Raw genomic sequence first — 72,089 nt, 5'->3', positions numbered from 1 at the left:
GAGTACATGATAAGCATTCGAAAAACAGTCTTTGATGTAAATACGCAAGAGATTGGAATCTACAATGTTTAAAGATGGTAATTCCAAAAAGAGTAAGAATTCTCCTTGAGACCAGAAACATATGTGGAAAATAAGAACTACACAGATTTTCCATGGTCAACCATTGAGAAGTTTAACGCATGACAAAACTGCAGTGCATCTAGTCAGCTTGCTTCTTTGTAGTTCTATAACAGTACCTTGCTCTGAAGTGGATTTGAGTTTCACTCGCTCCCTCCCGAGGAGAGGCGCTCCTCACGCACAAGACCAGTGTCCTCGCACTGCTGCACCCGTGATGCACCCTTCCTTCTTTCCCGTCCTTCTTCTCCTACCTCTCCTCCTCCCTGGATCCTCCTCTGTCTCTCTTTTCTACCAGAAAAATCGAAGCCCCGCCATGACCTTGGAGCTCTCCCTGCCAGCCACAGAGGCCCGCCTCCACCTTCGCGCCGCCGCGCCGGATCCCTCCTTCTCCCGTGCCCGCTGGATCCCGCCGTCGCCGTTCTGCATCGAGCAGACACACAATAATTCTTCCCAACAGAAAAGGAAATCATGTCTAGACGCGGCGATTCAAATAAGTTGTCTATGCTGAACATTCAAAACCATCATATATCATGTATGGACGCAAGCAGATACCAAACAAGCCATTTGATTTCATTTGTAAGCCTAAAAGTTTGGACCAGGCCAATGTGGCAAAGAAAGGGATCAAGAGCTGCTGCTTTCGATTGCTGCTGCCATAATTTCTCTTGTCGGTGTCGCCAGCGATTCCTTATCGGTGAGATATGCTCCAGCTTCTTCCTCTAGTAGTGTTGAAGCCACTGTGACCGGACCCTGAAACATGAAGGACAGATCAAAATCAAGCATTTCGTCCATCGACTAATCAAAGTGCAGAGTTTAGATTTCTCGATGAATTTGAGCAGAAAACGTGAGATCCAGACACATTTTTGCCAACCAGCCAGAAAAACAAAAAGCGATGAGTAGAGAGCATTTACCGGTCCCCTGTTTCCTCTTTCTCTTCTCCCGGGATCTCAGCTATTCCAGTGGAACATAGACCAGCCGCCGCCATGATCAGCACCCCACAGACATTTAGAATCAAGCGCCAGAGCATCTACCAAACAGAATAGAAACAAACGGAACCGTACCTCCGGCATACCGATGAGGCGCATCAGGTCTGCCACGACCCGGCGCTGCTCGTCCGCCCTGGACTCCCACTCCCGCATCTCCCGCCGCGGCGCCTCGTCCGCCTCCGCCAGCACCCTCTCCGTGACCTGCCTCGCGGCCCGCAGCCGGCCCCGCCGCTCCCGCGGCTTCTCCAGCTCCTCCGCCAGCACACCTCCTTCTCCCTCACCGCCGCCGCTGTGCTCTCCGCCTCGGCACGGCTGGCATAGGACCTCGCTGACGGCGGAGACGCAGCCACCCGTGCCTACGCCTTCGATTTGGCAACGCCGATGGCGACTGACGGGGAGGCCGCCGCGTTGTCGTCCCTCGGCTGAGGTGGAATCCGCCGCGCGCCCCCGGACCTAGCCTCCGACGCCATCGTACTGGAGGCGAGCGGGCAGAGGTGCGGCCGTGGCCGCGGGCGGGTTGAGGTCGGCGGCGGCGGCTAGGGGGATTTGGTTCGGCCTGGCCAAGTCGAGGCGAGGAGGCGGATGTGTACATGTATTTTTTTGTCCAGCGAACCGATTTTTCGTCGCACATTAAATTTAATACCACCTTGAATATGTTTTAAATTTAAACTGAAAGCGTAAATTCACATAAAGAAAAACGTATTGTGACGGTGAACCCACGGAGTCAATCCGTGCTTTAAATTTAGTTAGAACTAGCACAAATACCTGTGCGTTGCAACGGGAGAAAACTAAATGTTATATCTAAGCATAGTGCATCATGGGAATTTTTTGTCAAACGCAACTTGTTTGCAACGTGATAAAAAGTTGGCATTTAAGAATACACTTAGATGCATCCGCGTCCATACTTTCTATATTTTTATGGATCGAGTTGATTTAGCCAGTGCGTGCACGTAGGAGCAGTTGCAACACCCGTAAAAAGAAGAAAAAGAAAGGAGCAGTTGCAACATGCATTCAATCCCCACCCCACCCCGAGAGAGATCCTTTTGAGGAGTACGTGCCTCACCGCCTCCATCTTTCTCCTCCCGTGACCTTATCCACATCCATCACGGGTCATCCTCTCTTCTCCATGACTCCATCATCCAGCGCCCACACGAGCTGGCCCGCCTATGTTCCAGCCGTGCACCCACTACTCCGTTCTCTTCGCCGACCGTTCCAGCGCACGCACAGCTCCATCCTCTTTCTCCAATCTCCTTCTCTAGCCCCGCACGGCTCTATCCTATCTTCTCAAATCTCCTCATCCGCGCCGGCGATGCGCCACTGTCCACCATCCTCTCTTCTCCAATCTCCTTCTCCAGCCCCGCACGGCTCCATCTCCACCCTCTCTGCTCCAATCTCCTCATCCGCACCGGCGATGCGCCACTGTCCACCATCCTCTCGATGCGCCACTGTCCTTGTGGAAGGCTCGTTCTATCTGATCTTAGATAATCAATTGAACGATGTGGGAAAAGGCTTGCCGATTTCTCACACCGACGTGTCGTGCGCAGCCGCTTGCGTGCGCGCACAGCCACAACTGCCATGGCTGATGGCCTTCAGAGCATCGCCGCGGATCTTCTCCTCTATCACTGCTCGCCTTTGTTCGTCGGAGCCCCAAGCACCACCTCCGTGGTACCTCCTGCCGCTCCTTCTACTCCGTCGTGGGGCTTCCTGCCGCGCCCCCTGATGCTCCTTCTACTCCGGCGTGGGGTCTCCTGCCGCTCCCCCTGGCGCCCCTTCTACTCCGCCGCGGCTGTAGCCATCCGCCGGCAGGGGCGCGCCCTTCACTTCTCCTGCTCCGCCGCAGCTGTAGCCGTCCGCCGGCAAGGGCGCGCCCTTCACTTCTCCTGATCCGCCGCGTCTACAAAGGGAGCGGGCATCTGGATAAAAGGAAACAGGATTCGCGGGTTCAATTCATACATATGTAGTTTTTTCTTATGAAAACGGAACGTTTTTTCCAGAATCACTAAAACAGGGACAGCGGGTTTAATTCCTAAAAACCATAGGGTCCTTTCTGTAAAAACACCACGACGGTGAACCCGGAGACCCAATCCGTGCTTTATTATTAGGGAGAGATTAGGGAAAGATTATTATTATTATATAAGAAATATGCCTGTGCGTTGCAACGGAAGAAAATGTCACATAATTGTAAGCCCATAAGTATGCATCAATCCCTCCCCTACCCCAAGCAGGCCCACACCTTCTACTTCAACACAAAGCACTCAATGGCCTAGGCTCGAATCATCTCTCCTTCTCGGTTTCTTCTTATTTTTCCGTCCCCTCAAATGCGAATAAAAGTGAAGTCCAAATCAATCTTCCATCTTATTCGAATGTTTTTTCTGCATCAAACTTAAAAAGAAATCTGCCCGTGAATTTATGCATCAAACTTGCAAGTTTGTAAAGATTGAGAATATTTCATGTCATGAAGTTTCAGATTTATTTCGCCAAAAAATTGAAGTTTCAGTTTTTTTATATTTTGTTTTCTATCTTTTTGAAGTTACTGTTCATGAATTACAAAACTCACCAGCCGTTTTTTATGTCACGAAGTTTTAGATTTATTTCGCCAATGAATCATGAGGGTGTCGGGATACCTGAGCTAAAAACCAATCTCTACAAACTCACCAGCCGTTTTTGTGGACGGGCATATCTAACATATAAAAGCTGCTAGAGTACCCGCCCATCTGAAGCCACCGCGTGCGCCACGCTCGTTCGGCCGCCCGATTTTTTACTGTCGCTCCGCTTTTGGCTGCTGGCGTGTGGTGGGCCGTCCGTTTTTTTCACGTTCATGACTGTCTCCACAGTGAATGATGAGTGGGCCTCGTTACAAGTCGGGTCAAGAGAATGGCGTGGCTCTCGTCCAATTCTGTGTAACAGAAGCAACAAGCCCTAGATCAACGGGGGGTAAAAGGGAAAAAGTAACGCAGCAGCCTTATCTCCTCGCTCACTCCCTCCTCTCTCTCCCACGCCGCCCCTTCCCTCTCCCCGCTCGTCTCCTCATCTCCTCTTTCCTCGACGCCGGCTCCCCTGCTTGCCTCTCCGACCTGGGCCAGAGCCTCGCCGGTCGCTCCCCCCCAGCCGGCGCCCACTAGCTGCTTGCGTGGAGGGGAGCTTCTCCGATGGCGACGGCGACCACCATCCAGGCCTCCTTGCTCACCTTGGAGATGCAGAGGAGGAGGAGCCGCGCCTGCGGGAGCTCTCCACGGAGGAGGAGATTTCGTGGCGGTGGTGCGGAGCGTACGGCAGTGGAGGGGCTGGAGAGACCGGGCCCACATCGCTGAAGCAGTGGGCGTGGAGCAGGGGAGGATGAGGGCGATGGGCATGAGGGAAGGAGCAGCGAGGTCGGAGTTCCAGGGGATGCCGGCCGTCGTCACATGTCCCCAGTGTAGGTTGCCCATCTGCGGCCAGAGTTATCTTCCTCCCCAGTTTTCACTCCTCGATTTATTGTTTTTCTAAACATATGTGTGCAGATCTGAGGAACAAAAAGAAGGGGATGAATCTTGAGGAAGAGCTTGGCTAAGAACAAGGTGATATCTCTCTCTCTCTCCATCCCTCTCAATTTAAATCCAGTTTCATGTTCTTTCCTCCCCAGTTTTTGATTTATTGTTTTTTTAAACATATGTGTGCAGATCTGAGGAACAAAAATAAGGGGATGAATCTTGAGGAAGAGCTTGGATAAGAACAAGGTGATCTCTCTCTCTCTCTCTCTGAATTTAAGTCCAGTTTCATCGTTCTTTATTGATGCTATTTCTCGTGGGATATTCAGGAGTTGAGAACATATATTTTGTAGGTGTTCGTAATGGCAACGGTTGTAATCAACGATGAGAAAAAGGGACTGAGATTGGATTTGTACTAGGCATGTTCCTCATCTCTCTCAGTCCTTGTTCCTATCCCCACCCTGATGTAACTGTTTCTTCACAACTGTTGGATGTGTCTTAGGAGATAAATGCCATGAATTGTTTAGATTCTTGTTGAGCTAACCACTAACAAATTGTTTGTCCCCTTGTTAAAGCTAATCATAGTAATATCTGGTAATCGTCCCAGTCAAAAAAAAATATCTGGTAATCGTCCGGCTGATGTGTATGGTGGCAACCAAATTCATGTTGATGAACTGAATCAAATCTGTAGTAAAGTTAGTGTTAAATCACACATGTGTACATTCAGGTTCAATACACTCGAGCAGTTTTGTCACATCTGTGGATTTAGTATGACAAGAAAATTACTTGGAAACCCTCTTCTTCACGTCCAGCGGCCGACGCAGCTCTCGTGCCCTCCCAGCGCTGCCGGTCGGGAGCTTCTCCATCCTACGCCGCTGCCTCGTATCGGCTGTGCGAAGGAGGGCGGCGAGCAGCAGGAGCTCACCGCGTGCGTGGAGTTGTGTGGACTCCCTGCACCGCAGCTGCCTCTTTGCCATTGCTGCGATGCCTCACCGGCCATGGATCTGCTGCAGATGGAGAGTGCCAACGGGGCCGCCGCCGATGGGAAGTGCGAACAGAGAAAGGATGTGGTCGTCGCCATCGCAAGAAGGTTTGCCCCCTGACAGACCGTGCACTGTTGTCGCGGGTGCTGCAGCAGTCTTGCTCCTTCCTGGAGCCTTCCTCCTCTCACACCGCCTCTTTGGCGACCCCTGTAGGTTCATGGTTTTACTCCTGGAGTGGTGTATTCCTTGATGATATGTTGATGCGGTCCGCTTGGTGTTCTTGTTTGCTGTTCTTACTTGACAATAGAGAAAAGAAATATCATCTTTGAAATGCTTGGAATCGATAGATCATTCATGCCGTGGTTGGATGCAAATTAAGAACTATTGGTATAAGTTTTGTTTTCTTGGTCGGACTTTGTTCATTTGATTGTCTTAGTGCAGTCACACGTGCACACTTTTTGCAGGCATCAGTGAAGATTTGGGCAGTAGCTAGGGAGGGATTGCTGGAGTGGAAACATGGCAAGAACCGGAAAGAGCTCAAGATTTTGCTACTACCTTGCTAATAAATTTGTGAGGTAATTCAGCTAGCTACATGTGTGTTTGTTTCTGCTATACCAAGGTCATTATTCTGATTTAGAAAATAGAAACATGAATTCTGATTTAAGAGTCTAATAGCAAATGTTGGTAGCATTAATAGAATGTGCATTGTACGCACAAGCTAATAGTAGAGTTTAATTCTTCTCAAGTAGCGGTTGTTGATGTAGACTTGAACTAATTAATAAGGCAGGTATCAAGTAGTGATATCGTCCACAATCGATGGACGACTAATATTCTTGAGCAGGCTCACAGAGCGAGAGACGAACCTGGGCTGACCGGGACCCTTCTAAAACTGTTGTACGTGGGCAAATTAACCGAGTTTTAGCTGGGAGAGTTAATGGGAAAGCACGAGTATATCTATGATTCTGATCTGTATAAAAGAACTACATAGGATCATTTTTGTTCTTATTTTTAAGACATGCATGATCATCCTAGGCATTTTGCTGACAAATAAAAACCTGAAACTAATTTCTATTTAACATAAACTCTAATATCTATACTATACAGACATTTTAGACATGTATATTGGCTCACCAACAATTTGTTTTCTGTTGAAATGAATGGTAATACTTGATTTTAAATTTCCTAAATCTTTATTATTCTTCTGTTGCAATATAATATAACGAGGCATGGTCAGCAGGAAACCTAATTCTCCGTGAACATGCGCAAAAGAGTCAACTTTTAGTTCTTTTAGAATTTTTGTTCTTTCCTTAGAGTTCATGAGAATTATTTGTAGACGGTGTTGTGATGCTCCAGTACTTGTGTGATGATATTCTTCTGACTCTTGCAATGTCCTATGCTGACAAATACAAATGCTCTGCTCTATTTGATGCTATAATTGTTCATTTTGAATCCATTGCCTCTTTGTAATGGTAAACCAGAGTCCCTTGACAGTTCGTTGGTCATCTTCTTCTCATGACAGAACTGGCAAGATGTCATGATGGAACAATATCTTTTCTGCATGTAGTAAATTATTTTCTTATTAGTTTAGATCCGTTAACTGCACTATATTTTTAGGAGGTGTCACACTAAGAATTTCATAGTTGGATTTTGATGTTCCAGGTTGCTTTATGGAAGTATTTACAGGCTTGCCATGACAAGGTATTTTATTAGTTTGTTATCTCCCTTTCCATAGACTTTTTACATTCTACTCTGGTTATTAAGTACGTATACATATAAAGTGTGCTCTATTGCTTAACTAAATTCTGGACTTCAGGTATACTACCTGACAATGCACCCCGTGTTGATAAAAATAATATTGGGATGCACCACATACTGATTCACAAAGTTTAGGTCTGTTTCCTTGGAGATTCACAAACAAGTGATGTAGAATTGGAAAATAGTGATGTAGAATTGATCCGAATTTTAAACAGACCTGCCCCTGAATTTTAAACAGACCTGCACCTGGGTTTTTAACTGCCTTTTCTGTATCTTATTCTTTTACAGGAATGCATCAATAATCTTGGTATAAAATTTATTTGGATGGTTCAGAACCTTCAGATGGCATGGCTGAGATATAGTTTGTTGTATTCAGTTTTTTTTTCATCGTCACAGGTTTGCAAATTTTGGTTCTACTGCCAGTGCATACTTTATGTTTCCATTTCCATCAATTCATCTTGTAGAATATCTGTGACCCTCGACGTTGGTTTGGAAGTTCGGTTCAGTCATAGCCTAATTTTTGGGTCTTCGCAAAAAAAGGCCTAATTTTTGGGATTTAGTAATTGCGGCCTGTTGTTAGTATGCGAGTGTACATACAAACGATTAGCACTATATTTACTTTGATTTATTTGTTGTGATTAAGAGCAGAAGCTCTACTCATCTAGGACGAGGTCTATGACAAGGAAAGTTAATGTAAAAAATCAAAATTGTGTGTGTTTGTGTGGTTAATACTCACTTCATTTTGATATATTTGTCTTCTAATAACCCACCGTGCACAGGACAGACCATGCAAGCATCAACTTATCGAGAAATGACTTATTAACCTATTAAAAGACCATACCGGAACCACCTATGGCATAACCTTTTCAAAACATTTAAGTAGGGGTGGGCAATAGAAGCGTTGTAGTAACTGCTCGCTTGTTGAACGGACAAACATTTTGACGATGACTCTTGCTTTCATGGATATACAGAGATAAATGGATGGATGTTGCAAATACAGTAGAAATCATGGGTGCAACAATTTTTATGTCCATGTTTTTCTTTTTGTCTGATTGTGTATGTATACTGGTTACAGGGCACTATTTGCGTAGAATTTACTTGACCTGTAGGAACTGGCTCTACTATCTAGCTTTTAAATGTAATAAATCTAGAAGGCAATGGAGCATTACTGTCTTTCCCTCTTTCTACATAAGCAAGAAAGCTGTGACTTGGATTCTGGACATGAATCTTCTTAACCTGTTGAAGCAGAAAACTATAGATGCAGAGTCCAATTAGTTGTCCTTTGTGCATACACAAGAAAGTGGAATTTGGAGTCTGAACATGAATCCTTGAGACTGATGGCCAGAAACAGAACACAACATGATGACCTTGAGTGAGACCCTTCTTCACATGTGACTGCTCTCTTTTGGAATACCAGCCATGCGTGACATGTTTAGTAGAACAGATTGTGTCGTACGTCTGGTAGTTGTTGTTGCCTATACAGAGTGTGATGATCTGAGGGTGTGAACTATTTTTTGTGCAAAATACTTGTTATATAAACTATATGGATGGAGTTACGGGACATTAAGAAAAGATATGAGAAAGAATATAGAGTGTGAAATTTGCTATATAAATTACTTGTTATATAAAAGTTGAATCTCACGATCCAACTTTTTAGAACTATGCCACAACTTTTATGAGGCCATAAGTTTTTCTTTTGAAATCTGCAGGTTATATGATTTGTACATGGCGGTGTTACTGAACAGAAGGAGGTAATTTCTTCGCTCTTTCTATTGATTAATATTGTTCTTCACTCTTTCTAAACTATTGAATTTATTAATATTATTCTTGCACAAATTAATTAATGATTATATCATCTTTTGGTCACTCGAGTAAGATAGAACATGATGATCCTCTCTTAATTTGGTTTCTCCTCCGCTGAAGAATATAGGAATCACCAGCAGCCCTTCTCGTGAGCACCATGTCTATGAACTCATCTCCATGCTTACTATCCTTCTATAAACTGGGGGTATCCATGTGTTGCTAATAAGGCATTTTCCATTCTTTGTTTTTCAATTCTGTATCAGTAGTTCCGAGGAAGTGCTCAACCTAGACGTTGTTGGCCGAAGGAGGGGCGGAGCAGGTGCCAGTCAAGTAGGCGGCTCAATGGGTGGGAGATGGCAGCTGCCGATCTCACACGGCTCATGCGCCCCGCGACCCTCCCCTCCCCGGCTAAGTAGGAGGTTCGAGGGCAGCGACTAAGGAAGGAGCACATCGGCGATGAGGGCTAGCAATAGCAAGACAATTGCCAGGTGCAGTCGATATGCCGCCACGTCGGCCCTTCACGCGCGCCCGCCAGGGTCGGGACCTTTTTCAGAGCAATGCGTAGTGTTTCCTTTATTGTTGTTGTTTGTGATGTCCTTGATATTCCTTTGCCATATGATTTTTGATCATTTTCTCGCTCATTCCTAGAGGAGCGCTATGGATAATATGATTGAGATGACTAAGATACATGCTTTTTGTTTACTTGGCATCTGCTTCTCTTAATTTTTCTACAACCCTTCCTTTACATGCTGGTATGTTTTGTTGCCAGGCTCAGATCGGCGAGACCCGTGCCAATGCACGAGGTACAATATTGGTTAATTTTCCATCTCCAATCAGATTAATGGTTTGCATGCAGACCAAGCCCAGTGTTTTATGGTGTTCTTATTCCTGATTTAGTTGTACATTTGACTTTTAGTTTCTTCATAGATAATAAAGTAGTGGCAGATGAACCAGTAAGTTATCTGTGCCCATTCTTTGCTGTAAGCATTAAATTTGCTCTCTGCTTTTACTTTCAATGTGTTATCCGTACCCCTGTTTTTTGTGGCTAATTATTATGGTGTTCTTATTCCTGATTTAGTTGTACATTTGACTTTTAGTTTCTTCATAGATAATAAAGTAGTGGCAGATGAACCAGTAAGTTATCTGTGCCCATTCTTTGCTGTAAGCATTAAATTTGCTCTCTGCTTTTACTTTCAATGTGTTATCCGTACCCCTGTTTTTTGTGGCTAATTATTATGTCCTATCAACATATGCAGAGTCCATGGTATCATACGATTTGAAGTTGAAAAAATCATGCTATGGGTGATACGGAAAAGTCATTGCCTTCTTTGCTGGAACATTTCCTAAGATGATCTAAGGTAATTATTTTAGTCACCATGTCATTTATATGCTAAATTCAGTGCGTTGACAACTAGAGATCGCTTCCTTTTTTTGTGTATTGATCATTTCAGTACGATTGTTTGATACACTGCCGACATCATTTTGCTTTCTTCTTGCTTGTTATTTCATTTATTTCCTCCAGCAAGTGGATGGCTATTTCCACTGCTTCAAGTGTTGTTTTGGCTCTAATTGTGTGTATGGCATCTTGGCCTTCTTAGGTGAAGCATTTATGAATATCCTCGCTGATCTATGGATCTATCATTGTAAGAGTCGATAATATATGGTGAGCTGCCTCACACCATCATTTGGTCTTTGTAGCATTTGAGTTGGCAAATTTGTTGGATTCATGCGATTAGGCATGGTAAGTGCTCAGAGACCTCATAGCTCTATAAATTTTGCTTCCAAAAGTTCTGAATCTTTTCTGTGCTTGGTCCTCTCATTGGTGAGAGTAGCCATGTAAATCAATCTGCAATGGGAAATGGGAGTTTGCAAACTACCGGAGTCTAATTGCTGAGGGACGAGGTTCGTAACTGAGGGTCATGTGCAGAGCTGGAGGAAGAAGTTGCGAGGCTTGGAACTCTCCTTGTGAAGGGCTCAGGGACAACAGTGAGGACAATGCCTCTTTAGTTGTAATTGTGATACTCCTGATGTGCAAGTAAACATTCCTGTGATACTGCTTATGCTAAAATGTTGGTTGTTAGTACAGAGGTGGTGACATTATTTGGTTCTCTGATATTGATTTCATGATTTGTAATATAATCCACATTGCATTATCTTTCCAGTAACATCTCCTACTTATGCACTACTAACATTCTTTCTAATTCGGTTCTTGCGCCATTGGCGCAACCGGGTCATCTAGTGTATATCAAACCTGAATGATTTACACCATTGCATACATCAGTAGATACGCACCGTGTGTATCCAGTGACAAAAATAAAACAAAAGCAGATGATAAAGCTTCCGCCGTCAAGTACTTGCCGTCACCTCCTTACATACACGTGTAGAGAACAAACCAAAATAGGATGAGATGATGAAGCTGTCGTCCACTCCGAGCATGCATGCTCCTAAGGTCAAAGAGACGTCGATCAACACCACGACGTAAGCATGCAACGCCATTCTTTCACAAGTACGTGATGGAAGTTTTGGGGTGGAGAGAGTTCCAGCTTGATGGCTGGAGAGGGCACGGTTTTAGCTGCTCCAGTGATGGCTGTTATCTGCCTCCTCGTCGTCGCACGCCGGCGAACAGTCCACGGCGGCTCCGTGCCGGCGAGATCAACACATGCTTACCATAGGATTGTAGGAACATGGCATACCACTACCTCCATCGCTCCACGTTGCCTCGCCGTCGGCAGATCGTTGCCTGTTAGACTATGTATAGCTTCTGTACCTATGTACGTATATGGTACATATTGTAACACAACCATTATATATAATGAGTAAGCCACCCCTAGAGGGTTGTGCTGGTTCCCCAAAAACTTATTGTCTTACATGGTATCACGCTAGGTTACGATCGCTTCCGCTTCTAAACCCTAATACCCGCACCGCCGCCGCAGCCGCCGCCCCCTTCACCGCCGCCGCCGCACCACCGATCGCGCCGCCGCCATGTCGAGCGCCGCCACCACCGGTTCCACTGCTGCGGGCTTCCTCCCGGCCTCTCTTGCGGCTCTGCTCAACCTCCCGCTCGATGCCGTCTCTGTTCCGGCTCCGATCGGGACAAGGAGCATCGGCTCCGTCTTCTCCACGCCGCCGGCGCCCTCGCTTGGGCGTGACCTCGTGGTCCACACCGCGGCGCCGCCGTCCGCTGCGGACTCCGCAGGCGTCGTCCCGCCGCTCCTGCCGCAAGCGGATCACACTGCCCCGCTGGCGGGGTTGGCGGCGTCCACCCCGGCCGCGGGCCTTGCGGCGTCCGCACCGGCCGCGAGCTTTGCGGCGCCCGCCCTGGCTGCCGTCCCGCCTCCTCCCGCATCGGCTTCGGTGCCTCCGGCTGCCTCCATGGTGTTTGCACCCCAGGCAGCCTCCTCGATGGGATTGTCTTCACCGCCGCCGTTTCACTTCGGTCATCTCATCACCATCAAGCTCTCCGCCGACAACTACATCTTCTAGCGTGCGCAGGTTCTCCCGCTCTTGGGGAGTCACTACCTGCTAGGCTACGTCGACGGATCGCTTCCCTGCCCACCCGCGCTGGTAGACAGCGTGCACGGTCCGGTCTACAATCCGGCCCATCGCGTCTGGACGGGGTAGGACCAGGCGAACCTCTCCTCCATCCAGGGGTCGCTCTCGCCGGCAGTTGCCGGCCTTGTTGTCTTCGCGAAGACGTCTCATGAGGCCTGGACCATCCTTGAGCGCACCTTTGCAGCGCAGTCCCAGGCTCGTGTCTCTGCACTCCGTCGTCAGCTTGGAGAGTGTCAGAAGCTTGACTCCACTGCCACTGAGTTCTACAACAAGGTCAAGGGCCTCGCCGACACATTGGCCTCCATTGGACAGCCCCTCACCGACTCCGAGTTCAACTCGTTTATTGTCAATGGTCTTGATGAGGAGTATGATGCCTTAGTCGAGATCATCAACGAGTGGGGCAACTCGACACCCATGCTGGCACACGAGGTTTTCTCTCGGCTCCTTCTCACTGAGCAACGGGTCGAGACTCGCCGCACCAGGGGCACTGGCTCCCTCTCGGCCAACGTCGCCACCAAGGGTGGCCGCTCTTCTTCATCACCCCGGTCTCCCTTGGGGCTGCCACCGTCGCCCGCCTCGGCCCCCCCACCTACTGCGACCTTACCGGGGGCTGGCGGTCCACGTGTGTGTCAGCTTTGTGGCCGCGATGGGCACTGGGCCTCCAAGTGTCATAAGCGCTTCCAGCGAAGCTTCCTTGGTCTTGGCAATGACGGCAAAGATACACGCAACAATGCCCGTCAGGTCGCCATGGCTGATCGTCCCGCGCCGCAGAAGCAACAGGGACACACTCAGTCCTACTCCATCGATCCACACTGGTACATGGACTCTGGGGCGACAGAGCATCTAACCAGCGAGATGGGGAAGCTTCACACTCGTGAACCCTATCATGGCTCCGACAAGATCCACACCGCCAATGGAGCAGGTATGCACATCTCTCATATTGGTCAAGCATCTCTTCTCACTAGACATGCCAATAGGAGTCTTCAGCTTCGCAATGTTCTTCGAGTTCCATCTGTGACCCGTAATCTTCTTTCAGTTCCTAAACTCACACGTGATAATAATGTGCTGTGTGAATTTCACCCTTTTGATCTTTTTATTAAGGATCGGGCCACGAGGGACATTCTTCTTAGTGGGCGGTTGTGCCAGGGCCTCTACCGTCTGGAGCATCCTGGTGTCGCTCGTGTTTTCAGTGGAGTTCGGGTCTCTCCGTCACAGTGGCATGCTCGTCTTGGTCACCCGGCCACACCTATTGTCCGTCATATTTTGCGTCGTCATGAGCTTCCTAGTTTGTCTAGTCATAAAGATGTAGCAGTGTGTGATGCTTGTCAGCAGGGGAAGAGTCATCAACTTCCTTTTTCGGAGTCCAGTCGTGAGGCGAAACATCCTTTAGAACTTGTGTTTTCAGATGTATGGGGTCCTGCTCAGACTTCTGTCAGTGGTCATAATTACTATATCAGTTTCGTTGATGCTTATAGTCGCTTTACCTGGCTTTACCTTATTAAACGCAAATCTGATGTGTTTGATATTTTTGTTCAGTTTCAAAAACATGTTGAACGTCTTCTCAAGCACAAAATTGTTCATGTCCAGTCAGACTGGGGGGCGAGTATCGCAACCTCAACTCTTTCTTTCAGTCGCTTGGGATAGCTCATCGTTTAGCATGTCCACATACACATCAGCAGAATGGTTCAGTCGAACGTAAGCATCGTCATATTGTTGAAGCTGGTCTTACTCTTTTGGCCCATGCATCTGTTCCTCGGTTTTGGAGTGATGCTTTCACCACTGCATGCTTTCTCATCAACCGTACTCCTACTCGTGTTTTAAACATGAAGACTCCCATTGAGGTTCTCCTTAATGAACAACCTGATTATACCTTTCTCAAGGTATTTGGGTGTGCTTGTTGGCCGCATCTTCGTCCATATAACAAGCGCAAGCTTGAGTTTCATTCTAAGAAGTGTGTTTTTCTTGGCTATAGCTCTCTTCATAAAGGTTACAAATGTCTTCATGTTCCCACTAATCGTGTCTATATATCTCGGGACGTCGTGTTTGATGAGCATGTTTTTCCCTTTGCCAACCTTCCTGTGTCCACTGTCGAACCACCATCCCTGCATTCATCCTCTATTGCTTCTGACCAATTTGATGATGTTGCATACTCTCCTTTGCTGTTACCTAACCATGGTGCAGGAACCGGACGTGGAGCTCGTTTGGAGCTGTTGGAGGATTCACCATCATCATCGTCGTCTTCTGGTGGGCACGTCGATCGCCCTATGTTGCATGGCATCGATTCGCGTGCCCATGCATGGTCACCCGACGAGCCCGTCGCGCCGAGCATCTCCACTGCTCGGTCCGTTTCGCCAGCGGCCGCCGAGTCGCCCGCGGCTCGGCCCGTCACGCCGTCTTCGCCTGCGGCTCGGCCCGTCACGCCGTCTTCGCCCGCGGCTCGGGTCCTCACGTCGCCTTCATCAGCAGATCGGCCTGCGACACCGGCCGCGCCACGGCCCACTATGCCGAGCTCGCCATCGGCCCGGTCTGTGATGCTGGAGTCGCCAGCTGCTTCGTCTGCTCTGCCGGTTTCGCCGGTGGGTCGGCCTTGTTCGTCACCGGCTGACTCGTCAACGTGCCGTCCTCCAGCCCGTTGCAGGCTGCTCCGTCGACCTCGGTGGTTCCTGTGTCCCGACCACATACACGCAGTCGCAGTGGCATTTTCAAACCTAAGGAACGTAAGGATGGTACGGTTGCTTGGTTGGCTGCTTGTTTGGCTGCTGCTGTTGCGGATCCATCTTCTGAGCCTCGCTCATATCAGGCTGCCCTGCGCATTCCACATTGGCGAGAGGCTATGGAGCAGGAGTTTCATGCTCTTCTTCGTAACAAGACATGGACTCTCGTTCCTCCACCACCACGGGTAAATGTTATTGACTCAAAATGGGTATTCAAAGTGAAGAAGCATTCGGATGGATCTATTGAGCGTTACAAAGCGCGACTTGTTGCTCGCGGTTTTCGGCAGCATCATGGTCTTGACTATGAGGACACCTTCAGTCCTGTCATCAAGCCTACCACTATTCGGCTTCTTCTCTCCATTGCTGTTTCTCGTGGTTGGTCACTTCGTCAACTTGATGTGCAGAATGCTTTTCTACATGGATTTTTGGAGGAAGAGGTTTATATGAAACAGCCGCCTGGTTTCTCTGATCCTGATCGTCCTGACTATATCTGTCGTCTTTCCAAAGCACTATATGGTTTGAAGCAAGCTCCTCGTGCCTGGCATGCCCGCCTTGCCTCTGCCCTTCGTGCTCATGGGTTTGTGCCGTCTACTGCTGACACTTCGTTATTTCTTCTACAGAAGCCAGAAGTCACTATGTATCTTTTGGTATATGTCGATGATATTATCCTTGTCAGCTCTTCTCAGTATGCTGCTGATGCTCTTGTCTGCTCTCTTGGTGCTGATTTTGCGGTCAAAGATCTTGGGAAGCTTCACTACTTTCTTGGAGTTGAGGTCACTTCTCGTGCTACTGGTCTTGTCCTTACGCAGAAGAAGTACTCCTTGGAGTTGTTACAGAGAGCTGGCATGCTGAAGTGCAAACCGACCACCACACCCATGTCGTCTACCGACAAGATAACAACTGTTGATGGTGAGCTTTTGTCTCCTGCGGATGCCACAGAGTACAGGAGCATTGTTGGTGGACTTCAGTACTTGACGATCACGAGACCAGATATCTCTTATGCTGTTAACAGGGTTTGTCAGTATCTTCAGGCTCCCAGAGATACTCATTGGGCTGCTGTTAAACGCATTCTTCGTTATGTTCAGTTCACCCTGACATTTGGTATGCATATTCGGCCGACTTCCTCTCGGGTCCTTTCGGCCTTCTCTGATGCAGATTGGGCTGGTAGCCCAGATGACAGGCGATCCATGGGGGTTATGCAGTATTCTTTGGCTCTAATTTGATCGCCTGGAGTGCTCGGAAACAGGCTACTGTGTCACGTAGCAGTACTGAAGCTGAGTACAAGGCTGTGGCTAATGCTACTGCAGAGATTATTTGGGTGCAGTCTTTGCTTCAGGAGTTGGGTTTGTCTCAACCACAGCCTCCTATTCTTTGGTGTGATAACATCGGTGCTACATACCTTTCTGCAAATCCAGTATTTCATGCCCGAATGAAACACATTGAAGTTGACTATCACTTTGTACGGGAACGTGTATCACAGAAGCAACTCCAGATCAAGTTTATCTCATCTAAGGATCAACTTGCAGACATCTTCACTAAGCCTTTACCGCTGCCACAGTTTGAGGCTTGTAGGCGCAATCTTACCCTTCTCAGTTCTTTAGAAAGTGGCTAAGATTGAGGGAGGATGTTAGACTATGTATAGCTTCTGTACCTATGTACGTATATGGTACATATTGTAACACAACCATTATATATAATGAGATAAGCCACCCCTAGAGGGTTGTGCTGGTTCCCCAAAAACTTATTGTCTTACATTGCCCAAAGTAGAACTGATCACAACTATCGACGGAGATAAACAGGCGCATGGATACTATATGTAAACAAACAACTGCATCCGGCATGGATGAGAATCAAGGCACTCAGGGGCACTGTACGACGTATTTACCTGCCAATAACAACGTAAAACTTGTAGAGGACTATTTGTAGTTGGAGAAGAAGAGCAATAATTGGGCCTCGGAAGTGGCTTTGATTGGCTCGTAGGCGGCCTTTAGTAAGTCGGTTCGGCCAATGCTACTGGCCCTATCGTCCTCATCGGTTCCCAGCGTCTGGCACTATTTGTTGTCATCATCATCATGCTGGACGTCGATCCTGGGTGAGTGTTCCTCCTTCACAGCCAGACCAGCACAGGACGCGATGAATCCACGAAGCTCTCATGGTTCACCACCACCTCTAGTCTGCGGCTCTATACCGATCCAGCGCTTGGCCATGGAGCTCGATCGTTCCTTCGCGCAGGTTTGGGATCGTGCTTGCCCCGGTTGCAGTCGAGGTAGGATCAAACCGAGCTTGCGGGGACTCGCGATGGCAGCCAAGCCGAGCCGACCGACGAACCCTAGTCTCTCGAGAAAAGAGGAACGGAGCGAAGGATGAGACGAGGTCCCGGAAGAGAGGTCCGGGCAATTTGATCGTGGAGTCAGGTGCCCTAGTTTATATCGACGCAGAGAACCGGGTCTTTCCTCGTTGCATGAGTCCGTTACTTACACGATTTGATGATGCAAACACACACGAATCTTTTTTTTTGAGAATCTCACAAAGCTTTATTACTGAATCATAATGTTCATAGGTACAAAAAGAAGATCGTCGGGTTGTCCTAGCCAAGTGTGTCGGCCAAACCCTAAAGATAACGCATGCTTTGCGAGATTATGGGCCTCCGTATTGGAGGTCCTATACTCATGAGTAAATGAACATGAAATAAAGGTAGTTGCTCTAGTCTTGATTTCCTCGACAATGGCTCCAAATTCGGCTGAGCTTCCCTGTCTAATTGCATCTACCACCACCTTGCAATCGGAGGCAACAAGTAAATGGTTGATATAGAGATCTTCTGAAAGTGCTAATGCCTCCCGAACAGCTAGTGCTTCTAGCACTTGGGGGTTGTGCAGTCCTCTGAAAACGAGAGCTGACGCTCCCATGAACAAACCTCTCTCATCCCCGCAAACCACACCAACTGCGCCAAACATACCTGGGCGTGACACGGCCGCGTCCACATTGAGTTTGTAGTAATCTGTTGGTGGTGGAATCCACGTACGGGGTCGTGGTACTGCTATCCCATGTGCTTCCTCCTTCTTCTTCTTCAAAAACTCTATGTCTGATAAGTAAGCTTTGATGAAGTTGTCAGTGGCAAACGGAGTCTGGTATATATCCTCATGTATAGCTTTCCGTCTTGCACTCCAAATCGCCCATAAAGTAACAATCATCAACTGAAATTGCTCCGGTGGAAGAGAGTCATTCATGGCAAAGAGCCACAGCCGTGCGTCAGGTTCTGAGGTTGCCCACATGTGCTCGACCATCTCGGCTTCTGAAAGTGCCCACACACACCTAGACACATTACACTCCAGCAAAGAATGCCGCCAGCTATCCTGCCCTCCGCATAGGGAGCAAGCACTCGTAGTGGCCACACACACGAATCTTTTGTGATTACGCTAGCGGGGCAGGAGCTGAAGGCCCAAGTAGACATGGCCCAGTTGATGGTCGCAGGCCCAGCCAAGCAGCGGACGGGCAGACTAACAAAAAGATAAAATAGTACCACCTCGGATAGCGAAAATAATATAGATGAAAAAACTGAAAGCGTAAAATTACGGGAAGAAGTGTATTGTGACGGTGAACCCGGAGACCCAATCCGTGCTTTATTATTAGGGAGAGATTATATGAGAAAACACAAAGATAGTTCATGTGAAATTTAATGCTCACCAAAATCCGTAGACCAACACAATAACAATTTATATGCTAATTCCAGATGGATTTCAAATTTATTTATATAGAGCTATAATTCATCATCATATTCTAATTTAAAATAGAACTGGTTATCTTTGATCATATCTTGAAATATATTTCATGATGGTTGTAGAGGTGGTGTCGGCATGTGTTGGGTGCCTGGTGAGAACCACTTGTCATCGATTCACACAATATTAACAAAACAAAAAAATAATAAAGTGGAAATGCTGGGATTTTACACAAACAATTCTACAAAACAAAAATAGTAGGTAGCAAGCTCTAGAGGACCTAAAAACATGTGTTTCAATTATGAAAAGATGATACAGATGTCATCAACTTTTAAGGAGAAGATGTACCGACTGATGAAGACATGTACCTAGGGTAGGAACACGGACCTGACCAAAGAGTCCTACCCTAGGACACCCCTAGAAGAAGTCACATTTCAATCGACTTGAAGGTATCCCACTCGACGAGTTTAAGACACTCGACCAAGAAGCTATCACTCGACCATGAAGCCAACCACTCGACTGCCAGGAGACCTAAAGTCACTCCACAGGCAAACGGTCGGCTGTTAAGTAGTCTTTATGATCATTATAGCACTTTATTAGGGGCGTTACCAGTAACGCCCAACCTTAAATGTACCTTAAACCCTGCATTACTGAGGGCAGGAGGGGTCCGGCGAACTCTATATAAGCCACCCCCCTCCTCAGTGTGAAGGGTTCGGACCCCTGTAATCCATACACGCATAATCCAGTCGACCGCCTCCGGGCTCCAAGACGTAGGGCTATTACTTCCTCTGAGAAGGGCCTGAACTCGTAAACCTCGCGTGTAACAACTTCCCAATAGCCAAGATCTAGCCTCTCCATATTCACCCCCCTACATCACTGTCAGAGTTAGAACCACGATAGTTGGCGCCCACCGTGGGGCGGGAATCTTAGCGCCTGATTGGAGAAGTTGCGATACTTCCGATCCCTTTGATCATGTTTTCTTGCGGAGTTTTGGTGGAGGACCGCGAGATCCGTCTCGGCGCGCTCACCTTCATCGTCGATGACTCCGCCTGGCTTCAGGAGGCACCACTCGACGTCGACGCGCTCCCCGTCCGCGGTGCGACGCATTTCCGCGCATTTGTTCGTGACGTCCTCCTGCGGCAGCCGTCGACCCAGTATCGGTCGGCCCCCGTATCGTCTTCCCGCTCTGCCTCCCACCGGCGCAAGCGCTCCGGTCGGTCGAGACTTCAGAGGTGGGTGAGACATGCCGTGGCTCGCCAGTCGGCCACCCCGCAAGTCGCGGCGATCGAGCCCGACGAATCCCTCTGCGGCCTGTTCGACCTGTCGACTGGCTCCACGGAGACCGCATCCGAGTGCGACAGCAGCGACCCAGCGGCTGAGATTCTGGCGGTCGACGGAACACACAGTCCTCCCGGTTTCCCTCGCGCTGGTGGAGGCGCGGGTGGAGGCGATCCGTCGCATCCCCACGATGAGTATCTCCCCGAACCTCTCACGTCATTACAGCGAGAGGAGCTTCGCCGCCGGAACATGGACGCGCTCCGCACTCCTATCGTCGGAGAGACCCCCGAGGCCCGGGCCTTGGAGGACGCGCGTTTGGCCAACTTGGCCGAGCGCACTCGACTGGAGAATCTCCAGCGAGCACTCGACGAGCGAGCGCGTCAGCGGGCTCCTGAGTCTAGTTGACGCCAGCTCTTCCCGCCGACGCAGGTATATCGAACCCCAGTTCAAAATTTGGCCGCTGCGGCCCGTATAGCAGAATCAATTCAGCCCTCCCAGTCGGAGGCTGGCAGGGGCTTGTTACAGACCAGAGCATTGCTCCGGGCGGCGGGAAACCAGAATTCCGCTGTCTCTCAGTCGCGGGATAGGATCCACAGTCGATCTGTCGCAATAGATACAGTCGAGTCGGCTCACAGCCCGAGATTGCCCCCGAGGCGTGAGGGACGTGGTGATCGGCGTGACCAGTACAGGAGAAATGAGCAGTATGATCACCGATTTGACCGTGATGATCAACGTCGAGTGCCAACCCCTCCCCCGAGGAGTGGGTCATATGCGCCTCGACGGCAAGATGACAGACGCCCTCATAGTGTTGGGCAGAGGATTCCAGTCGACCCCAGAGACCCAGGCTTTGATGCGAGATCCATCCTCGTTCAAGGTTTCGTTGATAGGAACAGAGCTCATCGAGAAGGCCACAACAGAGATGCGCCTGCCAGCAGCGGAGTACGTGCTTCAGGGCCAGAGTGTTTCAGTCGAACCATCAGAGCCGCAGTGATTCCTCCCAATTTCAGGCTGGCGACTGGAATCAGCAAGTTCACCGGTGAATCTAAGCCTGACACTTGGCTCGAAGATTACCGAGTAGCTGTACAGATTGGCGGTGGCAATGATGAGGTGGCCATGAAGCATTTGCCTCTCATGTTAGAGGGCTCGGCCAGAGCGTGGCTAAATCAGTTAGCACCCAGCAGCATTTACACTTGGGAGGACCTCTCCCGAGTGTTTATCACGACCTTTGAAGGAACATGCAAGCGACCTGCAGGCCTTACAGAGTTGCGGTCTTGCGTGCAGAAGCCGAATGAAACTCTGAGGGAATACATCCAGAGGTGGATCACGCTGCATCACTCGGTTGAGAATGTGCCAGACCATCAAGCAGTTTGTGCCTTCAAGGAAGGTGTTAAATACAGAGAGTTGAATCTGAAGTTCGGTCGAACTGGAGAGATGTCTCTGAATCGGATGATGGAGATTGCCACCAAGTACGCTAACGGAGAAGATGAAGATCGACTCCGGAGTGGCAAGCAGAAAGCAGTCGCCCAGGAAACCGGAGGCAATTCCAGTCGGAAGCAGAAGCGGAAGGCCGAGCCAGCCGCCCCTGGGGAGGCCCTGGCCGCAACCCAGGGAAATTTCAAGGGAAAACCCAAAGGCCCCTGGAAGCCCAAGAAAGTCAAGGATCAAGACGGAAATGATGTTTTGGATCTGCCATGTCACATCCACACCAAGAAGGATGAAGAGGGTAATTTTATTTACCCAAAGCATACCACTCGACAGTGCCGGCTCCTGATCCAGCAGTTCCAAGGAAAGCAGTCCAAGGATAAGGAAAAAGAGTCGGACAGAGTCGAGGACAAGGAAGACAGTGACGATGGATACCCCCAAGTCAATTCCACCCTGATGATTTTTGCCGATGTCGAAAGCAAAAGTCGACTGAAAGTCATTAACCGAGAGGTGAACATGGTTGCCCCGGCAACACCCAGTTACCTGAAGTGGTCTCAGACTGCCATCACATTCGACCAGTCTGATCACCCGACGCACATTGCCACCCCTGGGAGGCAAGCTTTGGTGGTCGACCCAATTGTTGAAGGCACTCGACTGACTAAAGTCCTGATGGATGGTGGCAGTGGCCTGAACATACTGTATGCTGAAACATTGAAAGGAATGGGCATTCCGATGTCCAGGCTCAGCACCAGTAACATGAGTTTCCACGGAGTCATTCCTGGGAAGAAAGCCCAATCACTCGGCCAGATCGCTCTTGATGTGGTTTTCGGTGATTCAAAGAATTACCGCAAGGAAAAGTTGACATTCGAGGTTGTGGACTTCCAAAGTGCTTATCACGCCATTTTGGGCAGGCCAGCTTACGCACGCTTCATGGCCCGGCCATGTTACGTGTATCTCAAACTGAAGATGCCCGGCCCCAAAGGTGTGATCACTGTTACAGGCAATCGGAAGAAGGCGGAAGAGTGCTTTCAGAAGGGCTCAAAGATTGCAGATGCTCAGATGGCAGTGGTCGAGCTGCAAGAGTACCAAAAGACTGCCGATCCAAGCGAGTTGCTACGATCCAAGAAGCCTACTTCAGAATCAGCTTTTCAGTCGTCCGGTGAAACAACGACAGTCCACATTCACCCGACCGACCCCGATGCTGCCCTCACATCTCAACGACGCTTGACTCCAAATAGGAAGAAGCGCTCATCCAGCTCCTCCGTGAGAACTGGGACATCTTCGCATGGAAACCCTCTGACATGCCTGGAGTTCCCAGAGGGCTGGCTGAGCACCGTCTACGAGTCGACCCGAAGTTCAAGCCTGTGAAAGAACATCTTTGACGGTCCGCCGTCCAGAAGAGGAAAGCCATTGGCGAGGAGGTGGCTCGGCTCTTAGCAGCGGAGTTTATCCGAGAGATTTACCACTCCGAGTGGCTCGCCAATGTCGTCATGGTCCCCAAGAAGGACAAGTCACTTCGCATGTGCATTGATTTCAAACATATCAATCGGGACAGCTCGAAAGATCATTTTCCTCTCCCTCGCATCGAATAAATAGTCGACTCGACTGCGGGGTGAAAGAGATTGTCTTTTCTAGATGCTTATTCCGGGTACCATCAGATCCGTCTGTATGGACCCGACGAAATCAAAACAGCTTTCATCACCCCATTCGGATGCTTCTGTTATGTCACCATGCCGTTCGGCCTCAAGAACGCCGGAGCCACGTTCATGAGAATGATTCAGAAGTGTTTGCTCACTCAAATCAGTCGGAACGTGGAGGCATACATGGATGATATTGTGGTCAAGTCACGCAAAGGTTCCGACCTGCGAGTGCCGAAACCTTTGCCAACCTCAGGAGGTATGATATCAAGCTCAATCCGTCAAAGTGCACATTCGGAGTTCCAGGTGGAAAGTTACTCGGTTTTCTCGTTTCCGAACGGGGGATCGATGCCAATCCTGAAAAAGTTGGCACCATACTCCGGATGAAGCGTCCCATTCGCGTGCACGACGTCCAAAAGCTTACAGGCTGCTTGGCCGCCCTAAGTCGATTCATTTCTCGTCTCGGTGAAAAGGCATTGCCCCTTTACCGACTGATGAAGAAGTCTGACAAGTTCGAGTGGACTCCGGAAGCTGATGCAGCATTTGCAGAGCTCAAAGCTCTGCTCTCCACCCAGCCGGTGCTTGCCGCCCCAATCAGCAAAGAGCCTCTGCCGCTTTACATTGCAGCCACATGGCAAGTTGTCAGCACAGTACTTACGGTCGAGCGGGAAGAAGAAGGAAAGGCCTTCAGAGTTCAGCGCCCAGTCTATTATGTGTCTGAAGTTTTGACACCTTCAAAACAAAGATACCCTCACTACCAGAAGCTTGTATATGGGATTTATATGACCACCAAGAAGGTTGCACATTACTTCTCTGACCACTCCATTACAGTCGTCAGCGACGCCCCACTGTCAGAGATTCTGCATAACAGAGATGCAACTGGTCGAGTGGCCAAGTGGGCGATTGAACTCCTTCCCTTAGATATCAAGTTTGAAGCAAAGAAGGCTATCAAGTCCCAAGCAATCGCAGATTTCATAGCCGAGTGGATTGAACAGCAACTTCCGACTCAAGTTCACTCGGAGCACTGGACCATGTTCTTCGATGGATCTAAGATGCTGAATGGTTCCGGTGCTGGGGTAGTTCTAGTCTCCCCCCGAGGAGATAAGCTCAGATATGTTCTCCAGATTCACTTCGATTCCTCCAACAATGAAGCAGAGTATGAAGCACTTTTGTATGGGTTGCGCATGGCCATTTCACTCGGCGTCCGTCGCCTCATGGTCTATGGCGACTCAGATTTGGTGGTTAATCAGGTGATGAAGGAGTGGGACGTCAGAAGTCCAGCTATGACTGGTTATTGTAATGCAGTGAGAAAGCTAGAAAAGAAATTCGAGGGGTTAGAGCTTCATCACATCCCCCGACTGAAAAACCAAGCAGCTGATGATCTGGCAAAAATAGGCTCCAAGAGAGAAGCCATTCCCAGCAATGTGTTTCTGGAGCACATCCGCTCGCCGTCAGTCCAGGAGGATCCTTTCACAGAAGAAGCCCCACAACCGAAAAGTGCCACAGATCCGACTGAAGTCGAAGTTCCTGCGGTGGTCGACCTAATCATGGAAGTCTTGGCAATCACTCCCGACTGGACGATACCGTACATCGCGTATATCCTAAGGAAAGAGCTCCCAGAAGACGAGGAAGAGGCTCGACAGATCGTCCGCCGATCCAAGGCCTTCACAGTCATAAAGGGGCAGTTGTATAGAGAAAGCGCGACTGGAATCGGTCAGAAGTGCATAACACCAGAAGAAGGTCGGATAATCCTCGATGATATCCACTCAGGGACCTGTGGCCACCATGCGTCCTCTCGGACCATTGTGGCTAAAGCATACCGAGCGGGATTTTACTGGCCTAGAGCAAATGAGATGGCAAAAGAGATAGTCGACAAATGTGGAGGCTGCCAGTTCTACTCCAACATGTCACACAAGCCTGCATCAGCCCTGAAGACCATTCCAGTCGTCTGGCCCTTTGCTGTCTGGGGACTGGACATGGTTGGTCCACTGAGAACAGGCAGGAGCGGATTCACGCATGTGCTTGTGGCAGTCGACAAGTTCACCAAATGGATTGAAGCCAAGCCTATCAAGAACCTCGATGCTGGCACTGCTATCAGTTTCGTCAGAGGACTAACATTCAGATATGGAGTCCCTCATAGCATCATCACTGACAATGGGTCAAACTTCGATTCGGACCAGTTCAGAGCTTTTTGCGCCTCTCAAGGCACACGAGTCGACTACGCGTCGGTCGCACATCCTCAGTCGAATGGACAAGCTGAAAGAGCAAATGGTTTGATTCTCAAAGGACTGAAGCCTCGGCTGATGCATGATCTCAAGCACGCGGCAGGTGCTTGGGTCGACGAGCTTCCGTCAGTTCTGTGGGGATTGAGGACCACCCCTAACCGGTCGACTGGAAGAACTCCATTCTTTCTGGTTTATGGAGCCGAAGCGGTTCTGCCAAGTGATCTTCTTCACAACGCGCCCCGAGTCGAGCTTTACACCGAAGATGAAGCAGAACAGGCCCGGCAAGACGCAGTCGACCTCCTAGAAGAAGAGAGGGAGATGGCCATGATCAGATCGACCATTTATCAGCAAGACTTGCATCGATTCCACGCCCGAAATGTGAAGAGTCGAGCCTTCCAAGAAGGAGATTTGGTCCTCCGAGTGGATCAACAGAAATCACACAAGCTTGCTCCTACTTGGGAAGGCCCCTTCATCATCACCAGAGTCCTCCACAATGGAGCGTATCACCTCTACAATGTTGATCGCCAGATCGACGAGCCTCGAGCTTGGAATGCGGAACTACTCCGCCCCTTTTACACTTGAGCTCTCCCTTGGACGAGATGTAATAAGAAAAATTCCTGCAGTTCGTTTTTATCAAAGGCAAGAGTGTTCCATCAATTGTTGTCACTTTTGTTTACATACGGAATCCCCCAGTGGGTGACTTAGCCGCGAATCCGTTTCGCCTAAGTTTGAAAAAATCCTACCGAGTGAAGAGCAAACCTCCCACTCGGGGGCTTAGCTGCAGCCCAGTGCTCGCCTAAGTGTTTAAAAATCCTACCGAGTGGAGAGCAAACCTCCCACTCGGGGGCTTAGCTGCAGCCCAGTGCTCGCCTAAGTGTTTAAAAATCCTACCGAGTGGAGAGCAAACCTCCCACTCGGGGGCTTAGCTGCAGTCCAGCACTCGCCTAAGTTCTCTCACTTAGAGACTTAGCTGCAGTCCGGCACTCGCCTAAGTTTGAAAAAATCCTACCGAGTGAAGAGCAAACCTCCCACTCGGGGGCTTAGCTGCAGCCCAGTGCTCGCCTAAGTGTTTAAAAATCCTACCGAGTGGAGAGCAAACCTCCCACTTGGGGGCTTAGCTGCAGCCCAGTGCTCGCCTAAGTGTTTAAAAATCCTACCGAGTGAAGAGCAAACCTCCCACTCGGGGGCTTAGCTGCAGCCCAGTGCTCGCCTAAGTTTGAAAAAATCCTACCGAGTGAAGAGCAAACCTCCCACTCGGGGGCTTAGCTGCAGCCCAGTGCTCGCCTAAGTGTTTAAAAATCCTACCGAGTGAAGAGCAAACCTCCCACTCGGGGGCTTAGCTGCAGCCCAGTGCTCGCCTAAGTTTGAAAAAATCCTACCGAGTGAAGAGCAAACCTCCCACTCGGGGGCTTAGCTGCAGCCCAGTGCTCGCCTAAGTGTTTAAAAATCCTACCGAGTGGAGAGCGATCCTCCCACTCAGGGGCTTAGCTGCAGTCCAGCACTCGCCTAAGTTCTCTCACCTAGAGACTTAGCTGCAGTCTGGCACTCGCCTAAGTTTGAAAAAATCCTACCGAGTGGAGAGCAAACCTCCCACTCGGGGGCTTAGCTGCAGCCCAGTGCTCGCCTAAGTGTTTAAAAATCCTACCGAGTGGAGAGGAAACCTCTCGCTCGGAGGCTTAGCTACAGCCTAGTGCTCACCTAAGTACAAGACTCGACCCAATCCGCAAGTCGACCGCTACCTTCTCCCTCGGAGCTGCGTCGCAAATACAAGATTATTCCGAGTGAAGATCAAGTTCCACTCGACGAATCAAACCGTGAAGATATCCAACGAGAAATCAAGTTCAGAAAAAGCCTAGAAGGTCCCAGACCTCAAAGTACTCGAGCCCTCGGCTCAGCGGAGTTTAAACGGTTACAAATCCACTCGGCATCCCGAGGTAAATTCAAAGTTTTTCACTCCTCGGGAGGAGGACTGGAAGGGGCGACGAACTCATCCAAGTCGATCCCGTCGGCAATGCGGGTGGCAGCAGCGATGAAGGTCTCCATGAAGTCTTAAAAGCTGTGCTTCTTGGTATTGGCAACTTGGATGGCCACCAGCTTTTCTTCTCGCGCCTCCTTGCAATGGACGCGGACCAGAGACAGAGCGACATCAGCACCACATCTAGCAGAAGATTTCTTCCATTCCGCCACTCGACCTGGGACTTCGTTAAGTCGAGCCATCAGAGACTCGAGGTCATTCCGAAGCGTCGTCCCAGGCCAGAGTGATGTGTCGATCCGTGACATTGCAACTTTCAGCCGAGCCAGATAATCAACGACGCTGGCAACACGAGACTCCAGTCGGAGCACGTTCATGGCAGCCTCGTCCTTCACAAGAGAGTTAACAGGGTCCAAGCTTGGCTCCACTCGACTGGTCTCCTCTTCAAAGTTCTGACAGAATTCTGCAAACACGATTCAAGAGTAAGACAGTGGCCCTACGCAGGCTCGGCAAACTGCAAGACAGTCGGGGCAGAGTAATTACCTTCGAGCATGACGAACAACTTCTTGGCAAGTCCACCGAGATAAGCTTCCAGATCTTTTACCTCCCCCACCAGCTCACCCGCCTTGTCGTGCAGAGCCATCTTCTCCTTCTTCAGTCGACTGGCATCTCGATTAGCTGTCTCGAGAGCGGTTTTCAGTCTGGAGTTCTCCTGTTCAAGAGCTCCGACCGAAGCCAATTTCTCCTCTGCAAGCTTCGTTTTGCTTGAGGCCTCCTTCTGTGCCTCTGCAAGGTCTTGGTCCTTCTTCTTCAGAGCTTCCTCCAGTTTATCTGTGGCGCGTCGAGTGGAACCAACATCAAGAATGGAGAAGAAAGAAAAGCCACCCGTTAAGAATAGAGAACCTCACCAGCCATACCTTTCGCTTCTTCTTGCGCCTTCCTCAAATTCTCCTGAGCAAGCTTCAAGTTAAGGTTGAGCTGGATCTGCTGATTCTCCAACTCAGTATAGCGAGCTACAAGTTCGCAAGATTTCTATAAAAAGGAAAATCAGTCGACAAACGTCCAAGATAAGTTGCTTCTGAGTAACTAAGAGACAATGATGACGTTTCTAAGACCACAGCCGAATCAAAAACATTCGACAGTAGTCTCGGGGACTACACCCAGTGGGTGCACTCAGCGTGCCCCCACTGGTTCGACCAAAAAAAATTCCACTCAGCGTGCCCCCACCCGGATACAATTCCACTCGACCTGGCCCGACCAAACCGAGTGAAGAAATACAGCTACAGCAACACAATGTAAAGACTACAGTCGACTGCCAGCAGTCCACCGTAGTCTCGGGGACTACACCCAGTGGGTGCACTTAGCGTGCCCCCACTTGTCCAAAGGGTTGGCAGACACACCCACTGGGTGTACAGATATAGATACAAAAGATCTTCGGAAAAGAGACTCTTCAAACAACATATAATAACAGACCAAGTGTCGAGTCGACTGACCTGGACGTTGCTCTGAAGAGCCGAACTCGCGTCATAGGCTGCTTGGCTGGCCTCCCGAGCCATCTTCACTTGCTCCATCATGATCCCCGCCTGGCGTATAGCCTCCTTTGTAGCAGCCACTTGGTCCTCAGGGACGGGGTACGCAGCAAAAAGCGAAGGTGGATCCGCAGTCGACGCCGAGGGCCGCGCACTCGCCAGAGGAACGGCGAAGGTCACAGAAGCCCGAGGGGTGTCACCACCATCCCGAGCCACGGCCTCGGACGCCGGAGCGGATTGGGGGGTCTTGTCAGCCGACGCCCTCTTGTGCCTCCTCACTCTCAACGGACCGTCGTCGTCGTCATCCGGGAGGTCGATAACATGAGGAGGAGCTACAAGGAAAACATTCAATCGACCAGTGTAGCAATAAAAGTTCAGTCGACTCAAAGGCAGGACGTCAGCAATCGTACCAGGGTTGGAGGTAACAGCGTCCTCCATCTCTTGGTCGTCGTTCCTGGCGGAGACCTCAGAAGTAGCACCGCTGCAAATCTCGAAAGTCAATCAGTTGGTTCAGTGAATCGACCAAGGATCCGTCCACGGTCGACAAAGGAAAGCAAGTCTTATTATTACCCGGAAATGGTAGGAACAGCTATCTTCATCTTGGGCAGAGCCTTGGGCGGCTTGGATGGCGTCGCTCGTGGATGCTTGGGAGCCTTCCCAGTCGGCGGAGGAGAAGAGGTCCGAGGGCGTTTCGACGACTGCCCAACAGGAGCGGTCGCCTTGCCACGTTCCCGTGCTGGATCGTGGGTGAGCTTGGATCGCCCCTCCGGGCGGGGGGGTTCAACCTCCTGCTCCTCCCCTTCGCTGGAGAAGATGTCGTCGCCTCCCTCTCCCTCACCGTCGGACTCCCACTCGCCTTGGTCGTCCCCGCTCTCGCCTCCCCTCGCCTCCCCTTCCTCAGTCGACCCCTTTGCCCCGTTGGGCGTCGAGTACATCTCGGTGGTCGTCTGGAAAACAACAGGCAAGACGAAAGTCAATCGACTTATTCAAAGAAGACCAATGCAGAAGACAAGATATCAGTCGGGAGCACAAAGACATACCTGGTCCACCTCATATGAGTTGTCGAGTGGGGTTACCCTCCTGGCTCCTCGGGGGTTGTCTTTGTTCCCCGTGATGCTCGACAGCCATCCCTCCACCATCTCGTCAGTGACCTCCTCCGGGTGGACCCGAGTGGTGTCGTCAAGACCCGAATACAGCCACATCGGATGGTCGCGGGCCTGGAGCGGTTGGATGCGCCTTTGAAGAAAGACCTCCAGCAGGTCCATACCAGTCACGCCCTCGTGGACAAGCTCAACCACTCGACCTGCCAGCACCTTGACTTGGGCCTTTTCCTCCGGCGCGATTTTCAGAGAGGCAGGCTTCTCGTCCCGGTCGAGGGAAAAAGGAGGAAGACCAGTCGACTATCCGGGGGTCGCCTCGTCCTTGCAGTAGAACCAGGTCGACTGCCAGCCACGGACCGACTCCGGGAAGGTGATAGATGGAAAACAACTCTTCCCCCTCATCTGGATCGCCAGGCCCCCGCACAGCTGGATCACCTACGTCCTCTCATCACTCGACTTAGCCTTCTTGACCGATTGAGAACGGTAGGTAAAGATGTGTTTGAAGAGTCCCCAATGGGGTCGACAACCCAAGAAAGCCTCACACATGGAGATGAAAAGCAGCAAGGTAGACAATGGAGTTGGGAGTGAAGTGGTGGAGCTGCGCTCCGAAGAAATTCAGGAAACACCGGAAGAAAGGATGGGGCGGCAGAGAAAACCCTCGGTCGATGTGGGTGGCTAGGAGCACGCACTCACCGTCGCGGGGTTGAGGTTTGATCTCTCCCCCTAGAAGATGCGCAGCTTCATGGGGAATGACTCCCCCCTCGACCATGTCATCGAGATCCTCTTACCGGAGCACCGATGGCATCTAGTCGCCCTGGATCCAACCTTCGGGCAAAGCGGTCCTGGAGGAGGATCCGCCCCGAGTAGACCTCTTCCCTTTCCCCGCCGCCGCCGCCTTCTTCGCGCGCTCCAAAGCGGAGGTCTTGCTCTTCGTCATCGTCGCCGGTGAAGTCTCGCACGGGCCTGCTGCGCTGGGGCGAGAACAGAGGTGGCGGAAGGACTTGCGAAGGGGGAGAGGCGGAAGAAAGGAGGAGAAGAGAGCGCACTGCTTGAAAACCCCGAATCAGTGATTTATAAGGGACCGCTTCCGAGTGGCTGACTGGTAGGCCCAGGCCATCCAGTCAAATCCCGGAGCAGACGCGCGCGTAGTACGTGGCGAAAAAGGCGACGAGGGAATCGAGGAGCTTCCGCTTTATCGCTTCCGATTACTGCGGCCGCTCCCGTCCCGTGCGCTTCCCAAAATCCGAATCCCGCGACATCCGCGGGCCGCGGGACACCTTGTCAAAACAGAAGACCCCGATCGCGCCGGCGCTCGGTATGTCACAAACAAAGAAATTCACTCGACGAAAGGCCTGGAATGGATCAAGGCGACTGAAAAAGGTTGGCAACGTCATCTGTGACGATTGACCCAAAACGAGGCACTCACATAGCCCGAAGAACCAGTCGGAAAGATCCCCAACTCTTTCCCCACTCTAACCTCGATCCATTCGGGGGCTAATGATGAAGACATGTACCTAGGGTAGGGACACGGACCTGACCAAAGAGTCCTACCCTAGGACACCCCTAGAAGAAGTCACCTTTCAATCGACTTGAAGGTATCCCACTCAACGGGTTCAAGACACTCGACCAAGAAGCTATCACTCGACCATGAAGCCAACCACTCGACTGCCAGGAGACCTAAAGTCACTCCACAGGCAAACGGTCGGCTGTTAAGTAGTATTTATGATCGTTATAGCACTTTATTGGGGGCGTTACCAGTAACGCCCAACCTTAAATGTACCTTAAACCCTGCATTACTGAGGGCAGGAGGGGTCCGGCGAACTCTATATAAGCCACCCCCCTACTCAGTGTGAAGGGTTCGGACCCCTGTAATCCATACACGCATAATCCAGTCGACCGCCTCTGGGCTCCGAGACGTAGGGCTATTACTTCCTCTGAGAAGGGCCTGAACTCGTAAACCTCGCGTGTAACAACTTCCCAATAGCCAAGATCTAGCCTCTCCATATTCACCCCCCTACATCACTGTCAGAGTTAGAACCACGACACCGACTAATCTATATAAATAAAATTAATATTAATAAAAAAACATAAATAATGAGATCACACGATTGATTGACATATTAATATTATTTATGGAAGAGGATAATGAATATACTTGGGGCTCAGTAGCATGAGATTTGCTTTTATTATTGGGCTTGTTGATATTTTTTGTTTTTCTGTTTTCATGTAGCTTACCACACGTACCATGTGGTTGGGCTTGTTGATATTGATAGGTGTTTGTGCCGATAAAACCGGTGGTTATCGTTGCAACTGTAGAAAAAAATGTATATTTCTAGAGACCCATTGTTGTCGCTAATTCTTCTTTTCATCACAATTGTCGATGGTAGTCTCTCTTGCCCATCTATTCATGTGGAACATGATTAATCCCACAACTATGGGTTTGATCATCATACTGTATTACAAAGCTTCGCGAGTCTCTCTTGCCCACCAACTTATAATTTTGTGGACTTAATGCTCCTAGTATATTAATTGATATTTCAAACCGACAATAGTAAAAATCTTATAAAGAAATAAAATCATTAATATTTTAGCCATACAAATACAACATTAATTTAAAAAGTATGTTGATATTTTTGCCGTGCTCATTTTCGTTCCTCCATAAATATCGTGTGTGCACCCTCAACCTTCCTTTTTAGCCTTACACAATCCTGATTCCGCCCATTTAAATCCTTCCTTTTATTTATTAGCCTCACATAATTTCTTCCTTCTGTTTTCCCATGCCTTCTATTAAGGATCCCATCCATTTTAATATTGTGCCGAGCCCACCCACCACAATCCTTCCATAATCCTTCCTTTGAATATTCTGTCGAGCCCACACAATACTTCCTTTGAATTAGCCGCATCTATTTAGCCATATTCCTTTCCTTAATTAGCCCATCCGCTTATTTAGCTCTTCTCTTTTCACGTCTGTTTGTTAATTATTTAGCTATATTAACCGGTATGTGTGTCCTTAAAATCGCGAGGTGGGATTATTCATCAAGTAGGATGTTTGTCTCAGTTGGTTGTTGTAGCCCAAAGAAATAGAAGAGATCTAACGTTCGATTCTCCACAGTAATGTATTTTTTTTCTTTCTGTATGATCTAATATAAGGAGGCCCACTCGCGTGCATGCAACCCATAAGGGAAGGCCCATGTTATTTGCGGCCAGTTAGCTGGGCTGGGATAGCTGCCTGTACGTAGTTATTATGAAATTTCAGGCACATGTCAGAGTTTTATCGTGGACACCTGGGCGATGTATGAACGAACGCTAACACATGAAAATATTAGTACCACCTCGAATATGTTTTAAATACAAACTGAAAGCGTAAATTTACGAGAAGAAGCGTATTGTGACGGTGAACCCACGAAGTCAATCCGTACTTTATTATTACTAGTACATATGCCCGTGCGTTGCAACGGGCGAAAAAATTAACAAAACCTGCTTCACGTGCCACTATACTCCACTTACATTATGTATGACAAATGTTGAAATTAAGTTACCCTCATCTCTAGCTATAAGGTGCATATGCAGGTGTGTTGCCACGGGTTGAATCATCCTTATTTGGATCATCAAGTGTTCATGTGAGAAGCCACCCTAATGTCCTTCATTGACGCAGACTTAAGCTCCACACTTCTATCGAATGAAAGAGTAGTGATGCATAGAATAGTCTTTTAGCGGGAGAAACCTACAATGTGATTTTAAGGGCATCTCCAACGCTAACCCGCAAAACGGACACCGCATCCATCCCCGTACCCCCCCGCCCCCGGGGAGGGGGGGATCCACGGGCATTGTTGTGGGAGACGACCATCCAAAGCTATCCATGTATGGCTGGTTGTATTTCAAAAGAAATTTAACGAATGTGAACAAATTTGGTGGATATTTAAACAAACTGGACGATATTCATTCACACTTAAATAATTTTTAGATTAAAACGGGTGCTTTTCGTAAAGATCAGAGCAAACTAATTACATTTCGACATATTTGAACTAAATTGTACTCTAAAGCTAGTCTAAATGACCGCCAACGCACGTTCCCCATTTTCTACGGCCATGAGCCTCGGGAACTGAAACTCTAGCTCCGCCTTCGTAACCTCCGCCTCCACAATCTGCAAGCGGCTAATCAATCGATGACTTTTAGCCCGTCAAGCTCGACTTCAGCGGGAGCGAAAGGGCGATGGCCTACCTAGGGGCCGAGCGCCAGCAAACTCCCATGATCTACTCTTCCTCGCTGCCGGCGGCGTCCTTGGACATGCTGGCTTCATGGTCGTGGCGGCGAGGCACGAGCGTGGCGGAGCTGGCAACTTCTTCCTCGTCCCTTATCTTGTCGTAGACTTCGTCATCACTATGCAGTCTGGACGGTTGCAGGCGTTTTCAGGAGTCGGTGTTGGAGATGCCCTTGCGTACTCTTTGAGAGTTTAATAATTCACTTAAAGTATTTTATAAATTACCAACAGATTTGAATTCTAATGATTTTGATTATGTTTTTTAATGGAAGGTTTGATTTGGAAGGTTATATTTCATTACCAATAATTTTCTTGCACTATTAAGTGTTGGCCCAAACGCAAGAAATATTATAAAAACAATGTTGGGGCCGAGTGGCCGGCACGTAACACAGGTCAGGCCGTCACGTGTGCATCTGCATTTGTCTCCACCGCTAGCTTATCCAATCGTCTCCCCCGAGATGCATCTGCATCCAGCTCCTTACTTCTCTCGTTCCATCCCTCTTTCTCATCCCTGTGCTTCCACTGATATGCAGCTCTGGATGTGAAGCCTCCAAAGTCGCTGGTGCCCCCCGTTCCGCCGGAGCCAGCGCCGCCACCGGATCCCGTCCCCTCCCCTCCCATCCTCTCTGTGTGTGCATGTTTCTCTCATTTCCTCATATCGTTCTATGCTTCCAGGTCGTCGGCGCACGCCCGGCCATGGCGCGGTCGCGGCAGACCTTGAGCTGGATCCGCTCCCCGTACAGCTTGCACGCCAGCGTCCTCTTGTAGTCCTTCCCCTTGGAGGGCGACCCCTCCTCGGCGCCATCGGCCAGGTTCTCCGACGAGGTCCGCATGTGCACGCGTCGCGCGATGGACGTTGACATCAGGGGGCTCTCCCTCCCGTCCGTGTCCTCGAGCTCCGCCTTTTCCTGCGGCTCTGACGCAGGCTGCTGCACATCCTCTTGGTGGTCTTGTCCGTCAGGTTGCTCATCTTCTTCAGCCTGCATGTCCTTGCTCCTTTGTTGTTGCTGGTCTTCCTCGATTCTCCCAATGGAGCCAATTTCTTCAGCTTGCAAGTCTTCGCTGCATTATTCGGCCACCTTCGACTCCGCCAATTCTTTCTTGACATCTACAAGTTCCTCCTCTGGTAACTGGCTAATTGCTTTCGGTCAGATTCTTCTTGAGGAAAGTGGTCTTCACTCTGTTTTTGGTCGCAAAGATTCAGTATCAATTGCATGGCTTCCTTTACACCCTTGCATGAGTCCTTCTGCAAATGGATTATTTCCACAGGATTTCCCTCGATTTCATCGAGAACTCCCATCAGATTCCCAGATTCCCATTGCCTTATTCGCTGTAAAATCGAAGATTTGTGTCTTGCTGACCCACTCAAGTTTCTTCGTCTCCATTGCCGACAGACGAACAGGGCAACAATCCAATCTCTTTTCCTCAACCGCAGTCCGCATCAGTACTGAATGTGAAGCCAAGTCGCTGACACACCGTTCCAGACCACCAGATCCAGAGTGCCGCCGCCGGATCCTGTCCCCATCACGCCTGCGGTCAAGAACCGGGACATCGTCGCACGCCCATCCCCGTCCCCAACGCTCCCGTGCCCGCGCCGTCGATGCTGTCGTAATTTCAGCATCATTCGAATATGTGTGGATTTGGCCACTTCCTTGCCTTTTGGGTCAACGACAGAGTTTGCGTATGTGCGTGATGGCTGGATCTGGATGTACAAGCAGAAACTCTGTTAAGGGGACTACGGGTTGAATATTAAAAATGCAGGGCCCTTTTTGTAAAACCGAAGCGTTTTCCTTGGTTCACTTAACCAGGGACCGCGGGTTCAATTTCGAAAAAGCACAAGGACCTTTTCGCAAAAATGACGACGACGGATGACCAGAAGCATTAGCTGCTTTATTAGTAGGGAAAGATTATTATTATTATTATTAGGGAGAGATATAATATATATATATATATATATATATATATATATATATATATATATATATATATATATATATAGGACAAATGCCCGTGCGTTGCATCGGGCAAAGAAAAAGCGCACAACCTGCTTCATGTGTCATTAAGCATCATTTTTTATATCCAATAACAAAAGAGTGTGTGTTACGTCGGGGGACTCTTGTGCTTCTCTGCAAAGAAAACACCAGACTCCTAGTCATCCACATGCGTCCTCCACATGCTCAGCAGGTCGGGCATGCCTAGCCTGGAAATGGCAAGCTCCTCCATGTCTTGGAAAATCGTGAGCTCCTCCTGGTCCCTTGCAACGCCTCACCGGTGTATCATCTACATACCATGGGTCATCGGGTCGTGGCCGGCTCCCAGTCTATAGTAAAGCGGCTCCACTCTTCACATCATGTCAGGCAATGTCATTGTCGATTTGGGGGAAATCCATTAGAACCTCGGCCATCTCATTTCCTCTTTCAACCAGATCCCAAATAAACTAAAGCTTCTGAATTATAGTAATCAACGCACAACCCAAGATTAAGTGAATAACGTTTCGCTCAGCATGTTTTTCAGCATATTTAGTGTGGTATTAAATATGCTCGTGTGTTGCTACGGTATGATTTATAGAAGTTCACTATCGGAAATCAGTTTGCCATGGCATGAAGTTGCGTAGATAACAATAGTCGTCAGATCAATGTAGTAGCACTGCCAGCACGCGATACAATGCTCAATTCATCGGACGCCACCTCCCATCTACATAATATAGTACATATTTCATTTTCTTTTACCCTTTTCGTAGGCACGTGATGGATGAGGGACATATTTTCTTATGTGTTCAAGCATAGTACAGTAGCAGGAACGTGCATTTCCTGCTCAAATATCTAACTACTGAAATATGCACTAAATAGAGGACAATCATATGTTCAAGCATGAATTGCACAGTGGCAAAATAAATAAGGCGAGAGAGCACATATGTTTCTTCCACCAGGTCAGCAAGCCTTTCGGTGATGCTCCAGTACAATGTCATCATAGGCAAGAGGGGAGAAAACACAAGTAAATTACCAAGCCACAACCACTATTTAATTCACTCCCACCCACTGGGTCATTTCTTCAAACACCTTCGGTGTGAACTTTGTCATCCTCTTGAGCAGCAGATCTGTACTATTAAAGGGGAATCTGCCGTCGTCGTGATGGTTCGACCATCCCTTCCCCTTTGCGATCGCACTTCGTAAACGCCGGTATGATCCGAAAAATGCGGGCCTCTTGCGATCGCTACTTCTCCGTAGGAATAATCCATCGTACAAACCAGGGAAACAACTGCCCACTAACGCACGTCGTGCTCTCGGTCACCCCTCGCTCCTGTCTCTATCGCGTGAAAAGTCGCCGCCGCTCCGCCCACGAACCTACGCACCATCGCTCCCAATCCACGCATGGCTAACGACGAGGGCAGGTGGCGGATGCCGGGAACGATGAGGAGCTGGCGATGCCGGCGCACTTCCGGTGCCCGATCTCGCTTGAGCTCATGAAGGACCCGGTCAAGGCACCTACGGGCATCAACAATGGCCGGGAGAGGTGGCTGGTACGGGGGCGCGACACGTGCCCCATCACCGGCGGCCCTGTGTGGCTCGCCGACCTCGTCCCCAACAACGCCACGCGCCACATGATCCAGGACTGGTGCGTCGCCAACCGAGCCGAGCAGGTGCCCGTCGCCGAGGCCGACGCCGCCGAGGTGCTCGCCGCCTTCGTGCGCGGGAACGCAGCGGCCTGCGGGCAGGGGGCCGCCAGGGCCATTGGGAAGGAGAGCGACCGCAACCGCCGGTGCCTCGTGGCTGCCGGCGCCGCCCGCCAGCTCGCCTCGGCTTTCCGGAGCCTCACCGGAGAGCCCGTGGAGAGCACCAGCGCCGCAGCATTGAGCGCGCTGGGGACGATCTTGGCGGCCCTTACCATGTTCTTCCCGCTCGACGACGAGGCCCGGCGCTGCATTGCCTCCCAGGCGTCTCACAAGTCACAAGACCCTTGTCTCGGTGCTCTCGCACAGTGAGGTCGCCGCGCGGGCCAGCGCGCCGCCATTGTCCACCGCGAGCTCGCCTCATCCACCGACCGGCACGCCGTCAACGTTATCTCGAGGACGCCCGGCGTGTGCAGTGCGCTCGTCAGCCTCATTATTTACGCCGTGTCCCTGCAGGCCACCAAGGCCGCGCTCATCACGGCCTACTACCCCATCTCCAGCAGCGACCGCCTGCTTCGCCGACGTCGTTGTGGAGCTCGTCGTGGACACTGACAAGGGGACAAGCGAGAAGGCACTGGCCGTGCTCGATGGCGTCCTGTGCGCCGACACCGGCCTCAGGTCCGCGTGTGCGTACGCGCTGGTCATGCCGGTGCTGGTCAAGAAGATGTTCCGCGTGTCCAACATGGCCAAGGAGTTTGCCCGTCTCCGTGCTCTGGCACCTCTTTTGTGCCGCGGACACCGGCGCTGGCGCGCGCTGCTACGAGGCACTGCGTGTGGGCTCCTACCGGAAGCTGCTCCAAGTGTGCTGAGGCGGCATGACCGAGGATCGGGCCAGCGAGCTGCTCAAGCTGCTCAATGGTTTCAGGGGCAGCGTAGAGTACATCGAGACGATGGACTTCAAGGGGCTCAAGAAGTCAAGAGGCCATTTTGATCGGTGTAGATGCTGAATCTTTAGCGTCTGCTTTCACCCTTGTTTAGATTGTTTTGGGAGCTAGACTAGATATCTGGATAAAACATACTCCAGAATGGCTAGATTTTTTTTACACCATAATTGAATACTCGTATACAAAATGATCAACAAAAAAGAGAATTGAACTTTCTAATTGCTGTCATGTTTATCTTCACAATTTGAAAGTTATTTCGTGTTATTTACGATTTTGAAGTGATCCTCACATTACAGAAAGCACTGGGAGAAAGAATTGATAGTTGGCGTTATATGGATGAATATCCATCATGTTTGACATACACTTTCGAATTAGAACAATAACGTGTCTATACATTTTTTTAAAGTTCCGTAGCAACGCACGGGCATTCGACTAGTAGCAGTAAATGGGCAAGCAAGCAAGCAAGCGTGCGTGCAAGTGCAGCTTCCATTCCTGACGAATACATTACCTGCTCCCTCATTGCAGTTCCCCATCTTACCTTAGCTTGTGACCAATAATTGGTTGCCACTGTCAGATTTTGCTATCAACTGCCGTAGTCGAAAGCAGATCAAGAAATCCACAAAGAATTCGGTCTCTTATAAGGCAACAAACCCAGAGATTGTACACAGAATTATATCAAAGATAAACTGAAAAATTGTCACATAGGTGCTGCAAAAATAGTGGGAACTTACTGTGCCTTTCAATGTATAATGTTGCCGATTTTATTTTGTGTTTAGAGTAATTTCTTCACAGTTGCCTGACGTAGGATCCAAATATGAGCAATTAGTGGAAATACCTATCTTGACCCTCTTAGGCAAAGCAATTGTGATAATATGTCAAGTTTTAGTAGAAAACAAGAAAAAACACTGTTAACTAATAGCTTTCAGTAATTTATTACTCTGAAGTCTAGACTCTCGAGCACTGAAATCAGCAGGCATACAACACAAACAAACTATGGGCTTGCTGAAATGTAAGTGATGAAAAATACAAAATTTAGATGCTTCTCAAAAGTGATCAAACACGACCTGTTGCAACAATTTCGCAGCAGATTGAAATTAAATGATCATGTACATATTACATGTTACACATTAGCTCAACCAGACAATTACTCTAGGGGGCACTGTACATTTTCTGACAAAATTGAACCGGGAATAATTTTGTTGCAGGTTTTCAAGGTCCATAAAGCGTAAAACAATGACCCCACAGTACACCATCAATTACGCCAGATGCCCTAATAACTCGATGGTTACAACTAGCTAAGCCAATCTCAACTTGAACTGGTTGCCTAGCTGCTAGCCGTTATGTTAATATAAATCATGGACAATCATCTGACGGTTTTTTCCAAAAACAAAACATAAAATTAAGATCTCTGTGAACAAAATATAAAGTTATGATCTTGGTGAATATTATATGGTTCAACACCATTTATGTCTTATGATCCTTATGCACATCAGTTAGACCTTTTAGTAATAAGACAAAAAAATTACTATAATGACACATGATTTATTGGCGAGTAAATGCCATAAAAAATAACTTGCCATCCATTTCTAGATGTTAAACCCAGGAAACACAAGAGGTAATTCATTCACCGTCGGATAATGTCTGACCCACAATCACCAAATAACAGTTAAAATGAGTTATTTCTATGCAAGTCTGCATATATATTTTACTGGCTTTTGCAGAGTTAATAGCTCCAATATATCTATAGGGAAGCTTACAAAAACAATAATCATATCATAGTAACTTTACAAACTTGGTTCAAAAGATTGTATGGTGAGAACAACTTATAGGATTTATTTTACATGGTTGATGACTTGAAGCACGCAACAAGAACTCCATACATTTTGTTCAAGTAGCAATTCAACAAACGTTTGGTGCGTGCTCCTTTTATCATGAAACCATAACTGGACATGTAGTAAAAGTCCCCTAGTAATCAAATTTCTAAACTGCACACCATGTAACTTTGATGAGTATGTAACAGTAAAAAATTCCTATTGTGTGGAAGGAACATGGTTTATTTTACTACTTAAGTCAGCCAGCTATATTAGCATAACATGGCAAAAAAAAAATCATAACAGAGAGATAGAAGGGTTGTGAAATTTCAAAACACAATGAGTCTCTTGCTAACATAAATTTAGCAAAGAAATAAGTAATGAACTTCTGAAAGAAATAAGGAACGAGAAAGAGAACCATGTACTTTGGCGACATGCTGTACCCAATATCAACCATCTTCCTGGTGTGCAGCTTGATGTAGGGGCGGTGGAGAAATAGCAATTCATCAAACACCATGAGGGCATTGCCTCTAACCAAGAAATTAGAGCGGAAGAGTACGAATCCACCTGCAGAACATGTACTCGTCAAGCGTTATGCTGCCTGGCTGACACCACACCATCCTCTATGGAAGAGTCAGCGCTGTCGAGCTAATTTAGGAGTAACAATGGGGTTGAGGGGCAGAAGTTCAGTAGCATGGTGCGAGGTGGGAGCTAAGCTATAGAAGCAGGTAGAGGAGACTCACCTTGGGCTGGTGGTGCGGGTGTAGGAGCAGCATCCGCGGCCTTAGGGCACTCAATGGGGAGCCGTAGCAACGGGGGCCTCTGCGTCATCGCGTGCCCAGCCACGGCGCCGTCGTCCGCTCACACCTGCAAGGATTTGACGACGCCGTGTTGTATCCCTCTGTCACCTGCGCCCGTTGGCCGTCACCCGGCTCCGGTGAGCTCCTGCCTAGGTCGCCGCACCCCACTTCCTTTGTCGCTTCATCTCTCCCTCACCTCCTTGTCTCGTCTCTACCCAGGAGCCGCGGAAGCCCTGGATCCGCCCGGTAAGCCTCGCCCCGGCCTTGCTCGCCATCACCGGCGACCCCCCGCGCCGCCTGCCTCCGGATCCGCCTCCCCAACCCCTGACACGCACGGATCCAGCCTTTGCAAGCTCGAGTCGGCGCTGCCGTTCTGCATCGAGCCGCCACATCGAGGAGGACCCCTCCCTTGCGTTTTCAGTCAGCCCCCGATGCGTTTTCCTCCTGTGCTTCAGCGGGTTGAATACAAATAAATGCAGGGCCCTTTTTGTAAAAACGAAACGTTTTTTCGGACTCACTAAATTAGGGACGGCGGGTTTAATTCATAAAAACCATAGGGACCTTTGTGTAAAAACGCCGTGATGGTGAACCCGAAGACTCAATCCGTGCTTTATTATTACTAGCAAAAGGGCCCGTGCGTTGCAACGGGAGGAAAAAATTACAATCTCCAATGACCATGATCACAATCTTCCTACTTTGACCCCTCACTATCTCAGACATTTCGACAAACACGTTGTGGATGGGACCTCCAGAGCATGCCTGCATCATGAAACAGACCAGCTCGGCAGCAGCCACTCACGCGACTGTGGCGCCCAGTCCAGCAGCACACGGCGGCTGCGCACATCTAGCATGGCCGGCAACATCCGCTAGCTCGGTTGTGTGCACGCCTGCACATCACATGCGGCTCACCGGGCTGCACGCATGGCCAGCACGGCCTGCAGCGGCGCTATGGCTGCACGCCACTGATGCTCCCGCGGCTACGGCGACATCCTAGCATGCCCGCAGGGCCCACAGATACGTCCAACGCACACGCTAGCACAATAGGACAGGCCCCAGTGGGCACGACAACATCAAGCTTCGGCTCGGCCGCGGTATGACCCGGCACGCTCGCGCTCTGTCCCCAGTGTGCAAGAGCCCTGGCCCGGGCAGGTGAGACCGACGAGCACGAGCTCCATCCCTGATGGGCTCGAGCTCCATCCGCCTCCTCTGCCCACGTCGTCGCTGCCGCGAAGCACCGTCTCCTCCGCCCGTGTCGTTGCCTCAATAGACAGAGAAGGAGTGGGTGGCCGCATGTGAGATATACTGAGATGGCTACGATATGGAGTAAGGTGCATTGACTTGTCCGGCCACTCTCATATTGCCCCTAAATCTGGTCTCGCTTTTAGGTACGTAGGTCTTTTTTTATTGGACACGGGCGTTTCAGATGTTTAGAGATGAAATAGGGTGTCCGACTATAGATGCTCTTCATCTAACACAGCTTCCGGGTCCTTGGGGCCATTTCCTTATTTTAAAAAGAAAAAAAATTGAGGACGGGGCGTCGACCCGTTGGCTGGGCAGCTGAGATTACTGACAGCCCACCCGAGTTCAAGTCCCGGCTTGAACGCGTGATGCTCGTGGAGTTTCTCCTATAAAGAAAAGCCAACGAGGATTAGCCCTTGGGTTGGTCTCATTTTTTTTTTAAAAAGATTGTGTCACTTGGTGTGGGTACAGGTGCTATGGGGAAACATGATGTGGATGGGATCGCTGGAAAGAAACGACCGGACCAGGAGAGATGAGGTGCGGTTCGTGGGACCCAGTGGAAGCGTGTGTAGAGCTCCCGCAAGTTGGCTAGATGCGTTTTGATGGATTAGATCAATTCCCCATCTGTAAAACACTCCTTCCAGAGACTTGCACCGCCCCCTTGCCAGATCCTCACCGCGCGTGAGCGCCTCGTCCACAAAGCAGGCAGCCTCCCACGTGCCCCTCTCCCGCAACTTGTGCCCGACACCCCCGCCGGCGATCTGCAGCAGCAACAGGACACCGCCGCCGTCGGTGAGCCAGCTCCTTCCCGTGCTTCACCCTCCCATCCAATCACCGGTCTCCTCTCTCTCCTCACCCTCTCTTCTCTCTTGAACAGGAAGCAGCAGAGCCTCCCCCATCCTACCACCGGCCTCCTCTCTCTCCTTCACCCTCTCTTGCGACGCACACATGGGAGCTCAGAACGCGTTAAGTCGCCGGAACCTGCGCACTGCCGCCTGCCATTGCGACCCTGCATGCTCGCGTCAGCGGGAGCATCTCCGGCACTGGCCTCGACCACGCCTCGTGGTGTCGACCTCCTCCTCCTCTTCCGGTGGAGATTGGCAGGCCTCCTTTCCCATTAATTGTTGATGCTCACCACTGGATCCACGTCATAGCAGCCGGATCGACCGCCCTGACCACCAAGCGCCGCCTCGCCCTGTTCGTCTGGGACCTCTCCGTCGGCCTCGTACTCCTCCGCCCTGCCACCTGCTGCCTCGTAGTCCGTCAGGAGGAGGACGACCTTTGAAGGCAGGCCCTCCTCCCTCTTCTCCCTCTTCCCGATCTCCTTCGCGCGGCCGAGGTAGGGGCTCGATCCCGCGAGTGCCCGTCCGTCGATCTTGCCAGCGTCCCTCGCCGTCGGCCTGTTCGGACGATTGGACCCCCGCCTCTTCTTCCCTTTCTCTCTGCCTGCTTGCTCCTACAGCCGGCCGTCCAGCACGCCGTCATCTTCCCTCGCAGAGGCGCCGCCTCTCTCTGCTCCTCTCGTGCTCCGATCACCGCAAGCCGCCAACGATTAATTGTGTGCTTGGGAGATTAGTACCACCTCGTTTATATTACAATTTTGTCCATACAAATTATAAAAGCATATTTTAACATGAGAAGAAAGCGTATTGTGACGGTGAACCCGGAGACCCAATCTATGCTTTATTATTAGGGAGAGACTAGCAAAATATGCCCGTGCGTTGCAACGGGAGAAACAGATCCTTGCACATCCCTACTAACCCATATGCATTACCACTTCTTCCCTTCGCCACCATTGTTGATGATGGTCTTGTTGTGCGCATATTCATACCAAGGTGATGAGCTTGGTCATCATACTCTAGCACGTCGTATCGAGAGCCCCTTTTCCGTGCCAACTTGTAATTATGCGGACTTGTAATGATGGTGGGTTTTTGTCTCAACTACACTTGGTGCATGTACCATCACCACACCCATGCTCCCTATCATAACATGTGTGCTTTGCAACGGAGAAAACACCGGTTCGTATGATCCACAATTGGTCGGGTCAAGGAACTGTGCCGCTGCATAGTTAGCATTAAATTTAGGGATAATGGGTTGTATTTCTTAAAAAAAAACCAACGGGAGAGAGACTTTATGTGTCCATATAAACGTTCATCAATGCGTTTTTACCATGCGTGTCCTAATCTGTGTATATATGTTAGTCCAACATTGTCTAATTCTTAGGGCATCTCCAACGCTAACATGTATATATGTGCGGCAAATGTCCGTTTTTCTATCCAGACAGAGATCCGGACACAGATACGAAAGCATGCAATCCAGCGCTGGTCGCAAACTTCAGGTTTCTCATACATTTAATCAAACACTTGTTGTGCGGCGTGCGGCGGAGGCCGGCAAGATCGGGCCCAGTCACGCGCGCGGCCACGGAGGCAAGCGAGCTCGGGCTTGCGACCACGACGACAGGGGTAGCAGGCACGGCCACGATGGAGGCACGCGAGCTCGGGCGCATGACCATGACGGTAGGGGCGCTGGGTGTGGCCACAACGGATGCAGGAGAGCTCGAGAAGCGGCCACACACGTGCGGCCATGAACAGGGGCATTGGGCGCGGCCACGAGCCCGCCTGATGACAGGCGCAGCCTCACGGGGGCGCGGGCACGGCACTCGGCCACTGGCGACGACCGTGGCGGTTCGCGAGCTCGGGCGCGCGGTCATGGGTGACGCGACGGACCCGGGTGATGACTGGCGCGGCTCCTGAGCACGGGCGTGGCCTCACGGGCACGCGGCGGCCATGGGCGACTACGGGGCAGCTCGCGAGCTCGGGGTGCGGCCTCACCGTGCTGCTCGCTAGAGTGGCAACACCGCTAGCGATGGAGACGTAGGAGGAGGCATCACCTCGGCGAGCGCGAGGTGGGGAGCTCGGAGGGGGCAACAACGGGGGTGGAGGTCGCCAAGCTCGACCACACCCCCGTACCCTCCCGCTCATCTGCCAAGTCGCCGTCGCTCCCCTTTTTTCCGTCGCTCAAGCTCCAGCACTCCAGCACCGACGGCCACTCTGTCTCTGCATGTATGTATGTGTGAGCCTTCCTCTTCAGAGATGTTTTTCGATTAATGATGCATATATGCTGCAGGTCTCGTCTTTTTTCCTGCTTTGGCTTGTTTGATTCATACAATTTGAGAAACGTATTTAAGTTGCTAAGATATGATCTAAAAGAGCAGGATGAGACTATTGATTAAAAAAAGAGTACAAAATTTTATCACATGGAGCAACTATTTTGGTAACGGCCCATAACAGAAATATAAATTCTGGCCCATGAGACTTACGAAGCTCCAGACCACGTACGACACGGACGACGAGCGTATGGAACTTTTCATGGTAGATGTGAAAAGTACCACCTCGGATATGTTTTAAATTTAAACTGAAAGCGTAAATTCACGGAAAGAAAACGTATTGTGACGGTGAACCCGAAGACCCAATCCGTGCTTTATTATTAGGGAGAGACTAGCACAAATGCCCCGTGCGTTGCAACGGGTGGAAAAGAGAACCCCCCCCCCCCCTCTCATTCGTCAACCGAGCGCCAGACATTATGACATGAACAAACTCTTTGAAGTCCCCCATGCTGCCATGAAAATATGTATTGCGAAAAAAATATGAACAAATTTCAGAATTGTACTGAAGGTGTGTGGAATTTAAATCACAGATATATCTACCTGGTTGTGAGTAGCCCTTCACGTCTTTGTTGGAATTGCTTAATAATGCCTAAAAAATATAGCATTATACTGTCAACAGTAAATTCCATCTTAGTACAATGTCTTTGATTCACTGCGGTGGTAACACGAATGTCCATGAACCAATGTTGGCCAGGTTTGTGGACGGTAGCATAGCACTATTCGTGTCCAGTGATATTAGGAGTGTTGTACAAAGACTCTATCTCTGGCTAATATAACAGAGAAAAGTGTGGAGTTTATGTCGCACATAGCGGGGACTCCGAGTTTGACTCTTATTGCTTTGACAATGTTACAAGAGATGAGAGTGTATCTTAACTATGCAGAGACCGGGTGTAATGCTTAAACCTTCTAAGTAATAAAGCGCCCCTTTTCAAAAAATATTGTGAAAGCAAAGTTGTTTCAGTAAAATCCAAAACCCAAATATCTAGATTCTTGTTTCTTTTGCGGGAAAACTTTGTCAAACTTGCAAAAGTTGTTAGGTTTTCTCGCAATTTAGTGTTTACTTGTGTGAGGTTTGTAGATGATCTGAAAACTACGACTCCTATGACATGAAGATATAGAAAAGGAAAATTTTGTCAGACCTGAAGAACCCGTATGCAACACGAAAAAATTGATATATATATATATATATATATATATATATATATATATATATATATATATATATTATTAAACAGAGTCGTTGACCCTTATAATCATTATATGCGAGCGTACAACCTCGTTTGAAGGTGTACATTTGAGAAATCCTTTATTTTAAAACAGCAATCAAGTCATTGGTTATGCCTGATGCCATACCATCGTTTGGTTCGTGTAGACTTATATGGCCGGTCTTTTTTAAAAGAACAAGCAATCATCTATTTTTAACCGGTACTCTCCTTTTCATGATAATTCTAAAAAAAATGTATATGAATGACAAAAAATAAACAAAATTTTATTATGATTTAGACATAGTATTTTTTTTGCAGGTTTTAAACAATCCTAACTTTCCCGCCTAAAAAACAATCCTAACATAATTTTCTCTTGAGTTATGGACGGGGTAAAACTACGCGTTCATGGGACTATATCCAGTGGCGGAGGATGTAAAAAAAATTAAGGGGACGAACTCTAAAGCATGAAAGAAATTCATTCAATAGAAATTACTAAAATGCACACAAATACTTTTATGTGAAATGTACTAAAATGCTTTGAAAACCTATTGTGAGGTCATTTTCTCAAAGTGTCTGTAAACAAAATATCCCTCTCTCCCTTTATTTTCTCTTCCCCGAATCCCTCCCTTTCCTTCTGTATTTTCTCTCCCTTCTTCCTTATTAGGACAATGTCTTCTCACTTTCCTATTTTTCTTTATCAATCCCCGAATCCCGTCCTTTCCTTCTTGTTACGGGACAACTTCCCCGCTTTCCTACATTTTTTGCTTTCAATGCCCCGAAATCCCTCCTTTCATTCTTATTATTTTCCTCATCTATATGTGTTTTTGCTAGGCTCCGATTTTAGCTCTTTTTCCTTCCTTCTTATTACTTTCCTCATCAGCAGCCAAACCCACCATTAGCCTCGATTTCCTTCCTATCCCGTTTAGGAGCCCACCATTAGCCTCGCTTTCCTTCCTATTTTTTTTGTATGATCTGTGAGATGGCTTCCTGATAACCAAGGAATTCAAAAACCTATATAAATTGGGTAGATTGATTGTAAGGGGGCGATGTGGTACTATTTAACAACAGAATCAACGTTCAGTTCTACAAATAGCGCAAGTTAGCTCAACTGGCCCTGCCACTCTATCCTTATCGTGATGTGCTGGGTTCGAGTCCTCTCTCATGCATTTCTTTTTCCTTCAATCGGGATACATGGGCCAGATTTATTGGGTCGCGACCCATGATCGGGCTCGGTTGGCCTGGCTCGGACTCGGATCATACGAACGCTGGACGGACGAATTAGTACCACCTTGTTTATATTACAATTTTATCTATACAAATCGTAAAAGCGTATTATGATATGAGAAGAAAGCGTATTGCGACGGTGAATCCGGAGACCCAATCCGTACTTAGTACCACCTTGTTTATATTACAATTTTATCTACACAAATCGTAAAAGTGTATTATGACATGAGAAGAAAGCGTATTGCGACGGTGAACCCGGAGACCCAATTCGTACTTTATTATTAGGGATAGACTAGTATAAAAGTGCCCCGTGCGTTGCAACGGGAGAAACAAATTATCACCCTTAGCGTCCCATCCTTCTTACCACTTTTTTCTTTGTCCACATTGTCTCTCACAATGTCCACTACATGGGAACGTTCCACCTATACTTGAAACCAATAAAGAATTGCATCGTCTATATATACAGACCAGCGAACGGTCATGTTTGAGATCCCGTCACATCTGCATAATCTAATGCTTGCGCCTTGTATTTGTGTATCCAAATTTTACATTATAGTAGTTCAGTACCAGTCCGTAAAGGACACAAACAAACACCAAATTTAACTTTAGTTTAAAATGATCAACACCTTTTTTTGTGGGTTAAAATGATCAACACCAAAGAACAGTGGAGGTTGCAAGTTTGATTGCTATCACGGTCTACTATTTTTGCCTCATCTCCTAAACAGGCTGGTGGGTCTGATTTGTTGGGCCGGATTGCACAGACGGGTCGGGAGGGCATTGTTTTTTATTAGTTTTTTTATTGGTGGAACGTAACACGGATGAACGGGGCAGAGGCCTGATGGCTTAGGATAGACGATCGGTAGAATAGCCTAACTAAGTATGGAGAAACGGCATGGACATACTAAATGGGAGGCCAAATAATATTATACCTTCATTTATAAAAAATGTAGCATATATGCCGGTGGGTTACACCAGTAAAAAATGACATAAATTTAGTGAGGATTGTATGCGCAGACATACCATTCAATGTGTTATAAAATTGGTGCAAATTTAGTAAGGGTCATAAGTGGAAGTAAAACATGTCATGCTGTCCGCTGCAACAGAAAAAAATGACGTGAATTTAGTGAGGATTGCATGTAGGAAAAAAATGCCACATCATTTTTATATTCATATAAGATATGAATGAGGCCAGTACGCCTGCCATTGATACTAAATTTCATGCCAACAAAGATTAGTATGGCGCCCACAAATCCTGCATGTCCTATCTATTTTGGTAGGATCCTCCCTCAATCCTCCTATTTCCTTCTTCTATTTGGTAGGTTCCTCCCTCAATCCTCATATTTCCTTCTTCTCTCTTTCCTTTCTCCTTCTTCTCTCTTTATCAAGCATGTCATGAATTTCATTTGCCAGCCACTTACTTTCCAAGTAATTACCCTCTATTTCCGTTCTCTCTCTTTCCTTGGGCCTTCCTTCTTTGTTTCTCAATGAGATATTCATGCCTTATTCTTTGCTTAATTTCCGAAGCAGCTCCGTGATGCCTGATAACCTAAGAACGTATATAAATTGGTAAAAATTAATGCAAAATAGCAAGGTGGGACTATTTCATAAGTAAACAAATATGAAAAAGCCTCCGGCCTGTTTCTTGTCTGCCCCGTGGGCCGCGGAAGCCGTCTCGGCCCAGCACTCCCGTGCCCATCAAGCGCCCAACTTCCTTGACCCCAGTACACCTTTGCTTTATGTTAAAGTGCTAGAGGCCGACATTGGGACACCCACAAGCCTGGATTGATTTGGCTGTTGCGTTAGCATTTGCACAGTTACCAGAGTTCGAATCCCATTGACGACGTTCCATTTTTATTTATTTTTACACATCTTCATTGTCCTCGCGTTCAACTGAAGCTGGGCCAACGACCCAGCCTGGAGGCCCAAGTCGGTAGGAACACATGGAACCTGATGGTTTTCATGTATGGGCACGTATATAGATTAGTACCACCTTGGTAAACCTCGTGTATATATTTTAAATTTAAACTAAAAGCGTAAAACCATGGAAAGAAGCGTATTGTGACGGTGAACCCACGGAGTCAATCCGTGCTTTATTATTAGGGAAAGACTAGCACAAAGCCCGTGCGTTGCAACGTGGGAGAAGAAATCATATTGTCGTTAGCCCAATATATAAATATGGCTCATGATCCATTGATCCATGTCCCATATTTGTTACCGATTATCTTTCTCTTGGCCCTTGCCAAAAGTGGTTGTGTTGTCCACCCCATCACAATACGTTTGGACATGGTCAATCCCAAGCTCAGCCACCACATGTCCTGCGCTCACCCCGCTCCTCCATATTGACATCTCGGAATCAGTCATCTGAACTCTCAAGCACACAAGTCTTAGAAAGTTGTTAAAGGGATGCATTGCATCTACCACGTGCCAACATAGAGGAACAGCCAAAAGCTCTTCACATGATAAAAAATGACATGAACAAACCATGCATATTATTTTCCCTTTCTAAAGAAACCCAAGCAAAATGGAAAATACCTGAAACCAACGGCCAGCAAATAAAATACTTAGATGGGTTCAATGGACAATCATCATATATAGAATCAAAGAAATTTGAACTATCATATAAAGTAAATGCACCCGTGCGTTGCAAGGGGGCATACATATGTATGGTACAAAATCATTTTTGTTTAACATATATCTTGAAGATGCATATTCTATGGTTCAATACCAATTTTGTGTACATCAGGCATCATTGTCGGTCTTTTTTCTACTGTTGAGGTACTCCTTTTCCTCCATCCCACATCTCTGCCTCTCTGAGTCTTAAGTCATCTTACAATGACTCTCTCTTCTGTGTGATCTTCCGAGAAAAGAGGTTCATGTTGCCTAGGGCTATGGACCGAGGCACTATATATTCCTCGTCTTGAATGGATATTGAATGATGGATGTTGCCTCAGGTTGTAAGAAATGTTTTAATGTGAATTATTCTAGTTTCCTTTTCTTCGAGGATGGTTGGTAAATGTGTCTACCATGTAGTAACCATGAAAAATCAGCACGAGAGACATCTACAATATAGCTTTATGAGATAGCTTGAGCCACTACTTTCAACAGAAAATGTGAGAACCTTTTTGATGGGAACTCATAGAAATGCACATTTTCCATCCTACCTAGTGTTGATTTTGCAAAGTTCACACATGGGAAAAATTGAGTGCATAAAAAATATCAAATATATAACCAAAACATTCACGTAATCACGTGCACGAAATAACTATATAATAGAGAGGGGGTGGTCGGCTATCTCTTTAATTAATTAAGCGAAATTAGATGGCAGACAGATACATTCCCAAACTATGATTTTAGGCATGAAATTATATTATTGTTCATCATATAAAAGAAATCACATTGTCGTTAGCCCAATAAATATGGCTCATGATCCATTGATCCATGTCCTATATTTTAACTCGGCGATGCACCTGTGTTGCCGATTATCTTTCTCCTGGCCCTTGCTGAAAGCGGTTGTGTTGTCCACCCTATCACAATATGTCTAGACATGGTCAATCCCAAGCTCAGCCACCACATGCCCCGCGCTCACCCCGCTCCTCCATGTTGACATCTCGGAATCAGTCATCTGAACTCTCAAGCACACAAGTCTTAGAAAGTTGTTAAAGGGATGCATTGCATCTACCACGTGCCAACATAGAGGAACAGCCAAAAGCTCGTCACATGATAAAAAACGACATGAACAAACCATGCATATTATTTTCCCTTTCTAAAGAAACTCAAGCAAAAAGGGAAATACATGAAACCAACGGCCATCAAATAAAATACTTAGATGGTTTCAATGGAAAATCATCATATATAGAATCAAAGAAATTAGAACTATCATATAAAGTAAATGAGCCCGTGCGTTGCAAGGGGCATAAATATCTATGGTCCAAAATCAATTTTGTGTAACATATATCTTGAAGATGCATATTCTATGGTTCAATACCAATTTTTTGTACATCAAGCATCATTGTCGGCCTTTTTTTACTGTTGAGTTACTCTTTTCCTCCACCCCACATCAATTTTGTGTTCAGAGAGTCAAAGATGTGGGGTGGAGGAAAAGAGTAACTCAACAGTAAAAAAAAGGCCGACAATGATTCTTGATGTACACAAAATTGGTATTGAACCATAGAATATGCATCTTCAAGATATATGTTACACAAAATTGATTTTGGACCGAGGCACTATATAGTCCTCGTCTTGAATGTTTATTGAATGATGGATATTGCCTCAGGTTGTAAGAAATGTTTTGATATGAATTATTGTAGTTTCCCTTTCTCGGAGGATGGTTGGTAAATGTGTCTACCATGTAGTAATCATGAAAAATCAGCACGAAGGGACATCTACAATATAGCTTTATGAGATAGCTTGAGCCACTACTTTCAACAGAAAATGTGAGAACCTCTTTGATGGGAACTCATTTACAACAATGCGCTGACCCTTTAGAAATGCAAATATTTCCTCCTACCCAGTGTTGAGTATGCAAAGTTCACACACGGAAAAACTGAGTGCATAAAAAATATCAAATATATAACATAAACATTCACGTAATCACGTGCACGGAATAACTATACAATAGAAAGGGGGTGGTCGGCTGTCTCTTCAATTAATTAAGCGAAATTAGATGGCAGAGAGATACATGCCCAAACTATGATTTTAGGCATGAAATTATATTATTGTTCATCAGATAAAAGAACACGTTACATGATAATGAAAAATCACAGTAAATTGATTCATATTCAGCAACAAACTTGTGTGTCTGTACAACATAGCTTAAGAAAAGTTGGAAGAGTTCAATGTGACTAAACATGCTAGACATGGATTCGCATGGTGACTGAAGGAGCAATCTCCACTGAACTGAATAGAGCACGGGTGCGATAGCAGAGACCTCAAAGTGTTTGTTTCTTTTCCTTGAAATCACCACTCCTGATAATTTAATTATTTATTTACTGTAAGCAAGTGAGCAGATTAGCAAAATAGAGGGAGAACAACTCTATAATTTTACTATGAAATAACCGGTAAAATTTTCCAGATCACAAAATTCAGATACAGGACACGGAGTGGATGAATACCCTAAACACTAACAAATTTATGGCTATTTTATAGTGAACAGTTAGCTCCTTGAAGTGCAGCTCCTGGTCAGTTCAGCAACTGACCATGGATTGAGCAAATTTATTATCCTTTTTAATTAATCTACTTCAGCTTACCGTTTGTAATGAATATAGTTCATCGGAATATAACACAACATGGAAACTAAACCGAGCGAGAGTTTGTCTCTAAAGCAGACCTGGTGCCTTGAGAGCTATGGAATGGTACTACATAAATGTAGAGACGCAAATGTTAGGCATAAACTGGTTGGTCATTCATCAAGCAATAGTTGATAAAATCAGGCAATTTTCAAGTTGAAAGCATACATACAGAGCGGCACAAGTAAAAGCCCCGTCGTCGGAATAATCTACCAACTTCCGATTTCACCTGGATCGGATTGGCTTCAGTGTAGATCGCATTGTACTGAATAATCCCCACGAAAACAAATGAACCATGGACCCTCGCCGACTCTTTGGCCGTCAATGCCGGCAGCTTGGAACAACAGATACGCTTGTTCTAAGTGTAGATCATACACCAGATACACCTGTTTCTTCATATTGATTTTCTAAATAGAGGTAAGAGCTTGACCTAAAAATTAGAATGTATCTCAATCCTTCGTATGCATATCATCAAACAGGTTGTGGGCGGATACTCATGAACATGGTTCACGGTTTACCAAATACGGATTGTTAGTGAAAACTGGAAACGCTAGAGAAAGAAACAAGAGAGTAGTTTGGCCATTGAAAATCCATGTACTTAGATGAGAGCGGAGGGGGTGCATTGCTAGCAGCTAGCTCAGAGTTTTCGCTGCTTCTTGTTGCCTCCTACTGGATGCTAGTCACCGCTCATGTGGTCCTTCTAAACACCTGCTAATCAGTAAGATAAGATAACAAATTTAGCGCAGAGAGAATCAGGACAACAAGAGAAGGTGCGTGTCCGCAGGCCGCACATACCAGGCTGTACCACCGCCCCACACCGATCAAGCTTAGTCGGGAGGAGCAGGACGTCCCCTTCCAGCCGGTGGCCAATCAATATGGGTCGCAGCCAGGGCATCGAGGATGAACTCCGTCGGCACGAGCATGAAGTCTGTGCCCTGTAGTGCCGGTATCCATCCATCCGGCGGCCAAGCAGGCATGGGTCACAGCCGAGGCAGCATGGTCACTGAAGCCATTAAGAACGCCGCTATGGATGAGCGCAGGCGGGTGCGGGCGATGGTGGACGAGAACGTGGCTGTGGGAGCGCCGGCACGGGCGTTGGGCGATGGTGCCGCGGATCCAGCCGTGGCACCATGTGCGCAAGGAGAACAGCGGGCACCCAGGCCGCGCCATGGCGACCACTGCCTGCCCACTCCTGTACCGGCGAGGCGAGCGCGCAACCCGCCGGACCGAGGCTCGCAGTGCGGCACTCCCCTCCCCCGCCAGGCACCACGTCCACGTCGCCAGTCCACCACCTGCCCCGATGGTGACGACCACTGAGGTTAGAGACCCGAGGATAGCTCGATCCGATGTTGCACGGTTGCTAGAGGAAGGTTGTCGGGCGGGCGGCGCAGATTCGTGCCGGCCGGTAGCGCCATGTAGGGTTGCGGTCGGGATGCAGCGATGATGAGGGGGGAGCCGGTGGCGGCGAAGAAAAGCGCTCGCGGGGGGACGTGCGTGCGATGAGGCCGAGCGGGCCGACTATGTGTTGCTAGAGATCCATGCTGCGATAGGAAGAAAAAATACGAAACGTTATTTCCACGATAGCCGCTTTATTATTAGTGAAAATATTATTAGTACCACCTCGTTTATATTATAATTTTGTCTATACAAATCGTAAAAGCGTATTATGACATGAGAAGAAAGCGTATTGTGACGGTGAACCCACGAAGTCAATCCGTGCTTTATTATTAGGGATTAGGGATAGACTAGCAAATGTGCCCGTGCGTTGCAACGGGAGAAACAATACTTATATCTTGTCACTTCTCTTTGCCCCAACCCACTAATTCATCATATGACACATGTACATTACCTTGGCATTATGATCTCCATCTGTATATGCAGTGCAGCTATATATAGTTACCATCATCATCCACATATGCCAAATTTAAATGATCTGAAGAATTTGAAACTAAATCAATGAAGATTAACCAACCTTGCTACGGCAACAATCTCAACTGAATAACATTCTACAATCCTATCTAGATGGAATACCGGTTCACATTTTCTTTCCACAAATTTTGATCGATGATTTGTCGATTAACAGATTCAGCCGGAAACATACATGGTTAACATGTAAAATGCAGCTAGGCGGTTTCAATAGAATAATAAAGAAAAAAGAATCATGTCATCTCCAGCTGCATACCAAACTTCACTATCGACAACTAATGCCACGGTATATGGGTCATGGCCTGACAATATACTCCAGCAGCAAGGTCTTGTCCTTCCTTCGCTAGATATCATCCTTTAAATTTAAAGAATTTAAATACTACAGCAGTAACTAACACATCAGCTCTCGGGTATGAATTGTTAAAAATAGGGATTGCCTTACTCTGCAATATACATGCATAACAACCAAAATGATACATGAGAACAGTTGATTTTGTATAACATTGCTCGTAGTCATCCATATAAACCTACTACAAAAATAGTTTTCAATACACATACCTGAATATATGACATGCCTCCTCCATTGCAATGTAAGCACACAAACATGAAATTATCAATAAAGCAAGCTCCTTGCATTCAACCTGACAGCAATAAATGAAAGCAAATCATTCATGAATTTGCATAGAAATCTAGAGGATATTTGAGTAGTATCGAAAGTGTAAGTGAACTTGTATATGTGCGACCAGTGGCAATTAAACTACAGTACAACATTTTTCTCCTCCCTAGTTATCCACAAAAGGTTTGATCTCTGTCAACCGTGACTATCATGGGTCCAGTGAACCTGTGTACATCTATAACACCATATATTGGCTCGGGTGAATACTTAGTGGTCTCTGCAGTAAAGAAAGCACAAGAAAATATATAATAATTTTCCATTACCAGAGAAATAACTAAATTGTTCAGAAGCTTCAGGCAATAATGAATAGCAAGTACTTAGATAATACTCTGCAAGCTTTAGGCAATGAATTAGTGCTGAAATTGAAAATATATAAGAGAGAAATAACTGAAAATTGTTCAGAAGCTTCAGGTAATCCATAACTGAAGCGAGCAACATCTGCGTGTGGAGCGCCCAGTTTGGCGATGACGACAACAGGGGCATAAGTATTCTTGTGATTCGATACGATCATGTAAAACATATACCTTGAGAATCCTTATGTAGGTCTTAAAGTATTGTCCCTTTCTTTTAATTTTAATCACCATGTAATTAATCAGGAGGGAAAAAACCGACCAGAATATATACTGGATTGAAAAGTTGAACCGCTGGTGAAATCCACACCAAGATATGTAGTAACAACCTGTCAGTACTAGGGCAATATTCGTTGGAGAAGATACAAACTGAGTTGCAAGCATAGCATATTTCTGCTTATCCTTGGATTCTTTGGTTCAGAATTGAGGTCATGGCTTTCCTTACACCAAGTCAGGGTTAAACTCTAGATATCTTCAGCCAACCAACCAGAGAGCGAAAGCTCAACTCTTCTTTGTTTACCTGGGCCCAAGATATGCTTACCAAAATGCTGCTCGATGAAAGGCTAGGCAGATGCAAATGAGGTTATAGTACATTATCAACAATTAACTGCTACACTTTATTTAAGATCTGGGAACCTACTATTTTGATATGTTCACTCGGAGAATCAACATTACAGTATACACTAATAACTTCAGACCATGTTCCTTCAATTTGCTAGGCTGGTTGACATGATCTGCGGAACAGTCCCACAGACACGTACCAGCAATGCAAAGTTCGCAGCCGGGGCTGCTGGTGGCCCTCGAAGTAGCAAAAGAATCACCAACCGATGGTAACAATATGTAAGTTCCGACTGGTATATTCTGGTCAGCACGCTTGGCAGCGGCATCTCGGACTGTAGTGGGTGGACACCTTGACTGATGGATGGACTCGGGATGCGCTCGTGATGCCCGCACCAGAGCCCAACAGCCATGACGCGCTCTATCCCCTGCCCGTCGACTCCCGTCCAATAGCCTCGAGGCTGGCTCCTTTGCCGAACGACTCCAAGACCCACTACAGCATGTCAATGATTTCCTCCCATCAAATTCTTCTTGCTCCATCGAACCCAGCCAAGCCTCAGGGCACCATGTCCCCGTCCATGGAAGAGAGGAGAAGTAGCAGCTGATTTTGAGGAGGAGTTGTCTCGATCCCGACTGGAAGTCGTTCTCCTTGTCTCCTTCAGCACAGGGGTCGCCGGCAGGACAATGACATGAGTGTGTACGCATATGAAGCGTGTCGTTGGAGAACCAGCCGGCGATTCCGGTGGAGGAGTCATCGATGCCTGCGAGTCTTTCGCCCTTCGCCACTTTCCTCTCGATCTTGATCTGATTTTTCTCGACTTCATGCTTGGTACCCGTGAGTTCGTGACCTCTCTATCCCGATCTGATTTTTCTGTCGATTTGGCCAACAACCTCGATGCCGATCAAGTGGCAACGTGAGGACCAACGGCGGCGTAACGAAGGGGATCAGTGAGGTGAGGAGCAACGACATTGACGACTTTGTGCTTGGTCCTCGTGACCTCTCCCTCTCGATCTAATAACGAATCGAATAGTTTCTTTTCCTCGATCTGGTACGCGTTGAAGAGAAGGAATTGTGCCCTTGAAGAAGGAGATCGGGTGAGATCAAAGAAGAGGAAGGAGTCCAGGTTTGCTGCAGAGCTGCTATCGAGGAAGAAAGAGATCGATACAAGAAGACGAAAAAGACCGGGTGTAATGCGGCCACACATTGCGCTTTTTTTAGGGAAGGAAAGCCCAGCCCAATTATGTATTTGTGTACACAATCGACGGGCCAATCTTTAGAACGCAAAATAAATAAAACAACTACGATTGAATTACCTTTAGTACCACCTCGAATATGTTCTAAATTTAAACTGAAAGCGTAAATTCACGGGAAGAAACGTATTGTGACGGTGAACCCACGGAGTCAATCCGTACTTTATTATTAAAAAATAAGAATAGATTAGGGATAGATTATATATATTAGGGAAAGATTTCTGTTCGCTACCTTTGCATAGCGGGCTGGCCCATCAAGGCGCTGCAGCAGGCGCCAGGAACATCTCTATTCAGGCGCTTAAGGCGCCGAACAGGGATAGCCCTTTTTCTTTTCGATTCGTGGGTAATCTACTACCCTACTGTTTTCCCGTCAAAAAATAAAATAAAATAATACTATCATACTATTTTTTTGCGGGAACATTATCCTATGTATGTTCTTTTTTTCCTGGGAATCCTACAATCATGTTCCATGTTCACTCGAAAGAAAAAGGAAACGTTTCATGCAGACTGTTACTTTCTTATCCAGCATATTGTAAGAGTATCTTCAACAGACGACGTAAAATAGCCAACGTACCTAAAAAATTATCATTTAGGTCATTTATGCAAAATAAAGGGTCTTCGACAAATGCTCTACGGTGCCAAAATAAATAAATAGATCACATCCAAAAATTTACTATAAATGTTGTATGTTCACAACACCTTTAGTGGTTACCGCAAAAACAAAAACGTTGTCTGCGTGAGTCCAAGTGCTCCACTGAAACTTCTCCGCGGTCGCGGTCGTCGGCACCACACATCGTTTCCGGTCGATTTTTCACCCCTGCGACTCCACCGGCCGCCCCCAGCCCAAGTGCCACCTCAATGCTCATCCCCGCTGCTCGCGGCTTCGCCATGACCCTCACGACCTTCGATTCTCCATGCGAGCTCTCGACACTCGGTTGGCACGACACGTAGGATTTGGCCACATCCCTGGCTCCCCTTCATCCCTGGAAGACCCATACGCCATTCCTTGCTGTCCGGCGATCGTCTCAGTCCCGGCAACCTCTGCCAACTAAAATCGAGCTCGGCGCCCAACAACTGTCAGATTGGCATCCCTGTCTCTCCATCGCCGAATCCCATGTTTCAATTGCTTTCCAAATTTTAAGGCACCAGTTTTAGGGCATCCGGAAAAGTAAACACTTACTTGTGCCCAAAAACCTTCAGTCTCCTTACCTAAATTAGTTTTGGGGTATCAATTTTTTTTTGTCATCCATTGGAGATGCTCTAGCAAGCTAGGTTTTCCAAACGGTGGATCACTGGGACGAGCATCTCCCATGCATCAATGGTTAAAATCAAGGAGAAGCCAGTCAAGTCAAAATCTGTCACCTCCCCATCCTCGAACATCACCTGTATTTTCTCTCTCACCGATGCAGTACCAGCGGTCTTGATAATCTCAGTCCAGTTGCTTTTTTAGCTTTTGCGGCCAGTGGTTTTGATCGTGACGGTGAACCTCCAAGTGTATTATGCGATGCAAGTTGCTTGGATATCAAGCACAATTGCTCGGGATTCCAACCTACAACTCCCGATGGCATCAATTTGAAAACTCCATTAAGCAGCAGATGTTATTGGCATCAACACAAGTACGTTTCCCTCAACAACAGAAAAAAACACACAAGTACGTACAGTCATAGAACCTGAGATTGAAAAATGAAGCAAACTCAGATGCTTATAGTTTTATTTATGTTACCGTGATTATCTTCTTAATAGACATTGCTCCTGTATAACAAAGTACGTACATGCAGCTCGGCACCACGCCATGGCTCAAATCGCCACTAGGGATGGAGCAAGCAAAGCAGGGCAGGCACATCGACGGAGCAAGCACAACTGCACAAACCAGAATGATTTTGGCGGTGTTTGGTAAATAAAAGTACAAAGGGAACTCCATATATGAGATGCCATGCCTCATTTTGTCAAACAAATTTGTGCGTATCAAGTGCCATGCATATATTAGTTATCGGAAGAGAAGGCTGTGGCGAAGTCTGCTCACATTCGCTTTCAAAGAAAAAAAAATCTTCTGGCATTAAATTGTGACCACTAGTAATTGGCCGCAATCTATAGCCGAAGAGTTCACTTCGTTAAACAAAGTGGTCGTGCCGGAGTGGTTACCGGGCATGACTAGAAATCATGTGGGCTTTGCGCCCGCGCAGGTTTGAATCCTGCCGACCACGTTGTACCTTTTGTTTTTATTGTAAAGTTTTGGATCTTGCTGCAACGAATTTCATTAGCAACACTATCTTATTATCACTAGTTTGTTGGTTTCACTAGCAACATTACCAAGTTTCTATTTTGTAATTTTGAATCTTACTTTTGTTGTTAAAATTTTGAATCTTCCTACAACGAATTTCACTAGCACACTATCTTATTATCTCTAGTCTGTTGGCTTCACGTTATACCTTTTGTTTTACTGTAAAATTTTGGATCTTGCTCCAACGAATTTCATTAGCAACACTATCTTATTATCACTAGTTTGTTGGTTTCACTAGCAACATTACCAAGTTTCTATTTGTTGTATTCACACACAAAAAAATTTCTATTGTTGTAATTTTGAATCTTACTTTTGTTGTTAAAATTTCGAATCTTCCTCCAACGAATTTCACGAGCACACTATCTTATTATCTCTACTCTGTTGGCTTCACTATCAAATAAATCATCAATAACAAGAGATCCCTTACAAGTAAACAACAAAAAATTAACTCATGTACAAGTAAACAACAAAAATCAACTCATGTAGTTGCACATACACAATCTCAATCCCATTATACTTTTTCTTGCATTTTTCTATGGATTCCGTCCTTATGACATATCTTAATCTCAACATAATTAAAAAAATTCCATGTCAAACCACCGGAACAAAATTGTCCCATTGCACCCTGGGTATTTAGCACCAATGAGCCGAGCCGAGCTGGCTTGCCAAAACATGGCTAGGACCAAACTCGGCTCTCGTCGTAATTGCATGATCATACATTATGTTACTCACACACCGCATCAAAATCTTGAATAATAATCCTAAATATTCTATTGGATCTTGTAAATTTTATGTGTCTGCCTAATTTTATCTTCAAAATCTCCCGCCACATTAATTCCATGCGATGTGACATAGAACACAATATTAACGTGTAAACCTGGTTAACATTTTTTTGCGGGGATCAGTTAGCTAACCCTTCTAGTCTAGTATAAATTACATCCAAGCAGAAGAAGAGCCTACAGAGAAATTATACGACTCACCTGCATAAGAACACAGTGTCTCCCATGCATGGAGGCGGAAATGGAGACAGACTGGTCGAAGCTGGCCCATGACGCGCTCTGTCTGGTCTTCATCAAGCTCGGCGCCGTGGAGGTCCTCACGGGTGCCGGCCTGGTGTGCCGCTCGTGGCTCCAGGCGGCCAAGCTGCCTGATCCCCTCTGTCAGTCTCTAGACATGGAGCGCCTCCACAACAAGTTGCCCCTGAAGAACAAACCAGCCCTGCGCGCGATGGCGAAGGAGGCTGTGGACCGCGCCAGCGGGCGGCTCGAGGCATTCACGGCTGAATGGTTCATCAATGACTAGCTGCTCGGCTACATCGCATCGAGGTGCTCCACTCTTATCCTCTTGACATGTGTTAACCAAATGTTCTCTAACCAGATCCATCCCACTAGGTTTCTTCCTGCTTACAGAGCGAGTTTTATTAGGTTGTTCTGAGCTTGGATGCATGTAGGTCGCCCTCTCTGAGGAGGCTCAAGCTGGTCGACTGCAGCATCACCAATGGTGTATTGATGGATCTCCTCGACTGCTGCCCTTACCTGGAAGTTCTTTACGTCAGCGACTGCTGCAATATCATCATAGATGGCGCCCTGCTAGCCAAGTGTGGCCGGATCAGCGCATTGACGCTCATCCCCTTTTACTATGAGTGTTGTCGATTAGCATGGTGACATCGTATTTGTTCGGTTAGATCCGTCACCGTACGCTATCTGTTTACTTGTTAAAGATGTCAATGTTAGCAAGTTAACTAGAGGTGGCTGATACTTTTCAAAAAAAAAGAAAAAAACTAGACGTGGCTGAATATTCTCTTCAGAGTTGCCTTAGAGGGGGAGAAGAACATGAAATATTTTCACATTAGAGATTGCATGTCTCCCACACTCGGACCAACACTGTAATTAGAGAAGGAGCAGGTCTCGCGACTCCGCCCTCCCGCTCGTCCGCGCCGCCACCCCCGCGGCGGCCGGGCGAGCCTCGTCTTCCCCGGCCCCCCTTGACTCCGCCCTTCTCCGCCCTCCTCGCCGCCACCCGCGCGGGCCGCTGGGCGAAGCCTGGTTGGCCTGGGTGGCGGCGGGGGCTCTCTCCTCCCCATCTGTCTCCGGCGGCGCTGGGTGCTGCGGATCCAGCGGGGCGCGATGCTGTGTGCAGGGCATGGCGGCGGGGCTGCGGGTCGCGACGCTGGTGGCGTGGGCGCTCGTCGGTGCCGCGGTGGTTGTGCGGTGGAGGCGGAGTTTCGTCCTTCGGGCGGTTCGTGGTCTGATCCGGTCGGATCTGACGCCGGCGGCTCGTCCGGCGGCGAGGGCTGTGGCCAGCAGGGCCATGGAGGCATGGCGGCGGTTGGTGCGCATCCAGGCAGGCAGGGGTCGGCTGTCCTGCTTGCTCCGCCATGTGACGGCGCGGGCCGTGGGCGGCTTGGGCCGCGGGCGGCCGCCCTGCGTTGGTAGGTGGTGGCGGCGGCGCGGTGGTGGTCTGCCATGATCGTCTCCTCCTCAAGGTGGTGGCTCATGGCGGTGGTGCGGGTCGTTCACGGCGGCGGCTGGACTTATCCGGCGTCGGTCCGTCGGTGTGCGGCCTGTGTGGACCTTCAACCCTTCTCTTCGGCGTCTGTCCGCTATCTTCATCGACGGCTGGCCCTTCCCCAGTGACGGTCCATCACTCATCTCGCACCCGGCAGCAGGACCGAGCTTGTCTCACGCTCGGCAGCAGGACTGACCTTGTCTCGCGCCCGGCAGCAGGACCGAACTCGTCTCGCGCCCAGTAGCAGGACCATGCTCGTCTCGCGCCAGGCAGCAGGACCGAGCTCGTCTCGCGCCCGGTGCCGAGGACGGGGTGATGGAGGCCAGCCTATTGGGTCTCGGCACTGGGGCAGCCCGCGGGTGCGAAAGGCAGGTCCTTTCCGCTCGTGTCTTTGGTCGGGGTAGCGGCTGATCTCGTGTGAGGAGGTGTCAAGGTCTTGGATGTCGGGGTGGCGGCCTTGATGGTGGCTCCGCAGGGCTCTTGGGCAGAGTCCGTGGCTTGGTGCTGCCCAGTTGTCATGGCCGTGTGGGCGGCGTGGTAGCCGGGGTGTGGCGTTCGGCGGCGGTGAATGGTGGCCGGGGTGAAAACCTGCTTTTTCTTCGGATGGACGGGCGGCGGCCGACTCGTTCCTTTCTTGAAGGCGTCATCGTGGCTCTCATTGCCCTTCGTGTTGCTCCGGGGGAAACTTTGATCCTCGGATCGGGCGGCGGCGGCTCTCTGGTGTCGTCCCCTTCATGAAAGCGCCGCCTTGAAGCCCACGGTTCGTCATATGTGGTTTCACATCTTCACATAGTGCTAGGGATGATGTTACCGCGCTCAGCGCCTATGTATCTTGTCTTGGGTGTGTGTGTGCGTGTATCACGTGGGCGTGAGTTTGTACTGAGTGATGTTGAACGGTGCTTTATATATAAAGCGGGGCCAAAGTTTTTTTCGATAATATTTTCACATTTGTGCGACTCAATGTTACCGGAAATTAAATCTCTCACGAAATAGGCTCTCGCTTCTTTTATAGATAAAACATCGAGATCAAATCTGAAGCACAATGGTGTAGACTTCTTCTCCCACGACCAAAAAGATTTGATCCTCAGAGACTTCTACCACTATCTCCTCGAATCTGCAAAACGTAATGTTTGGTGATTTGACCTTTTCATCTTCTATCCAGACCAAATCCCTCCTTCTCGACGAACCCTTCTAATTCCAAGATCAAAGACGCCTTTCTGCTCATGAACCCCTCCGCGAGCCCAGGGACCGATGGCTTCTATAAACGGGAAGAGGTATCATGGAATCACCACAGTAATTGGGGCGTTCGGCTCATGTATATTTATAGCACATGTACGGGGTGTCTTGCAAGGCAAGAATACATTCAATCATACCAACCAAATATGGATAGGATCGGTTGAAAGACTGACTAAGAAACTATACGTGGTATATACTTTAACATCCTCCCTTAGTCTGTACAACGTTCCGAGGATGAACACATGGATTGTATTGAAAGTCCAGGAACAATCGTGATGATAATCCCTTGGTCATGATGTCGGTGAACTGTATTGCAGACGACACATGAAGAACTCGTACCTGACCGAGGGATGCCTTCTCATACACAAACTGGATGTCGTTCTAGATATGATTGGTGCGATGATGTTGCACCGGATTTGAGGCCATGTACACAACATTACCATTATTGCGGAAGACGATGGTTGCAGAGTGAAGGGGCGATGGAGCTGGTGAAGTAGTTGGCGTAGCCAACAACACTCATCGATGACATGGACAATAACATGATACTCAACTTCCGCACCGGAGCAAGATACAATAGCTTAGCGCTTAGAATACCATGAGACGAGGTTGTCACCGAGGTACATGCAATACCCAGATGTGGAGTGCCGAGTGTCCGGTCAGCCAGCCCAGTCAACATCTAAGTATGCCATGATTGAGAGAGAGGAGGTTGCATGAAGTTGAAGACCAAGATCAAGGCCCCCTTTGATATACCGAAGGATCCTTTTCACAAGGTTAGGTTGAGGCTCACGCGGGTCATGCATGTAGAGGCCCGCCTGCTGAATGACACGGACAATGTCGGGGTGCATCTGTGTAAGGTATTGTACTGCACCGGTGAAACAACAATACTTTGTGGGGTCGGAGAGGAGGGAACCCTCCTTGGTAGAGAGCTTACAGCGTAAGTCGATGGGTGTTGCACATGGGTTGCAGTCAAGCATACCGGCACACTGGTGAATATCGAATGCATATTGGCACTTCAAGAGGAACATCCCAGAGGCCGGCTGAGTGACAAATATCCAGAGGAAGTAAGACAAATTCCCGACATCTGTCATGGAGTACTGATACGTCCATTTTGCATCATGCTTTTATATTGATATTTATTGCAGTATGAGATGTTATTACACATTATGCTACAATATTTATGCCTTTTCTCTCTTATTTTACAAGGTTTACATAAAGAGGGAGAATGCCGGCAGCTAGAATTCTGGTCTGGAAAGGGTGCAAATCTGAGAGACCTATTCTGCACAACTCCAAAAGTCCTGAAAATTGACGGAGAATTATTTTGGAATATAAAAAATATTGGGCGAAGAAAATACCAAAGGGGACCCACCAGGAGGCCACAAGCCTGGGGGCGCGCCCTACCCCCTGGGCGCGCCCCCAGGGCTTGTGGCCCCCCTAGCAGGCCTCCGATACCCATCTTCTGCTATATGATGTCTTTTGACCTGGAAAAAATCAGAAGGAAGCTTTCGGGACGAAGCGCCGCAGTCTCGAGATGGAACCTGGGCAGAAGCAATCTAGGGCTGCGGCGGAGCTGTTCTGTCGGGGAAACTTCCCTCCCTGAGGGGGAAATCGAAGCCATCGTCATTACCAACGATCCTCTCATTAAGATGGGGTCAATCTCCATCAACATCTTCACCAGCACCATCTCCTCTCAAACCCTAGTTCATCTCTTGTATCCGATCTTTGTCTCAAAACCTCATATTGGTACCTATGGGTTGCTAGTAGTGTTGATTACTCCTTATAGTGGATGCTAGTTGGTTTATTCAGTGGAAGATCATATGTTCAGATCCTTAATGCTATTTACTACCCCTCTGATTATGAACATGAATATGCTTTGTGAGTAGTTACGTTTGTTCCTGAGGACATGGGAGAAGTCTTGTTATTAGTAATCATGTGAATTTGGTATTTGTTCGATATTTTGTTGAGATGTATGTTGTGTCTCCTCTAGTGGTGTTATGTGAATGTCGACTACATGACACTTCACCATGATTTGGCCCTAGGGGAAGGCATTGAGAAGTAATAAGTAGATGATGGGTTGCTAGAGTGACAGAAGCTTAAACCCTAGTTTATGCGTTGTTTCGTAAGGGGCTGATTTAGATCCACATGTTTCATGCTATGGTTAGATTTATCTTAATTCTTCTTTCATAGTTGCGGATGCTTGCGAGAGGGGTTAATCATAAGCGGGAGGCTTGTCCAAGTAAGGACAGCAACCAAGCACCGGTCCACCCACATATCAAATTATCAAAATAACGAACGTGAATCATATGAGCATGATGAAAACTAACTTGACAATAATTCCCATGTGTCCTCGGGAGTGCTTTGCTTTATATAAGAGTTTGTCCAGGCTTGTTCTTTGCTACAAAAAAGATTGAGTACCTTGCTGCACCTTAGTTACACTTGTCACTTGTTACCCATTACGAATTATCTTATCACACAACCATCTGTTACTGATAATTTCAGTGCTTCCAAGGAATACCTTGCTGAAAACCGCTTGTCATTTCCTTCTGCTCCTCATTGGATTCGACACTCTCACTTATCGAAATGACTATGATAGATCCCCTATACTTGTGGGTCATCAGTACTCGTCATGGAGGAGGTCACTGATGTGTTGGAGTAGCCGTGATGAAAAGGGGGTGAGGATGATCTCATCAACGTACAAGCTGATTCCTACGTAAAAAACAAGGAGGCCCCCGAGAGAGATGAGACGAATCCAAGCCAATGAGCATAGTGGGTGAAACACTGGCACCACGCCCGAGGAGCCTGCTTGAGGCTGTACAAGGACTTCTAAAGGAGGAAAATATGGCGAGGGCGAGATGGGTCGATGAAGCCTGGGGGTTGCTTGAAGTACACCTCCTCGTCAAGCATTCCATGGAGGAAGGCATTCTTGAGGTCAAGTTGGTGGACCGGCCAAGCATGCAAGATGGCGATGTTGAGAACCACATGAATGGTGGACGTCTTGAAAACCGGGTTAAGGGTCTCGTCAAATTCAATGCTCGATTAGTGAGAAAGTCGCATACAACCCATCGTGCCTTGTAGCGATCAAGGCTGCCATCCGCCACAAACTTTTCGAGTAGATGATTTTTCATATAAAAAACTTTTTCATCCGAGTTAGTATGCAAAAGTTATGCCCATTTTTACAAATTTCAGAGAGATTTTGCAAATAAAGTCAAAATTCACATTTGCAAATTTTCCCAACAACTAGACCACATATCACATGAGAAACTTATTTTCTTTTATTTTTTTGACATTTCCATTATTTTCTTTTATTTTTTTTAAAACTGAAAAGGCGATCCCGGGGGGGGGGGGGGGGGGGGGGGGTAGAGTTTGAAAATGGGACCTTTAGTACCGGTTCGTGGCACGAACCGGGACTAAAGGTCTCAACCCCATTAGTTCCGGTTCGTGCCACAAACCGCGACTAAAAGGGAGGAGCTTTAGTCGCGGTTGGCCTGGCCAACCGCGACTAAAGGCCTTTGGGCACCTTTAGTCGCGGTTGGCCTGGCCAACCGCGACTAAAGCCCGCGAGCGCCCTGGGCCCAGGCATTTGGTCGCGGTTCATCTGCCGAACCGCGACTAAAGACTTCATTAGTCGCGGTTCCTACAGTTTCGCGACTAATGGGGTTGGACGGAAGCCTCTTTTTCTACTAGTGATTGTAAGAGTATCTTCAACAGACGACGTAAAATAGCCAACGTACCTAAAAAATTATCATTTAGGTCATTTATGCAAAATAAAGGGTCTTCGACAAATGCTCTACGGTGCCAAAATAAATAAATAGATCACATCCAAAAATTTACTATAAATGTTGTATGTTCACAACACCTTTAGTGGTTACCGCAAAAACAAAAACGTTGTCTGCGTGAGTCCAAGTGCTCCACTGAAACTTCTCCGCGGTCGCGGTCGTCGGCACCACATATCGTTTCCGGTCGATTTTTCACCCCTGCGACTCCACCGGCCGCCCCCAGCCCAAGTGCCACCTCAATGCTCATCCCCGCTGCTCGCGGCTTCGCCATGACCCTCACGACCTTCGATTCTCCATGCGAGCTCTCGACACTCGGTTGGCACGACACGTAGGATTTGGCCACATCCCTGGCTCCCCTTCATCCCTGGAAGACCCATACGCCATTCCTTGCTGTCCGGCGATCGTCTCAGTCCCGGCAACCTCTGCCAACTAAAATCGAGCTCGGCGCCCAACAACTGTCAGATTGGCATCCCTGTCTCTCCATCGCCGAATCCCATGTTTCAATTGCTTTCCAAATTTTAAGGCACCAGTTTTAGGGCATCCGGAAAAGTAAACACTTACTTGTGCCCAAAAACCTTCAGTCTCCTTACCTAAATTAGTTTTGGGGTATCAATTTTTTTTTGTCATCCATTGGAGATGCTCTAGCAAGCTAGGTTTTCCAAACGGTGGATCACTGGGACGAGCATCTCCCATGCATCAATGGTTAAAATCAAGGAGAAGCCAGTCAAGTCAAAATCTGTCACCTCCCCATCCTCGAACATCACCTGTATTTTCTCTCTCACCGATGCAGTACCAGCGGTCTTGATAATCTCAGTCCAGTTGCTTTTTTAGCTTTTGCGGCCAGTGGTTTTGATCGTGACGGTGAACCTCCAAGTGTATTATGCGATGCAAGTTGCTTGGATATCAAGCACAATTGCTCGGGATTCCAACCTACAACTCCCGATGGCATCAATTTGAAAACTCCATTAAGCAGCAGATGTTATTGGCATCAACACAAGTACGTTTCCCTCAACAACAGAAAAAAACACACAAGTACGTACAGTCATAGAACCTGAGATTGAAAAATGAAGCAAACTCAGATGCTTATAGTTTTATTTATGTTACCGTGATTATCTTCTTAATAGACATTGCTCCTGTATAACAAAGTACGTACATGCAGCTCGGCACCACGCCATGGCTCAAATCGCCACTAGGGATGGAGCAAGCAAAGCAGGGCAGGCACATCGACGGAGCAAGCACAACTGCACAAACCAGAATGATTTTGGCGGTGTTTGGTAAATAAAAGTACAAAGGGAACTCCATATATGAGATGCCATGCCTCATTTTGTCAAACAAATTTGTGCGTATCAAGTGCCATGCATATATTAGTTATCGGAAGAGAAGGCTGTGGCGAAGTCTGCTCACATTCGCTTTCAAAGAAAAAAAAATCTTCTGGCATTAAATTGTGACCACTAGTAATTGGCCGCAATCTATAGCCGAAGAGTTCACTTCGTTAAACAAAGTGGTCGTGCCGGAGTGGTTACCGGGCATGACTAGAAATCATGTGGGCTTTGCGCCCGCGCAGGTTTGAATCCTGCCGACCACGTTGTACCTTTTGTTTTTATTGTAAAGTTTTGGATCTTGCTGCAACGAATTTCATTAGCAACACTATCTTATTATCACTAGTTTGTTGGTTTCACTAGCAACATTACCAAGTTTCTATTTTGTAATTTTGAATCTTACTTTTGTTGTTAAAATTTTGAATCTTCCTACAACGAATTTCACTAGCACACTATCTTATTATCTCTAGTCTGTTGGCTTCACGTTATACCTTTTGTTTTACTGTAAAATTTTGGATCTTGCTCCAACGAATTTCATTAGCAACACTATCTTATTATCACTAGTTTGTTGGTTTCACTAGCAACATTACCAAGTTTCTATTTGTTGTATTCACACACAAAAAAAATTTCTATTGTTGTAATTTTGAATCTTACTTTTGTTGTTAAAATTTCGAATCTTCCTCCAACGAATTTCACGAGCACACTATCTTATTATCTCTACTCTGTTGGCTTCACTATCAAATAAATCATCAATAACAAGAGATCCCTTACAAGTAAACAACAAAAAATTAACTCATGTACAAGTAAACAACAAAAATCAACTCATGTAGTTGCACATACACAATCTCAATCCCATTATACTTTTTCTTGCATTTTTCTATGGATTCCGTCCTTATGACATATCTTAATCTCAACATAATTAAAAAAATTCCATGTCAAACCACCGGAACAAAATTGTCCCATTGCACCCTGGGTATTTAGCACCAATGAGCCGAGCCGAGCTGGCTTGCCAAAACATGGCTAGGACCAAACTCGGCTCTCGTCGTAATTGCATGATCATACATTATGTTACTCACACACCGCATCAAAATCTTGAATAATAATCCTAAATATTCTATTGGATCTTGTAAATTTTATGTGTCTGCCTAATTTTATCTTCAAAATCTCCCGCCACATTAATTCCATGCGATGTGACATAGAACACAATATTAACGTGTAAACCTGGTTAACATTTTTTTGCGGGGATCAGTTAGCTAACCCTTCTAGTCTAGTATAAATTACATCCAAGCAGAAGAAGAGCCTACAGAGAAATTATACGGCTCACCTGCATAAGAACACAGTGTCTCCCATGCATGGAGGCGGAAATGGAGACAGACTGGTCGAAGCTGGCCCATGACGCGCTCTGTCTGGTCTTCATCAAGCTCGGCGCCTTGGAGGTCCTCACGGGTGCCGGCCTGGTGTGCCGCTCGTGGCTCCAGGCGGCCAAGCTGCCTGATCCCCTCTGTCAGTCTCTAGACATGGAGCGCCTCCACAACAAGTTGCCCCTGAAGAACAAACCAGCCATGCGCGCGATGGCGAAGGAGGCTGTGGACCGCGCCAGCGGGCGGCTCGAGGCATTCACGGCTGAATGGTTCATCAATGACTAGCTGCTCGGCTACATCGCATCGAGGTGCTCCACTCTTATCCTCTTGACATGTGTTAACCAAATGTTCTCTAACCAGATCCATCCCACTAGGTTTCTTCCTGCTTACAGAGCGAGTTTTATTAGGTTGTTCTGAGCTTGGATGCATGTAGGTCGCCCTCTCTGAGGAGGCTCAAGCTGGTCGACTGCAGCATCACCAATGGTGTATTGATGGATCTCCTCGACTGCTGCCCTTACCTGGAAGTTCTTTACGTCAGCGACTGCTGCAATATCATCATAGATGGCGCCCTGCTAGCCAAGTGTGGCCGGAATCAGCGCATTGACGCTCATCCCCTTTTACTATGAGTGTTGTCGATTAGCATGGTGACATCGTATTTGTTCGGTTAGATCCGTCACCGTACGCTATCTGTTTACTTGTTAAAGATGTCAATGTTAGCAAGTTAACTAGAGGTGGCTGATACTTGTCAAAAAAAAAGAAAAAAACTAGACGTGGCTGAATATTCTCTTCAGAGTTGCCTTAGAGGGGGAGAAGAACATGAAATATTTTCACATTAGAGATTGCATGTCTCCCACACTCGGACCAACACTGTAATTAGAGAAGGAGCAGGTCTCGCGACTCCGCCCTCCCGCTCGTCCGCGCCGCCACCCCGCGGCGGCCGGGCGAGCCTCGTCTTCCCCGGCCCCCCTTGACTCCGCCCTTCTCCGCCCTCCTCGCCGCCACCCGCGCGGGCCGCTGGGCGAAGCCTGGTTGGCCTGGGTGGCGGCGGGGGC

At 47.9% G+C, this 72,089-nt stretch overlaps 3 long non-coding RNA genes, 2 other non-coding genes and 1 pseudogene across 5 annotated transcripts in view; 5 read left to right on the top strand and 1 right to left on the bottom strand.

The window, feature by feature from the left end:
- The window catches only part of LOC123102574 (uncharacterized), a 2,680-nt gene extending 978 nt beyond the window's left edge, over nt 1-1,702 (bottom strand). The window contains exons 1-3 of the long non-coding RNA XR_006449059.1: nt 1,176-1,702; nt 1,026-1,065; nt 237-864 (exon numbers count right to left, since the gene is read on the bottom strand). This is a non-coding gene — a long non-coding RNA (uncharacterized lncRNA). The remainder of the gene's footprint in view (nt 1-236; nt 865-1,025; nt 1,066-1,175) is intronic.
- A 2,483-nt stretch (nt 1,703-4,185) lies between these two features.
- Nucleotides 4,186-11,263, top strand: LOC123102573 (uncharacterized). Its single transcript, XR_006449058.1, has 14 exons — nt 4,186-4,515; nt 4,601-4,657; nt 4,760-4,816; nt 4,921-5,495; nt 5,581-5,657; nt 5,764-5,937; nt 6,015-6,125; nt 7,210-7,248; nt 7,594-7,701; nt 9,015-9,056; nt 9,182-9,256; nt 9,372-10,466; nt 10,707-10,849; nt 10,941-11,263. It is a non-coding gene; the product is annotated as an uncharacterized lncRNA (long non-coding RNA).
- A 24,280-nt stretch (nt 11,264-35,543) lies between these two features.
- LOC123101249 (U-box domain-containing protein 21-like) lies at nt 35,544-39,347 on the top strand (annotated as a pseudogene).
- A 4,224-nt stretch (nt 39,348-43,571) lies between these two features.
- On the top strand, nt 43,572-44,885 carry LOC123106689 (uncharacterized). The gene is made up of 2 exons (XR_006451434.1): nt 43,572-43,710; nt 43,796-44,885. It is a non-coding gene; the product is annotated as an uncharacterized lncRNA (long non-coding RNA).
- A 15,794-nt stretch (nt 44,886-60,679) lies between these two features.
- TRNAS-AGA (transfer RNA serine (anticodon AGA)) lies at nt 60,680-60,763 on the top strand. The gene has a single exon. It is a non-coding gene; the product is annotated as a tRNA-Ser (tRNA).
- A 9,095-nt stretch (nt 60,764-69,858) lies between these two features.
- TRNAS-AGA (transfer RNA serine (anticodon AGA)) lies at nt 69,859-69,942 on the top strand. The gene has a single exon. It is a non-coding gene; the product is annotated as a tRNA-Ser (tRNA).
- Nucleotides 69,943-72,089: the final 2,147 nt, after the last annotated feature.

The sequence above is a fragment of the Triticum aestivum genome, chromosome 5A (assembly GCF_018294505.1).
Source record: "Triticum aestivum cultivar Chinese Spring chromosome 5A, IWGSC CS RefSeq v2.1, whole genome shotgun sequence".
Taxonomy (NCBI): domain Eukaryota; kingdom Viridiplantae; phylum Streptophyta; class Magnoliopsida; order Poales; family Poaceae; genus Triticum; species Triticum aestivum.
The sequence above is the reverse complement of the archived record's forward strand: the minus strand, read 5'-3'. Positions and strand labels throughout refer to the sequence as shown.